General features: G+C 44.5%; 1 protein-coding gene across 1 annotated transcript; it reads right to left on the bottom strand.

Moving 5' to 3' along the window:
- Positions 1-39396: 39396 nt before the first annotated feature.
- Positions 39397-43200, bottom strand: FZD7 (frizzled class receptor 7). The gene has a single exon (XM_044303518.1). The coding sequence runs from the start codon at positions 42943-42945 to the stop codon at positions 41275-41277; it is 1671 nt and encodes a 556-aa protein (XP_044159453.1). The 5' UTR covers positions 42946-43200; the 3' UTR covers positions 39397-41274.
- Between the last annotated feature and the right edge of the window lie 28889 nt (positions 43201-72089).

Here is a 72089-nt window from a genome sequence, read left to right as displayed (position 1 = left end):
GGATGTTTTTTGAATAACAGACTATGACAGCAGTATATAATGCTTGCATTCCACACGTACAGATGCAGACAAGGCTGCAAATTAAGTATTTTGCCCAAAATGGGTGCTTTTTTAATACCAGAATAGCACAGCAGGATCTAAAGCGTACATCTCACACGTAAAGATGCAGACAAGGCCGCAAATTAAGTATTTAGCCCAAAAAGGGTGTGTTTTTTTATGACAGAATATGACAGTAGTATATAATGCTTGAATTTCACACGTACAGATGCAGACAAGGCCGCAATTTAAGTATTTTGCCCAAAATGGGTGTTTTTTTAATAACAGAATAGCACAGCAGTATCTAAAGCATGTATCTCACACATACAGATGCAGACAAGGCTGCAAATTATGCATTTTGCCCAAAAAAGGTGTTTTTTAATAACAGAATATGACAGCAGTATATAACGCTTGAATTTCACACGTACAGATGCAGACAAGGCCGCAAATTAAGTATTTTGCCCAGAATGGGTGTTTTTTTAATAGCAGAATAGCACAGCAGTATCTAAAGCGTGTATCTCACACGTACAGATGCAGACAAGGCTGCAAATTATGTATTTTGCCCAAAAAGGGTGTTTTTTAAATACCAGAATAGCACAGCAGTATCTGAAGCGTGTATCTCACACATACAGATGCAGACAAGGCCACAAATGATGTATTTTGCCCAAAAAGGGTGTTTTTTTAAATACCAGAATAGCACAGCAGTATCTGAAGCGTGTATCTCACACATACAGGGAGTGCAGAATTATTAGGCAAGTTGTATTTTTAAGGATTAATTTTATTATTGAAACACAACCATGTTCTCAATGAACCCAAAAAACTCATTAATATCAAAGCTGAATATTTTTGGAAGTAGTTTTTAGTTTGTTTTTAGTTTTAGCTATTTTAGGGGGATATCTGTGTGTGCAGGTGACTATTACTGTGCATAATTATTAGGCAACTTAACAAAAACAAATATATACCCATTTCAATTATTTATTTTTACCAGTGAAGCCAATATAACATCTCAACATTCACAAATATAAATTTCTGACATTCAAAAACAAAACAAAAACAAATCAGTGACCAATATAGCCACCTTTCTTTGCAAGGACACTCAAAAGCCTGTCATCCATGGATTCTGTCAGTGTTTTGATCTGTTCACCATCAACATTGCGTGCAGCAGCAACCACAGCCTCCCAGTCACTGTTCAGAGAGGTGTACTGTTTTCCCTCCTTGTAAATCTCACATTTGATGATGGACCACAGGTTCTCAATGGGGTTCAGATCAGGTGAACAAGGAGGCCATGTCATTAGATTTTCTTCTTTTATACCCTTTCTTGCCAGCCACGCTGTGGAGTACTTGGACGCGTGTGATGGAGCATTGTCCTGCATGAAAATCATGTTTTTCTTGAAGGATGCAGACTTCTTCCTGTACCACTGCTTGAATAAGGTGTCTTCCAGAAACTGGCAGTAGGACTGGGAGTTGAGCTTGACTCCATCCTCAACCCGAAAAGGCCCCACAAGCTCATCTTTGACGATACCAGCCCAAACCAGTACTCCACCTCCACCTTGCTGGCGTCTGAGTCAGACTGGAGCTCTCTGCCCTTTACCAATCCAGCCACGGGCCCATCCATCTGGCCCATCAAGACTCACTCTCATTTCATCAGTCCATAAAACCTTAGAAAAATCAGTCTTGAGATATTTCTTGGCCCAGTCTTGACGTTTCAGCTTGTGTGTCTTGTTCAGTGGTGGTCGTCTTTCAGCCTTTCTTACCTTGGCCATGTCTCTGAGTGTTGCACACCTTGTGCTTTTGGGCACTCCAGTGATGTTGCAGCTCTGAAATATGGCCAAACTGGTGGCAAGTGGCATCTTGGCAGCTGCACGCTTGACTTTTCTCAGTTCATGGGCAGTTATTTTGCGCCTTGGTTTTTCCACACGCTTCTTGCGACCCTGTTGACTATTTTGAATGAAACGCTTGATTGTTCGATGATCACGCTTCAGAAGCTTTGCAATTTTAAGAGTGCTGCATCCCTCTGCAAGATATCTCACTATTTTTGACTTTTCAGAGCCTGTCAAGTCCTTCTTTTGACCCATTTTGCCAAAGGAAAGAAAGAAACCCTGATATAGGGTGTGGATGTCATTAGACCACACCCCTTCTCATTACAGAGATGCACATCACCTAATATGCTTAATTGGTAGTAGGCTTTCGAGCCTATACAGCTTGGAGTAAGACAACATGCATAAAGAGGATGATATGGTCAAAATACTCATTTGCCTAATAATTCTGCACTCCCTGTACAGATGCAGACAAGGCCACAAAATAAGTATTTTGCCCAAAATGGGTGTTTTTGTCATGGAACCATGAACCAGACGTACAACAGAGATAGGTGGAATAAGAAGGCTTTATTGAAAATCAAGCCGTAGCTAAAGTCCAAACGGATGGCTAAACTGAAGCAGGGTCTTGCGTAGACGGAGGTCAGGAATCAGGAGGGTAGTCAGACGTAGCCAGGATCAGGAACCAACGGGGTAGTCAGACGAAGCCAGGATCGGGAACCGACGGGGTAGTCAGACGAGGCCAGGATCAGGAACCAGAAGCAGCAGCAGTCTTTGAAGCATGTGCACACAGGAGGACCAAGCAAGGAACTGAAGCCACAGACCTTCTATATATATGAGCTAGGCATCCAGCTCCTCCCAGTGGGAAGGAGGAGCCGCAGGGTGGGAGGCTACAAGAAACCCAGAAACCAAGATGGCCGCCAGCACATGTCAAACGAAGGAGAACAGTGAGAAGGTAAGACCATGACAGTACCTCCCCCTCAAGGGCCCCTCCTCCGCGGAGTAAGGAACGGTTTCAGAGGGAAGCGTGCGTGGAAGGCTCGGAGCAACGCAGGAGCATGGACATCTGTGGAGGGAACCCAGGAACGCTCCTCTGGACCATAACCACGCCAATGGACCAAAAACTGCAACCGACCGCGGACCAGGCGTGAGTCCAGGATATTGCTCACCTCATATTCCTCACGATTGCCCACTTGGACCGGACGGGGCCGAGGAACCGAGGAAGTGAAACGATTACACACCAATGGCTTCAACAGGGAGACATGAAACACGTTGGAGATCCGCATGCCAGGAGGAAGCGCAAGGGCATAGGCTACCGGGTTTACCCTGTGAAGCACTCGGAAGGGACCAACAAAGCGAGGCGCCAGCTTGGGAGTGGGCACTCGAAGGTTGAGGTTGCGGGTGGACAACCATACACGGTCTCCGACCTGGTAGGAAGGAGCGGGCGCTCGTCTGCGATTAGCCTGGAGTCTCTGGCGTTGCGCAGAGGCCTCAAGGGACCTCTGGATCTGTACCCAAGAAGTACGTAGGACGGAAAGGTGATTCTCCACAGCCGGAGTATCCTGGGGAGAGAATACCTCCGGTAACACGGCAGGTTGGAACCCATAATTGGCCATGAAGGGAGACGTCCCAGAGGAAGAGTTCACCGCCGTGTTCCTGGCAAACTCAGCCCAAGGCAGGAGGTCAACCCAATTGTCTTGGTGATCGGAGACATAGCAACGAAGGAATTGCTCCAAGGCCTGATTGGATCGTTCTGCGGCCCCATTGGACTGAGGGTGGTAGGCCGAGGAGAAAGAGAGATGAATCCCCAACTGGGAGCAAAAGGCGCGCCAGAGCCTGGACACAAACTGACTCCCCCGATCCGACACAATCTCCTTGGGCAAACCGTGCAACCGGAAGACCTCCCTGGCAAAAATCGAGGCCAACTCTTGTGCAGAGGGTAACTTCTTGAGAGGAACACAGTGGCACATTTTGGAAAACCGATCCACAATCATGAGAATGACCGTATGGCCTCGGGATGCAGGAAGGTCCACAATGAAATCCATCCCCAGGTGTGACCATGGACGCTCCCCGGTGGCTATGGGTTGCAAAAGGCCCAACGGAAGGTGCCGAGGGGACTTACTCTGGGCACAAACGGAGCATGCCGCTACATATGCGGCGATGTCGGAACGTAGAGAAGGCCACCAGAACAGACGTGAAACCGCCCAGGACAGCTGATTCTTTCCAGGGTGCCCCGCGGCCTTGGAGTTATGGTAGGTTCGCAACAACCGAGTGCGCAACTCCTCAGGCACAAAACATCTGCCGTTGGGTCTCCCAGAGGGAGCACCAGATTGAGCCGCCAAAATCTGCTCACCCAGAGGAGAGGTCAGGCTGGTGCGAATAGCAGCCAGGATCTGATTCGGGGGTATGACCGTAGTCGGAATCGACTCCTCCCCGGACAGCTCGGAGTACTGCCGTGATAAGGCATCCGCTCTGATGTTCTTGGAGCCGGGTAGGTAGGAGACCACGTAATTAAAACGTGACAAGAACAGAGCCCATCTGGCCTGACGTGGTGTCAATCTCTTGGCCTCAGAGAGGTAGGTCAGATTCTTGTGGTCCGTCAGGATGAGAACCGGAACCACCGAGCCCTCGAGCAAGTGCCTCCATTCTTTAAGGGCCTGCACGATGGCCAATAACTCCCTGTCACCAATCTGATAGTTGCACTCCGCGGAAGACAGTTTCCGGGAGTAAAACCCACAAGGAAGCAGAGGACCCTCTGGTGTTCTACGCTGAGACAGGAGGGCGCCTACTCCCGTCTCAGACGCGTCCACCTCGAGGACAAAAGGCAACCCAGGGTTGGGATGCGACAGAATCGGAGCCGACACAAAGGCGGACTTTAGAGCCTCAAAAGCTCGGATGGCCTCGAGCGGCCAGACCTGAGGATTACTGCCCTTCCTGGTCAGATCCGTGAGAGGCTTGGCTAGCATGGAAAAGTCCCTGATGAACTTCCGATAATAATTGGCGAAGCCCAAAAAGCGCTGCAGGGCACGAAGCCCACTGGGCTGGGGCCACTGTAAGACAGCCGAAACCTTCTCAGGATCCATGGAGAACCCCTCAGCGGAAATGATGTAACCTAAGAAGGTTACCTGGGATCGGTGAAATTCGCATTTCTCAAGCTTACCGAACAGCTTGTTCTCTCGTAAGCGTTGCAACACTCGTCTGACATCCAGAATGTGGGCCTCCATGGATGCAGAATATACCAAGATGTCATCCAAATAGACCACCACACACTGCTGCAACAGGTCACGGAAAACATCGTTGATGAATTCCTGGAAGACTGCGGGCGCATTGCACAACCCAAAGGGCATAACCAAGGATTCATAATGACCGGTCCTGGTGTTAAACGCGGTCTTCCACTCATCGCCCGCCTTGATCCTTACCAGGTTATATGCCGCCCTCAGGTCGAGTTTGGTAAAGACCGTGGCCCCTTTGAGGCGATCGAACAGCTCGGAAATCAAGGGTATCGGGTAAGCGTTCTTGATCGTGATGCGATTGAGACCCCTGTAGTCGATGCAAGGCCTCAACTCACCGCCCTTCTTTTTCACAAAGAAAAATCCAGCCCCTGCCGGGGACGAGGATTTGCGAATGTGTCCGCGTGAAAGCGCCTCCCTCACGTACTCCTCCATGGCCTCATTCTCCGCTACCGACAGTGGATAGACTTTGCCACGAGGAGGAACGGCACCAGATTGTAACTCTATGGCACAATCGTATGGGCGGTGCGGAGGTAGGGCAACCGCACGCACCTTATCGAATACATCCCGGTACTCCTCGTATTCAGGAGGCAACAGAGAGTCCGAGGAAGTACACAGCAACTTGACAGGCCCATGAATGCAACTAGCCCCACACTGCGGTGACCACGAGAGGATCTCGGCCGATCTCCAATCGAAAGTCGGATTATGCTTCTGGAGCCAGGGGTACCCCAAGACCACCGAGTAGTGTGGAGACGAAATAACCTGGAGACAGACCGACTCTCTGTGAACGGCACCAATGGCCATCCCCACTGGAAGGGTCTCCTGAGTCACGTGTGGCGGCAGAAGGGGTCTGCCGTCTATCGCCTCAAGAGCCAGTGGGGAACCTCGAGGCTGCAGAGGAATGGAATTGGCGGCGGCGAACACACTATCAATGAACAAGCCACCAGCACCAGAGTCCACCAACGCCTGGGTCGTCACCGAGCCCCCGACCCAGGAGAGGACAACAGTAATCAGTGGTTTGTCAACACGGGAAACCGGGGACGAGGAGACTCCACCCAAGATCTGCCCCCGACAGGATCTCAGGTGCGAGCGTTTCCCGGACGGTTCGGGCATGCCAACCGAAAATGCCCACCGAGACCACAGTACATGCATCGGCCCTCGCGTCTCCGGAGTACCCTCTCCCCCTCGGACAGGCGAGCAACCCCCAGCTGCATGGGTTGACCCCCAGACCAGTCATCCCCAGGAGGCGTGGGAGGAGAGGGAGGCACGGGTGGGACAGCAAACGTAGGCGCCAATCTGTTAGAAGGCCTCCGCAGGCTCTCCTTAAAGGAAGGTCTCTCCCTGAGTCTGGTGTCAATCAAAATCAGGAAAGAAATAAGGGACTCGAGCTCCACTGGTAGGTCCTTGGCTGCAATCTCATCCTTCAAGGCATCCGAGAGACCATGAGAGAAAGCAGCGACCAAAGCCTCATTATTCCAGCCCACCTCTGCTGCCAGGGTACGAAACTCAATGGCGTATTCAGCTACGGATCGTGAACCCTGTCTGATGGACATAAGGAGCTTCGCAGCAGAGGCAGCACGAGCCGGCACATCGAATACCTTCCGAAGAGAAGCAACAAAACCGGAAAACTCGGCAACCACCGGATTGTTGTTCTCCCATAAAGGGCTGGCCCAGGCCAAGGCCTTGTCCGAGAGCAGCGAGATCAAGAAGCCCACCTTTGATCTCTCAGTAGGAAAGGCATGTGGCAGCAACTCGAAATAAATGGCCACCTGGTTAAGGAAACCTCGGCACTGAGTTGGCTCTCCCCCAAAGCGCTGTGGAAGGGGGGCAGAACCGGTCATACCCCGAAACACCGCAGGTGCAGCAACAGGTGTCGGGGTAGACTCTGGCGCAACAACCGGAGCGGCAGTAGGAGCGGGCCCAGGAGCGACAACCGACCCATCGGCAACGGAAGCTAAATGAGCCGTGCGTTCAAGCAGGGTTTGTAACGCCACAGCGAACCGACCCAACAGGTGATCCTGCTGATCAAGTCTGGCAACCAGCGTAGGTAGCGAGGATGGCCCTGTACCGTCAGAATTCATGGCTTGGTCCTAATGTCATGGAACCATGAACCAGACGTACAACAGAGATAGGTGGAATAAGAAGGCTTTATTGAAAATCAAGCCGTAGCTAAAGTCCAAACGGATGGCTAAACTGAAGCAGGGTCTTGCGTAGACGGAGGTCAGGAATCAGGAGGGTAGTCAGACGTAGCCAGGATCAGGAACCAACGGGGTAGTCAGACGAAGCCAGGATCGGGAACCAACGGGGTAGTCAGACGAGGCCAGGATCAGGAACCAGAAGCAGCAGCAGTCTTTGAAGCATGTGCACACAGGAGGACCAAGCAAGGAACTGAAGCCACAGACCTTCTATATATATGAGCTAGGCATCCAGCTCCTCCCAGTGGGAAGGAGGAGCCGCAGGGTGGGAGGCTACAAGAAACCCAGAAACCAAGATGGCCGCCAGCACATGTCAAACGAAGGAGAACAGTGAGAAGGTAAGACCATGACAGTTTTTTACATACCTGAATAGAACAGCAGTATCTAAAGCATGTATCTTACACGTACAGATGCAGACAAGGCCACAAATTATGTATTTTGCCCAAAAAGGGTGTTTTTTAAATACCAGAATAGCACAGCAGTATCTGAAGCGTGTATCTCACACATACAGATGCAGACAAGGCCACAAAATAAGTAGTTTTTTACATACCAGAATAGCACAGCAGTATCTAAAGCATGTATCTTACACGTACAGATGCAGACAAGGCCGCAAATTAAGTATTTTGCCCAAAATGGGTGCTTTTTCAATAACAGAATAGCACAATAGTATCTGAAGCGTGTATCTCACAAGTACAGATGCAGACAAAGCCGCAAATTATGTATTTTGCCCAAAAAGGGTGTTTTTTGAATAACAGAATATGACAGCAGTATATAACGCTTGAATTTCACACGTACAGATGCAGACAAGGCCGCAAATTAAGTATTTTGCCCAAAATGGGTGTTTTTTTTATACCAGAATAGCACAGCAGTATCTAAAGCATGTATCTCACACTGACAGATGCAGACAAGGCCGCAAATTAAATATTTTGCCCAAAAAGGGTGTTTTTTGAATAACAGAATATAAAGGGTGTTTTTTGAATAACAGAATATGACAGCAGTATATAACTCTTGAATTTTATACGTACAGATGCAGACAAGGCAGCAAGTTAAGTATTTTGCTCAAAATGGGTGTTTTTTAAATAACATAATATGACAGCAATATATAACGCTTGAATTTCACACGTACAGATGCAGACAAGGCCGCAAATTAAATATTTTGCCCAAAACGGGTGTTTTTTTTAATACTAGAATAGCACAGCAGTATCTTAAGTGTGTATCTCACAATGACAGATGCAGACAAGTCCGCAAAATTAAGTATTTTGCCCAAAAAGGGAGTTTTTTTAATAACAGAATATGACAGCAGTATATATCGCTTGAATTTCACATACACCAGAAAATCATAGCTGTATGTCTAGCTTAAATTGCACACTGACTAATGCGGCCCCAGTTGGAGGGTATTGCAAAAAATTGGTGTTTTTTTAAACCCAGAAAATTATTGAAGTATTTCAAGCTTGTTTTTAACAATCACAGATGCAGCGAAGTCTGCAATATTCAGTACTTTGCCCAAAATGGGTGTTTTTTAACTAACAGAATATGACAGCAGTATTTAACGCTTGAATTTCACACTGACAAATGCAGACAAGGCCGCAAATTAAGTATTTTGCCCAAAAAGGGTGTTTTTATAATTACAGAAAACCACAGAAATAAGATAATAATGCACTTATTAAAGCAGATGCAAGCACTATATATGGAGTAAGTCCTCACTCTGATATCATAATGTCTGAGACACTTAGTCAATATATTTTGATCAAAACACATCTAAGCCCGCCTACCGAACGTCAAGGTGGTCTCAGGTCAGGCGGGTCCTACGCTAAACCTACCTAAGCCGTTGGGCTTCTATGTTCAGGAGCGCAGACGCCGCACATATGGTGTGCTGCTCCTAGTCACCTCCATGTGTGTCAAGCAACCAATGGGAGGAGGAGCAAGCACACCTATATGTACCACCTAATCAAGGCGCTCTATTGGATAGGAAGGGCAAAAGTGCAAAGGAATGCTACTACCAAGATAAAATAGGTGCGCATTCACACAAGCAAATACTACATAGACAAAAAAAATCACAGAAAAAATGAAGATAAAAACATCCTGCACGGTATGATATATAAATTTGCGGATGTCACTGGCCATATTATTGAAGAAAATCACAGAAATAAGATAATACTGCACTTAGTAAAGTAGATGCAAACATTATATATGGACAAAGTCCTCACTCTGATATGATAAAATCTGAGACACTTAGCCAATATATTTTGTGATATTTCTGTGATTTTCTTCAATAACACCCTGCAATTTTGCAAGTTCTCCCACTTAGAAAACATGGAGGGGTCTGAAATTCACATTGTAGGTGCATTCCCACTCTGAGAGACAGATTAAAAAAAATAATAATCAGGAAATCACATTGTATGATTTTTAAAGAATTTATTTGTCTTGCACTGCACAACATAAGTATTTGAACACCTGAGAAAATCAGTGTTAATATTTGGTACAGAAGACTTCGTTTGCAATTACAGAGGTCAAACATTTCCTGTAGTTCTTGACCAGGTTTGCACACACTGCAACAGGGATTTTGGCCCACTCCTCCACACAGATCTCCTCTAGATCTGTCAGGTTTCGGGCTGTCGCTGAGCAACACAGAGTTTCAGCTCCCTCCAAAGATGTTCTATCAGATTTAGGCCTGGAGACTGGCCAGACCACTCCAGAACCTTGATATGCTTCTTACGGAGACACTCCTTGGTTATCCTGGCTGTGTGCTTCGGGTCGTTGTCATGTTGGAAGACACAGCCACGACCCATCTTCAAAGCTCTGACTGAGGGAAGGAGGTTGTTGCTCAAAATCTCACAATAAATGGCCCCAGTCATTTTCTCCTTAATATAGTGCAGTCATCCTGTCCTCTTCGCAGAAAAGCACACCCAAAGCATGATGTTACCACCCTCATGCTTCACAGTAAGGATGGTGTTCTTGGGATGCAACTCACCCTTCTTTTTCCTCCAAACACGATGAGTGAAGTTTAGACCTAAAAGTTCTACTTTGGTCTCATCTGACGACATGACTTTCTCCCATGCCTCCTCTGGATCATCCAGATGGTCATTGGCAAACTTCAGACGGGCCTGGACATGTGACTTGAGCAAGGGAACCTTCCGTGCAATGCATGATTTGAAACCATGACGACGTAGTGTTCTACCAACAGTGACCTTTGAAACTGTGGTCCCAGCCCTCTCAGAATGTCATTGACCATCTCCTCACTTGTAGTTCTGGGCTTATTCCTCACCTATCTTATCATCAGTAATACCCCACGAGGTGAAATCTTGCATGGAGCCCCAGTCCGAGGGAGTCTTTAGCCTCTTCCATTTTCTAACAATTGCTTCAACAGTTGATCTATTTTCACCAAGCTGCTTGGCAATTGCCCGTAGCCCTTTCCAGCCTTGTGGAGGTCCACAATTTTGTCTCTGGTGTCTTTTGACAGCTCTTTGGTCTTGCCCATGGTAGTAGTTGGCATCTGACTGACTGTGGGGTGGACAGGGGTGTTTAAAGAGCTCAGACAGGTGCTACTAAGTTAGATTAATGAGTGGAGTAGAGGTGGACTTTTTAAAGGCACAGTAACAGGTCTTTGAGAGCCAGAATTCTTGCTGTTTCTCGGGTGTTCAAATACTTATGTTCAGCAGTGCAAGACAAATAAATTCTTTAAAAATCATACAATGTGATTTCCTGAATTTTTTTTTATTCTGTCTCTCGGAGTGGGAATGCACCTACAATGTAAATTTCAGACCCCTCCATGATTTCTATGTGGGAGAACTTGCAAAATCGCAGGGTGTTCAAATATTTCTGTTCCTCACTGTAGGTCCTCATTACCACAGTGCAGCACAAAATACTGCTCCAGCAGAGCCAAATACCACAGTGCAGCACAAAATACCTCCCAAAAAGCTGTCCCTTTTGTTCTGTTTTCAACCTCAAGATGTTGCTAATGAAGATACGGGGTTTAGGAGGTGACATGTGGGCCACAGCCCTACCTTCAGCATGCTGCCTGCCCGCTCCTAATATTGACCCCTATAGGCCCCAGTAGTATGCTCTTCAAGGAAAGATGAACAAAATACAATACCTGAGTTCTGTTTCAAGACGCTGTCTGCGGTGCAGGCCTCAGGCCTCTTCCAGATTGTGACTGTCTCAAACAGTGGTGTTTTTCTATGAAGGTGAACAGTGGGGCAGAACCCCATGGGCTACCTTGCACTGCTGCATTATTCAATGATATCACCGTCTTGAGGACAACCATATAATTAAATTCAGGGGGGCACCTGCAGCTGCTGGCCAGATACATAAGTACTTGATGCTTCCAGCGTTAACATTAAGAGTGTTAGGTCATTATATACCGAGCCAGCAGTCACAAGGAAGGTTCAGTAGGTGCCGTGGGCATCTGCCCAATAGAAAATTTCCCTGTAGGGTCTATGGCCAGTCTGCCCTTGTGCAAGACCCTGATGTCCATTTTCTCTCCATAATGCAGGAAAGTACGTTGGGATGAAGACAGGAGTGCAGTGACTAGTCTGATTGAAACAACACACATCGTAAATGTGATAGTGAACAATGCAGAAATACTTTATAAAAGCAACTGAGACCAAAACTGTCCAAATACAACTCTCTATAGTGAAAAGTATGAAAAAACAAAAGCAGTGCAAGCTTCTGTCATGCTATTATTTTGGTTTTCATGATGGGCAAGTTGGCAAAGTTGGTGCCAAGCCATCCTGTGAACCTGCAAGGTGTAGAAATGTGTGTATACATGTACAATACAATATGAATACATACTGTTACTCACCGTGAATACTTTGAAATTTGTCAGAGCATTATAACTATAAAAAAGACTGAATAATTTGGAGCATTAACAGATTGATCTTGCCAGTCAAAGACATTCCACCTTTATTTCAGCGCCTGCCCTATGAACCTGCTTTGAAGAAAATACAAAGACCCAGGACTCAGAGCTGGGCATTTAATTATAGACCTTTCTATGTCAAAGGGAGGGGGAAGCAATGAACTGTGAATACAATTACTTTCTCATTTCTACCAGCACAACAAGGGTTAACAAAAGACTTTGGTCTCCGCAGTCCTCACATGGTTTGTATTCTTATGCTACTGGAGAGGTCTGTTCAAGGCATCTGCTTCCCTGGAAACAGCTTACATTGGATCAATCAAAGCTTTTTCTTCTAAAGAAAGGCCCCTACTGTGAAGCCCTCCACCTCTCCTAATCATGCCATCTTAACCGGGACAAGAGGGCACAGCTGGCAATAACCCTTTTAAAACTAAAAGATAACCCCAAACTTGTGAACATAGGTCCAAACTTTATCACAACGACCATCTATTTAGCATATGTGCACTTAACCGTCCCGCTCTATTACGTTTCCCTGAGTCACTATTAAATGCCCTAAGTAAAAGGGGTCTATCCTGGGGACAGACTGTACTCAACCCTACGGGTCTATAGACCAGCATTTTACACCACTCTGTGCTGCCGGAAGATGCACCTAATTTATGACGATTTTCACGCCTCCTAATCACCAGCAGTCAATGCGCCTAAACGGAAATCGGCACCGGCCACTTCCACAAAAGAAGATAAATATGGCGGGCCCGCTGGCCCCACCCCTTCCCTGCTCTCACCACACCCATTTTTGAGAAAGTGGTGGGGACAGACGTTACTTGTTCAAAAATGTTTGCACAAATGGCATACAAAAATAAAATTTAAGTTGCAAACATGGTGTTTGCTACTTTTTTCCCACCAGGAAACTAGCAGGGGGAGAATGATAAATTCCTGTGACATTGTTTAGGACTGTCACTTTATATTGTTCAGTAGTTAAAGGGAATGTTCCATCAACAAATGACCTATTGTTTAAATCACTTTTTTTATGTTTAACATATTTTTAAAGAATTTTTTATGTTGTTTTTAATTTTCCAGGTATTCCATATATTTAAACAAAAAAGATAAAATCCTGCAGTTTTTGCACTGGCCGCAATGTCTAATAATTGGTGACACTTCTTGGTTTGTACTGATCACTTTACTACAGTTATATATTATTCTAATCCTGCCTGTAATGATATCACCTCTGTGTATAGATAAGACAGGAACCTCCATTCACAATAGGCGATATTACAGCTTATCTCCTCCTTCCTGACCTCTGCACAGGGCACAGAGTATGCCTAGAAAACTCTCCACTAGAAGTCAATGAGGTCTCCACCAGATCATTGTGTCTATGGCCCATGGGGCTGCCATGAAGCAATCTTCTTAATACTTTCTAAATGCTGTTAAGAACAGCTCAGGCAAGATCGCCGCCCCCATGATCATGTTCAGAAACAGAATAAAAAAAATCTACAATAAGAAAATAAAAACAAATTAGAAAAAAAGGATATGTGCTACTATCTGGTTTTAACTGGCAGATAAAAATTTTGGTGACACATTTCCTTTATAGTTTTTGGGGTAAAATATTTTCCCATGTGTCTATATTTGGGTATATGCTTAGTTTTAATGCCGCCCTCGACATTGGGGAGTGGGGGTGTGGGGCTATTGAAATCTACTGCAGTCAGGAGCTGGAGTAGATTTCAATCTAGGCACAAGGACTGGCAGAGGATGCGCCTAATTTATGACGAGGCATGTGGTAGCGCAGGGGGTATCAAATGTTTTTATAATGTTTAGTTGGTTTTCTTTTTCATTTTGGCAATTTCATGCCACTGAAAATCAAATACAAATTATTCTTCTGTTGTAGCAGTCAACACAATGATAAGATACCCTATATAGATAGGTAACTCATTGTCAGTTTACCACTGATGTAAGGGCGAAAGAACAAGAAAACGGAGTTCATAGTACCAGAAGTAAAAATATGCTTTATTATGACATAATTAAAAAATATGTATAGGTAAAGAAACAAGTAGATATAGTGCCATTAAAAAGTGAATGGGAGCAGAGAAAGAGCGCCACCCTGGGATAGCACACAGGTCAATTGTAAAACATATATATAATGGGTCAATGAAAAGTACTAGGTACAATGACCAGCCAAGGACCCAAAAGCCAGGTGGTAACCTAAACGCACAGGTGAGTCAACAGTCAAAAACAAACCTGAGTGGCAATGAGACACGGTTTGTTTTGAAGGTGCAATATAGAAAGTAAATAACAAACCACAGTGAGAACCAAGTATAGTATATCACCTTAGTCAAATGTCGTGCAGGTGATAGAAGAGCAGAGACTCATCTAGAAAGGACCGTGTGCTATATCGCCCAGGATGGCGCTTCCCCAACGCGCATTTCGGCGTGCCTTTGTCTGGGGGTCACTAATGTAAGTAGAAGATGTTATCAGCTAGTATAATAGTAGGTGTATAATTGGGATAAAAGTATGACAGCTATAGTGCAACACCCCAGAGTTGTGTTACTACACACCTCTACCCTGCTACTGTCTTCTAAGATCCTTTACCTTGTCATCAGATATGATTTTGCTCATGTCTTCACAACTGTGCATTTAAAACCATGTTAAATGGAAATTTCCTTGTAATTTTTTATGTTCACCAGCAGGTGGCAGCAATGGATCGGTAAGGAACTAGTTACAGTTTAGTACAGCTAGGCTGGAATGGTCCATTCCAGCTTAGCTCCCCCCTCTGTGGAGGTGTGGGATGTTCCCACATCCTGCACCTTGGGAGAAGGAAGTTAGGTTCAGTGTAGCCCACCCCCTGCTAGGGGTAGGGTGTGTATGTAGGAGATCCCCTGTATAGGGAAGAAAGACAGGATCTTGTCTCGCCTGAGACACTGCTCAAATTCCCAGTCTGAGCCCTTCAGCCTCAACTGGATGACAAGAAAACAGACAAACTTTAGAGTTCCAGGACAAAAGTATTCCCTGAGAATATATCTGTGAGTGAAGTCCAGAGACCTAGGATAAACCATTCCTCCTCAGCTAGTCTGTCCCCACAAAGCAGAAGATATAGAGAAGCGCAGAAGATACATTCCTGCCACAGTTACAGAGCTACTAAGCAGACGTCTTATCCTGCAAGCTCCAGATTCAGAGTGCAGAAGATTTATTCCTGCCAACCATTGATGAAAACCTGCTGGGACCAAAGACCAAAGCTGTATTCTGTTTGGATTCAAGTTATCTTCAGTAAAGAAAATTTTGAACATTACCTAAAGGTCTGGACATCATTTCTGCAGCAAAATTCCTCACCATTATCACCACCTATAGAGACATTTGAGGCCATTACACCACTCTGGCATTCCTAACCTGGGACGTGCGTTATAACACCTTGGAAGGGCCCTGTGATAGTACCCTGCGCACGCTGCAATTGGTGTCACGAACAAACTATAGACTATCCTCTACACCTGACCCGGTCATTGCATAATTTGGCATCAGCGTATACCTGTATTGTGCTCATTGCAAATTTGGCACCACGACCAGGATATAGACTATCATCTACACCTGACCCAGTCATTGCATAATTTGGCGTCAGCGTATACCTATATCCTGCTCATTGCATTTTTGGGCGTCACTGAGGATCGAACTGTGTACTAACAGGATCGAGCTGTGTGCCATAACAGGATCAAACTGTGTGCCAACAGGATCGGATTGTGTACCTATCTCTGCTACAAGGCATACAGACTGTGCCAAAACCCTGACTTTGTTGCTTTATTGCAGTGCCAGAAAGCGCTACATGGTGCGCAACGGCACTTTAGGGGTTAATTCACCATATTCGTGTAATGGCGCCGCTTCTTCATGCCCTTTGGAAGTGGGAAAATGCAAGAACGCCCCCGGCTGCAACATCAGGTAGAAGCAGCCCCGCTCCCTGAGGCCCCAGTCCAGCCCGTAGCTGCCCCTGCACCGCGCCCGGTAGTCCCTCACACTGCCACTAAGCCTGAACAGGCCCAGCTCTGCACGCCTGCTGGCGCGGCGGAGGCAGCCGGAGCTTCCACTCTGACGCCCAGAAGAGACAGCCCCAGGCCAGGCCACCTTAACCCGGAGGTCCCGCTAGATATAGCCGCTCACGCCCAAACCCCATGGTAATACAAAACTGCGATAGAGTGGGTCAAGCAGGTCCTAGATGACCCTCGGCCCGGCGACCCTAAGCTCATCAGACACACAGGGACAGTCCTCTGGTTTGCTGTGGAGCGAGGAGTGGGTTTCCTCCAAGACAATAATTCTGGAGCTGAAATATTTGTGGGCTGCCGCCCTGTCAAGCGAACCTACCTGCCTCAGGCCCGGCACAACCTATATGTGGGTGACCAGGTGGAATATACCCCAATGTGGTCCATTCAAGGTCCCTTTGCCGCAGGGGTGACCCTTTTGGCCAAACCACTATCCCCTGCATTTACCCCGGAGACCTGGCAGGAAGACCCAGGCTCTGCAGGGAGGGTCAGATGTCTACAAGATACCCCAGACGGCAGGATGCGGTTCAGCGAACGGGCCCAGCTGGAACCAGAGCCCCTGATCCCTGACCTGGCAGCACCCCCAACACTATGGGTAAACTAAATAGATAACTCCATTCTAACCTTTAACCCCAGGGTGCAACCTTACATTTTGCCCTGGAAGTTACCACAGGCACCCCCAGTTTGCCTGCCAGAACCCCTTCAGCCAGAGGTATTATCCGCCTCTGCACCAGCTAGGGATCCTGGTTTGCAGCATGTTGCAGCTGCAGTCTCCAGGCTGACTGCTCAGCCAAGTCCCAAGCACACGACTAGAGGGAAGTGGCGCATCACTACAGCTGCTCAGTTGAGCTTCCAAAAGCAAGAGCGCCCGGCTCCAGCAGCGAGGAGGACCTGCACGTCCTTCTCTAAAATGCTCCTTTGCTAAAAAAAATAAAGGACTAATGGGAGCAACAGTGTGGACTGGTCTTGAAGACTGAGAGACTGTTGGCTAGTTTTGTTGTTTCCGGTTGCCAGAAGGTACAGCCTCAGCTGGATGGCCACTCTTGTGAGGACTCCCTCCATCATCAACTACTGTTTTATGCTCAAGTTCACATTGTTTTATCCCCTTTCTCCAGTGAGAAAGGTTACTTGAGAGCCTCATGGAACTATGGTTCTTATTATGCTGCTGTTTTATGTGCTTTTATATAACATTTTATACCTTCCATTAATTAACTTTATTGTTCCTGTGGATTACAACTGACTTTTACCTGTTTCCAGAGCATTCTACATCAAGAACTTAAAAAAAAGGACTCAAGTCATATTTGAGCATATTATTGCACTAATAAATGCATAACGTTTTTTTCTACACTCAAATTTATTGCAAGTGAGCCAGGAGTCCAGCTGTACCCAGGTAGGAGACACCGTTGACACCATTATCACCACCTATAGAGACATTATAGGCCATTACACCACTCTGGCATTCCAAACCTGGAAAGTGCGTTATAACACCTTGAAAGGGACTTGTGATAGTACCCTGCACACGCTGCAATTGGCATCACGAACAAACTATAGACTATCATCTACACCTGACCCGGTCATTGCATAATTTGGCGTCAGCGTATACCTGTATCCTGCTCATTGCATAGTGTTCTCAGTAGTCATATTGTCACGGATGGTGTTGCAGAAAACAAGAAGTAACAAATAAAGATCCAACTGACTTCATCCCAAAACTAAGGAACAAAAGGGTGAGCCCTATTAAAGCCCTATAGCTCTCCCTGACTGCTCAGCCCATGCAAATATCTATGTGATAGAAAGTTGCATGTCCACGTACCTAGACTGACACCTGAAACCCCTATAATAGTGAGGGGATATGACCACCGGCTCCCTGCACTTAATACGGAGGGAGTCAGGGTCACCTAGGATCAAGCCAACAGGAAAACACAAATAAAGTAACAGACTTATCTGAAGAGCCAGCAGTAGCAGCATCTAGCAGTGAGCACCATCCAGGAAGTTGTATAAACCGCAAAGTGAGGCAGTATGGGAGGGGAGATAAAGGGAGGCAATCACTGCTAATAGATGACAGCTGGAAGAGGGAGAAGAGATGTCAAAGTGAAACCAAAACAACAGAACATCATGCAGGAGGTACTGAAAAACGTCTATCAGAACTTCTCAGAGATCTGGCGGTGACACATATAGCTCTGTAGATGTCCACAGAAGAACACTGCACTTGTGTGATGTAATGTGGTGTAATGTTTGGTGCACGAATTTAATCATATTGAGTCACTCACCCCCCCTTCTGGCCAGATTGAATGGTCTGACTGAGAAGGTTAAATGGTCACTAACTTTTCACACAACTTTGTATAAATCCATAGTAGAAGCAACCACAAGACACTTTGTAATATGTTTTATCATTGAGTAATATCTAGTTCTCCTGCTATCAGCTGTTTACCAGCATCCCCTCCCTTCCTTCCCAATTATTGTTCACTTCACATCCCCGTCCAGGATGTATTAACTCTATGGGATGATCATATTACACATGTCAGTGCAAGTCTATGGAGAGAGGAGGGGGGAGGAGTGAGGCATAAATGAGTGAGTGGCACAACCAGAGAGACTGCACAGTTACATAGGAATGTTACAGCTCATTCACAAAATTCACAAAACTACAGGTCAGTAATTCTCTGTAATGTCCTCAGTTATTTGAATGACTGTTAGACAGTTAGGAAGAAGATTTTCCTTTATTTTTTGCGTACAGTGGATGACAGCTATTCTCCACCCACCATGTCTGAGATAACTGCAAATAAGATTTTCAGCAAGCACACTAAACTGCTAAAACAAATGTCAGATACAAGATATAGTGGCGAGACATAATGTTATTCCTTATGTACACACACTGTACTACTGATTAATGCACAGTTTGTTAAAAGCTTAGTGCTGCTTTAAGTGAGACTGTCTGCCATGCTAAACGTCAAAACAATGGAGGACGTTAAAGAGCCAGGACAGAAAGTAGAATACAAAGAGTGACTTAAAAAAATGATATATCTAGAAAACCATCCAACCTATTTTTTGGTTAAAAAAATATTATACAGTATATTGACATACACTCACCTAAAGAATTATTAGGAACACCTGTTCTATTTCTCCCTAATGCGATTATCTAGTCAACCAATCACATGGCAGTTGCTTCAATGCATGTAAGGTTGTGGTCCTGGTCAAGACAATCTCCTGAACTCCAAACTGAATGTCAGAATGGGAAAGAAAGGTGATTTAAGCAATTTTGAGCGTGGCATGGTTGTTGGTGCCAGACGGGCCGGTCTGAGTATTTCACAATCTGCTCAGTTATTGGGATTTTCACGCACAACCATTTCTAGGGTTTAAAAAGAATGGTGTGAAAAGGGAAAAATATCCAGTATGCGGCAGTCCTGTGGGCGGAAATGCCTTGTTGATGCTAGAGGTCAGAGGAGAATGGGCTGACTGATTCAAGCCGATAGAAGAGCAACGTTGACTGAAATAACCACTCATTACAACCGAGATATGCAGCAAAGCATTTGTGAAGCCACAACACGCACAACCTTGAGGCGGATGGGCTACAACAGCAGAAGACCCCACCGAGTACCACTCATCTCCACTACAAATAGGAAAAAAAGGTCTACAATTTGCACAAGCTCACCAAAATTGGACTGTTGAAGACTGGAAAGATGTTGTCTGGTCTGGTGAGTCTCGATTTCTGTTGAGACATTCAAATGGTAGAGTCCAAATTTGGCGCAAACAGACTGAGAACATGTATCCATCATGCCTTGTTACCACTGTGCAGACTGGTGGTGGTGGTGTAATGGTGTGGGGGATGTTTTCTGGGCACACTTTAGGCCCCTTAGTGCCAATTGGCCATCGTTTAAATGCCACGGGCTACCTGAGCATTGTTTCTGACTATGTCCATCCCTTCATGACCACCATGTACCCATCCTCTGATGGCTACTTCCAGCAGGATAATGCACCAGGTCACAAAGCTCAAATCATTTTAAATTGGTTTCTTGAACATGACTGAGTTCACTGTACTAAAATGGCCCCCACAGTCACCAGATCTCAACCCAATAGAGCCTCTATGGGATGTGGTGGAACGGGAGCCTCGTGCCCTGGATGTGCATCCCTCAAATCTCCATCAACTGCAAGATGCTATCCTACCAGTATGGGCCAATATTTCTAAAGAATGTCATCAGCACCTTGTTGAAGCAAGCCACGTAGAATTAAGGCAGTTCTGAAGGCAAAAGGGGGTCCAACATCGTATTAGTATGGTGTTCCTAATAATTCTTTAGGTGAGTGTATAGGCCGCTAATATATGATTTTGACAGTAGGCCCCTTTAATTTTTCTTATAGCATATACATAAAATTAAATCTACCAATACATATTCAATAGATATGAGCCGTACGATATACTACACCCTTTTCCTTCAACCCCTCACCCCCCCCCCTTTTTTTTTTTACAAAGTTTTAAAAACATGCCCAAAACAACTAATAAATGTAGCACAAGTTATGCCAAAATTTGGACACATTTTGATTATGTATGTTTCTAACTGTAATGTAAATTGTTATAAACCCTAACAAATAGTTAGATGTGTCAGTAGAATGAAAACAAGACTACACAAGGAAAGGAGCTGATATTTATGCGAAATCATTTTCCAAGAACCTTCATTTTGGCAAGAGATTTAAGATTCTAGTAACAGGTAACAAATAACTGGGTGCCTCTATAAGAGGGTGAAGCTTGCTGGACAGATCTGGGCATGGTTGTGTTGACCATAGGTGGAGCAGGAGTGTTACTGAAAGCATGTGAATGAAAGTGGTCTGGTGCAGAATGAAACACAATCTTATGGAATTTGTGGACAAAGGAATCAAAAAAATTCTACTTATCAGGTTCATACAACGGGCAGACAGTTAATAACATTAGGCTGGATCACATGGATAACTGTGGAGTAGTCTGCATTGGGGACAACAAACTGCCCTATGGCAGAGGTTTAAGAAATGATTTTGCCCCAATGATAGTAATAAATTATGAAATAAATAGAATTTATGTAATAACATATTAACTTATTGCCATATGTGCTACAAAGAGTAGCACGAAAACAAAACGTACGCAGTAGAAGCAGAATACAGAACATCACATGCTGTGTCATGTCCATGTGATAAGGAAGTTCTGCATGGTAGTGTGAAAGGACACAGGAGGATGCGGGAAGCAAATATTAGTTTACGCATATCTTGGAAAGGATGGGCGACTGAGAAGGGGAAAAAGGGAGGTTTGTACAGCTGAAAGAAGAAGCCTCTAAAAATGGGGACATTTTTTAAGACTGTTGGCTGTCTCCAATCATTACATTATATCAATGAAAATGTACTAAGCCTGTTTAAAATGCAGACATTAGAAACTTAGATGGTCTAAAGATGCGTCAATTTTATTAATGGTGACCGGATCTGCAAAAAAATTAAAATAAAATATGGCCAGGATGTAAGTGCACCTACCTAAAATTTGATGTGACATTATGTGCGAATTTTATCACATTTTATAACAAGATCTAGGCGCAATCACATTGGTAAATGTGCTAAATTTCAGCCAATCCTTCACCCTAATGTGCTCCGGCGATCTATTCTGACAGACTGTCCAATGCTCTGATTGGTTGAACCTTACATTTTCTCATATTGTTGCAAAGGGAAATATGTAGACAAATTGATCACTATGGATGCAACCAATGGGTTATGCGTTAATTTTCTATATCAAAAAGGCTCATTATTTTTACGATCTTGAGTTTGGAGAAATATTTCCTTGGGACTGGAAAACCCCTTTAAAGGGCATATTTCACCTGAAAGAGCCTGTAATGTTTGAGCATTCATAAGATGCATACAAATAAAAATTCCCCAGGCCTTACCTGAAGTAAAATTTGCCAATTTATATAAACATTTTAATTTAAAAAATGCAGACATTAATATACAAAGGTGATTCAATAGCCACTGGTAATTCTTACGCGTTTTGAACATGATTGTTTGTCAAAGCATAACTACACTCCAAATATATTATAAAAACAGGCTAAGGGCTCGTTCACACGGCTGTTCGGCCATTCCATGCATTGAGGGCTGCAGTTTGCAGTCACCAATGCACGGGCAACATGTTCTATTTTTTTGCGGTGTGGAGGCATAGAAAGAAACCCTACATCCCGTAGTGCTTCCGTGGGGTTCCGTGCCTCCATTCCGCACCGACCTTCCAGATTGCAGATACACCATATACAGGTCCTTCTCAAAAAATTAGCATATTGTGATAAAGTTCATTATTTTCTGTAATGTACTGATAAACATTAGACTTTCATATATTTTAGATTAATTACACACCAACTGAAGTAGTTCAAGCCTTTTATTGTTTTAATATTGATGATTTTGGCATACAGCTCATGAAAACCAAAATTTCCTATCTAAAAAAATTAGCATATTTCATCCGACCAATAAAATAAAAGTGTTTTTAATACAAAAAAAGTCAACCTTCAAATAATTATGTTCAGTTATGCACTCAATACTTGGTCGGGAATCCTTTTGCAGAAATCACTGCTTCAATGCGGCGTGGCATGGAGGCAATCAGCCTGTGGCACTGCTGAGGTGTTATGGAGGCCCAGGATGCTTCGATAGCGGCCTTAAGCTCATCCAGAGTGTTGGGTCTTGCGTCTCTCAACTTTCTCTTCCCAATATCCCACAGATTCTCTATGGGGTTCAGGTCAGGAGAGTTGGCAGGCCAATTGAGCACAGTAATACCATGGTCAGTAAACCATTTACCAGTGGTTTTGGCACTGTGAGCAGGTGCCAGGTCGTGCTGAAATATGAAATCTTCATCTCCATAAAGCTTTTCAGCAGATGGAAGCATGAAGTGCTCCAAAATCTCCTGATAGCTAGCTGCATTGACCCTGCCCTTGATAAAACACAGTGGACCAACACCAGCAGCTGACATGGCACCCCAGACCATCACTGACTGTGGGTACTTGACACTGGACTTCAGGCATTTTGGCATTTCCCTCTCCCCAGTCTTCCTCCAGACTCTGGCACCTTGATTTCCGAATGACATGCAACAGTCCAGTGCTGCTTCTCTGTAGCCCAGGTCAGGCGCTTCTGCCGCTGTTTCACTTCAAAAGTGGTTTGACCTGGGGAATGCGGCACCTGTAGCCAATTTCCTGCACACGCCTGTACACGGTGGCTCTGGATGTTTCTACTCCAGACTCAGTCCACTGCTTCCGCAGGTCCCCCAAGGTCTGGAATCGGTCCTTCTCCACAATCTTCCTCAGGGTCCGGTCACCTCTTCTCGTTGTGCAGCGTTTTCTGCCACACTTTTTCCTTCCCACAGACTTCCCACTGAGGTGCCTTGATACAGCACTCTGGGAACAGCCTATTCGTTCAGAAATTTCTTTCTGTGTCTTACCCTCTTTCTTGAGGGTGTCAATGATGGCCTTCTGGACAGCAGTCAGGTTGGCAGTCTTACCCATGATTGCGGTTTTGAGTAATGAACCAGGCTGGGAGTTTTTAAAAGCCTCAGGAATCTTTTGCAGGTGTTTAGAGTTAATTAGTTGATTCAGATGATTAGGTTAATAGCTCGTTTAGAGAATCTTTTCATGATATGCTAATTTTTTTAGATAGGAATTTTGGGTTTTCATGAGCTGTATGCCAAAATCATTAATATTAAAACAATGAAAGGCTTGAACTACTTCAGTTGTGTGTAATGAATCTAAAATATATGAAAGTCTAATGTTTATCAGTACATTACAGAAAATAATGAACTTTATCACAATATGCTAATTTTTTGAGAAGGACCTGTATATGCAAGACACATAAATACACCATATATACACTACACACATACCACCCAACTTTTAAAAAGCCTAAGGAGCTAAACTATGGAATGGAAGCGCTCATCTCCAGCTGCTGCTGTAATTTTAACAACCGGATCTGGAGAACCTGAAGTAACTGGCTGAATGCCATGCCTGGGACCACCTGTTTGGGGGCCACAATACGGGCACAGCCGAACAATGGCAGTGTGAATAAGAAAAAAGGGTACATTCACATCACTGTGTAGCTTTCCGTTCTTCTGGTTCGTCAGAAGAAGAGAGAGAGAGAGAGAGAGAGAGAGAGAAAAAAACGGATCCTGTTGCATCAGTTGTCACCAGTTTGAGCCATTTGCATCTGAGATCTATTTTTTTAGATGGAAAAAAAAAAGTACTGCATGTTGGATTTCAGATGGAAATGGCTCAATCGGATGACAACTGATGCAACAGGATCAGTTTTTTTTATAGCATTCCCCCCCCCCCCTCTCTCTTCTTCTGGCGGATCAGAAGAACAGAAAGATAAACGGTGATGTGAATGCACCCTTACCCCTCACTCTTCCTACACTGGGTGGATGGGTTTCCCATCGGAGGAGCACTGGTGCATTTTTCTTCTTATGCTACAATTTCTTACCAAGCCATTGAGTTCCTGTCCACCCACCTGGCTGTAACTGGACAAAGATATACGATACATAAAATACATAATTTTAACATATGACACATCAGAAAGTGTGGCCCCCTTATCATAGAATGAGGAGGACTTTATCAGTGCCTACATTTATTGGAGCCTTTTATAGACGTCCTCACATTTTGCACGCCATCAGGAGACGGGTGCCCTATATTTCCTTACATCATGAGATATGACATCATACGCAGTCATTGTAAGGTAGAAATACTAGCGCACAATGCTGGCCACAATAATGCCGTGTTAAAGCGGCCTAAAGCTTTGCACTGCTTGAGACATTTCTTCTGGTACTGTTTGCAGGCACCTGTGGCTATAAATCAAACAAGTGTCATGGAACAAGGAAGTATATATTCGGTATAGTCAGGCTGTCCTCACTAGAGGGTCATGAAGGTTCTCATTTGCTGTCAATCACTTCGGAAGTACTGGCGTTTGCTGCTACCTTGGAATGCAAGCAAAAAGCAAACAGTCTGTAGTTATTACAACTGGAGAGCGCGTACTGTTATTGTGATTGACCTTAAAGCTGCAGATTATTTTCACAATAGCAGCTTTCCATACCGGGTTCTTAGCGCTGCCATATATATTAATTAGAAAGCTGGAATTTACTAGCTTTCTAATTAAGTACATTTTTTATTTGCTTCACCTACACTTGCTGTGTGGCACACTACCGCTGACGCCCGCTATATGAAAAACCAGCCTATATTGATTAGGTCCATGTTTCACCCACAATGCCATGCATGCAGCCAATCAGCAGCCAGCCAGCCCCTGTGATGTCACAGCCCTATAAATACCCTCAGCTATTTTGGATTCTGCCATTTTCCAGTGTACTTAGTGCAGGGAGAGATGTCAGCAGGCGCTAGGGACAGTGATAGGAAAGACTTTATTGTGCTAACAAAATGATTTACAAGTTCAGGGAAAAATTAGTCAAGGTGTTTACATTATATAATTCATCACTGATTCCTGCAAACCTTGCTTGCGAATAGGGTGCAAGTTATGTGCTACGGCCATTTACGGTGTGTATTAATAGGAAATATATGTACATCCTAATAGCCTTTCTGCGTTGATTTTATATTAATTTTTATTTTATTTTTTTGGGGGGGGGGGGGGGGTTATTAGGAAAAAAAAGGGAAAAATATATGTCAGAATTTCTGTTCAGAGGTGGTTACATTGTACTAAAGCCATTTACGTGGTGCATTAACCCCTTTAACGCCCAGCGCCGTACATGTACGACGCTGGCAGGGTCTTTAAAGATGGTGCCCGCTCCTGAGCGCTGCAGGCGCCGTAGCCGCGGGTGGCCACCTGCTTCTTATAGCAGAAACCCGTGGCTCATGTCCGCAAACGGCAGTAATACCAATCGCAGACATTTAACCCCTCAGATGCCGTCGTTAATCCTGACCACGGCATCTGAGAGCGTGAAACACCAAAAGTGCAAGCTTACGGTGGTGCTGTGGCTCCCCCGTGTGGCAATCGGAGGAGCCGGAGCGTGTGTGCAGCAGCCCCTGTCTTTGTGAATCAGTATGACAGGCGGTGTTTCTCTAAGAAAAACGAGACAGGCGCACCATAGGGTAATAACGTCGCACAGAAGGTATATTAATGACTCCAAATTGGAGGCTCACCTTATCAGGTTGTGCAAGTAATAGGCACAACTCTAGTGTAGGCTTAGTAGAGGGTGTGAAAACCCAAAGGTTTGATGGTAATGCAGCCAGGGATACAAACACTTCCATGTTGGGATACCTGGAGTCCCTGAGGAGGCAAATAGATCCAAAGGATAAGGAGATGATACTACGGCACAAAAAAACAGCCTATGTCGTCAAAAAGGAATTTGATTTATTTTAATAGCAGATGGTACAACGCGTTTCGGGGTAAAAGAACCCCTTCATCAGGTACAGACTGCTGATAATTAAGAGAGTGTTTCAAGGCACCCTACGGACCACATCCATGGGTCATTCATTGGGTTTACCATCACCCCAATTGAGAGGATTTCATCCAACGGTTATAATACCATCAAAATATTGCGGAAACACAAAATGTTTTGGATCTATAAGCTGAACTGTTTGAACCAACGTGACCAGAATGAGGCCTATGAGATTAATCTCTAGACTTATGCCCTGATTCCTTGGGCACCCACTAATATATATATATATATATATATATCACGTATATATCAAATACAATGAAAATACCATATCACATTCCTTTCTCTTGCCCCCAAATGACACTGTTCACGTGCCCTGAATACTCCCAGCCTGGACGCTGGAGTGGCCTTGTAGTGTAGCAACAATGGAGTGTCCAGAATACCCTATACCCCAGGCTCAGAGTCATGGTACCAGCCCAAATAAACAACCGTACCCAAAGCGGTATACACAGCAGAGCCCGCAAGTCGATACTGTGCCGCAGGGTAACGGACCTGACGGCTGGCGCACACGGCAGAGCCTACAAGTCAATAACCTGGGTATGTCCTGTGTTTACTGGTTGCTCCAGACTGACAGCAAGTCCCTGCCACAACAGGTGACCCTGCAGAACCTGTACTCTGACCCTCTGTTCCGATCAGCTTCCTGACACCGATACTCATTCCTGCGAACAGAATCCGGATCCACACTGTTCTCTCATGCAGCTCACAAAATGGCGGACTTCTTCTCCAAGCTGAGCAACTCCACCTCTCCTGGTAACTCCAACCGTTCCATGGCTCTTCCAGCCTTCTGGGACCCTAACCTCTCTCTCTCTCTCTGGGAAGCCTTCTGGATCGCTGACCCTGGCCTGGTCCTTATCCGATGGTAACTTACACCAACTCGCAGGTCCTTCCATCCACCATGAGGCCTCACAGGGTCTGTAACCACATTCCACGGTCCAACTGACCTTCCGGGAACCGATCCTTTCTCCCTTGACAACATCTGCATTGCTGACAGGCATCAGTCACTTCTGGCAGTTACTTTGACCGCTCGAAGTCCCACAGACCTGAGGATGGCACTGGATCCTGTATTCAGCCTTTGCACAAACATGCCTCCTCATGTCACCATTTCCTGCTCTGTCTGGCACACAGCAGCAGCATGAGTCATCATCTGTTTTGCATATCTAGATCTGGCAGTAACTTCGCTGTGTGGGGAAACAGCGCCTCTTGTGGCAGAAAACAGAATGACAGTCTCAGAAACAGCATTCAAGAATCAGTGGCTGTTTCTCCATCTTACACATCCATACGCACTTCAGGTAGTGCTTTTTGCGCAAATGCATTCACCTGTTCCCACTAAGTACACTGGTTCCTCCCTAGCACAGATGTCTCTCTATAATACATCTACACATAAACATATTACCCATCATCCCCGGACTATGTGCCCTCTGGTTGATTATATATCCAACCTTTATACATTTTTTGCATCCAGTGATTCAATTATTTATAATCAGTGACTCATCTATGCGTGCCGCTATCTAATCTTGACTAATTGATCTAATACTCCACTCTTATTCTGCCTGCATTCCTCTCCCCTCTCCTACTGTACTCCTCTCATGCTCATTCTCCCTTCATCATTTTTTCCTGTCCTTCGCCCTCCTGCTTAATCTAGCACCCAGTCTCGCCGGCACATAGCCATGGGTATCACTGTATCCCCTGTGCAGCCGGCGCGATCCTCCCTTCCATCCGTCCATACATTCTACTAGGCTCTGCCGCTTAGCGTCCTGTTGCCTGGACACCTAGCGATCATGTGACCGTTACTAAGGTCACATGATCGCATTGTGAGCAGCGATGCTCCCGGTGTCTCTCTCAGCCAGGCATCGCTGCACAAATTATTTTTCTCCTTTAAATATTAAAGTTTCCAAATCCTCTCACCTGCCTTCTATCTGTTTATGTACAAATGTGTTAATGTATATTTTACACAGTACACTTTAATGACATGTGGGTAGGTTCTGGACCTCCCCCTCTACTCCATTTTGTGCCATTTGGAGGTTTTTTTAATGTATTTATACATGTGTGTAATGCTCTTTTAATTATCAGCAGTCTGTACCTGATAAAGGGATTATTTTACCCCGAAACGCGTTGTACCATCTGCTATTATAATAAATCAAGTTCCTGTTTGACGAAATAGGCTGGTTCTTTGCGCCGTGGGATCATTTCCTTATCCTTTGGATCTGTCTTTGTGAATGACAGGAGGCTGCTGCATAGTATTTCCTATGGAGCCCTTGCCTGTAATAAAGTAGTAAAATCATCATCATGAAAATTTAATAAAAAGTGATCAAAAAGTCATACACACCCCAGAATGATATCAATGAAAATTTCTGATTGCCCCACAAAAAGTTATAGGGGTCAAAATATAGTGACAAAAAAATAAAACCACTTTTTATTTTTTTTTATCACTATCAAAACGCAAGAAAAACTATACATATAAGGCATCGCCGGATTCGAAAGGACCTGTAGAATAAAATAACCAGTCAGTTTTAAATTAAATAAAAAACCTGTAAAACTGTGGTGGAATTGCTTGCTTTTTTTTTGCAATTTCACCCTATTTGGAATTTTTCCCCCCGCTTCCCACTACATCATATGCAATATTAAATGGTGGCGTTGAAAAGTACAACTTGTCCCGCAAAAAACAAGCCCTTATATAGCTATGTGAACAGACAAATAAAAAAGTTATAACTCTAGGAAGGCAGGGAGTGCAAAGCGAAAACGCAAAAAAAAAAAAACAACTCCAGGCGTGAAAGGGTTAACAGGATAGATACGTACGTCCTATTAGCAGTTCTTAGTTGATTTTACATTGTTTATCCCGAAACGCGTCTGGTATTCAAACAGTGAGGGATTTACCTGAAAATCTGGATGACATCGTACCGGTCTGGGAGGACCTGACAGTCACTGGCCCCCCCTTAACCCCGCCCCGCTCCAAGAATCACGTGAGTAACCTGCGGACCACATAGGACGCCACTTAGGTCCTTGCAGGGTAAAGCCAAGCTGAATATACAATCAGGTCCATAAATATTGGGACAGCGACACAATTCTAAAATCTTTGGCTCTACACACCACCACAATGGATTTGAAATGAAACAAACAAGATGTGCTTTACCTGCAGACTGTCAGCTGTAATTTGAGGGTATTTACATCCAAATCAGGTGAACGGTGCAGGAATTACAACAGTTTGCATATGTGCCTCCCACTTGTTAAAGGACCAAAAGTAATGAGACACAATAATAATCATAAATTAAACTTTCACTTTTTAATACTTGGTTGCAAATCCTTTGCAGTCAATTACAGCCTGAAGTCTGGAACGCATAGACATCACCAGACGCTGGGTTTCATCCCTGGTGATGCTCTGCCAGGCCTCTACTGCAACTGTCTTCAGTTCCTGCTTGTTCTTGGGGCATTTTCCCTTCCGTTTTGTCTTCAGCAAGTGAAATGCATGCTCAATCGGATTCAGCTCAGGTGATTGACTTGGCCATTGCATAACATTCTACTTCTTTCCCTTAAAAAACTCTTTGGTTGCTTTTGCAGTATGCTTTGGTTCATTGTCCATCTGCACTGTGAAGCACCGTCCAATGAGTTCTGAAGAATTTGGCTGAATATGAGCAGATAATATTGCCCAAAACACTTCAGAATTCATCCTGTTGAGTTAGATGGTCAGTATTGGCCCCGTAACTGCCCAAATAAGTGAAGTGTGCAGTGATTCCAAGAGCGACGCCTGTCATGCGCGTGTCATACTGACTCACAGTATTATTGCACTACCACAGCAGACTCCCTATGCGTGTTACTGCAAGGCACAGTGTTCTACACCACTATACAGGCTCTCTGCAGCCAGGAAATAGCTGTTTTTTAATGCAATTTGCCACAAATAAATTCGGATCTAATCTTTTGGGAAAATTCGGTGAACCGACCGGATCGAATTTTTGTACTGCAAGAGGGTCCCTCCCCTATATCAAACACATCTTCATCGGTATTCACTGAAGTGAATACTAATGAGGCTGCCAATCCCTGCTTAGATCCATGATGTTCCAGCTGGGAGGGGAAGGAGAGGCCTGATGTACCAGACACTCCCTATGAGTCTTGTGCTGGGATGTAAACACAGAGAGCAGGTCACAGAACGCAATTACGAGTCAAAATGCACTCAGAACATCATCTGATGTTATTATATATATATTTTTTTTGTTCAACCGGAAAACCCTTTAATCTAAACTAACTACTAGGTGATATGAACGAGACTAGACAATCTAAAGATGCACCATATGCATCATCCAGCATTAGTTGACTCGCTATGATAAGTTTGAAGCATTTTCAGACTGTCTGTAAGTTTACTCTGTCTGCAGATGGGCCATAAGGTCTTCTGAACAATGCAAGGGTCTGAACCACTGCAGATTACACATTGCCTACTGACGATAATCACAGCTGATATAAAATAGAAGCATAGATATGAAATCTTACCATAAAAAGTTTTTTTATGTGTCCTCCCGCCATTCCCCATATGGGAGTGAGTCATAGTACTATTCATCTTGAGCTTTATAGTTCATGGATGTAATTGGTAATAGTACAGAACTGCCAGATGGACAATTCTGCTGATGCACATACACGGAAGGAGCTGAGAAAAAGCAGAGCAGAAAACGTTGTCACAATACAGATACATAGAATATAAGTATTCGGACAACCGTAATAGGCATTGTAATGGCTACCATTAAAGGGGTATTCTGACAAGTTATTTCATCTCCATAGAACAAGTAATAAAGCTGGGTGAGATGCCACTACCTATAGTCCCCACCAATCAGGATCTTATGGCCCCATTGCTACTCATATCCTGGTTGCAAAGTGCAGAACCCACTTTCACACGGCATCATATTTGAAAGCCAGAACCAGAACAAACTAAGAAAAGTATAAGGCCTCATGCGCACACTGCAAAATACGGATACCTTCCTCATGCACCCCGCATTTTTCTCACTCAGTAGAATCAATCTAAATGATTTTTCCATCCAGAATATGGACAAGAATAGGCCGCTTTCTATAATTTACCACGTGGATGGGTGGATGGCCCCTGTGACACAGTGAAGGGCATGGTCTGCGAGGACAGGTGGTTTCCTCCCAGTGTGCGCTGCTGGGCTGATTTGCAGCCAGGTGGGGTCAAACACCGGACTGGATGTTAAGTGCCGATCCAGGTTTTGACAACACCTAGCTGTCCTTAAAAGACAGCAGCAAAGTGTCTCTGTTTTGGGATCTGAGGCAGGGTGCTGTGCTAGAGGGCTGAGAGCTGCATGCGGGGAAACAGGCCCCCCAAAGCCTGCTGTGGACCCTAGTGACAAAACTGCTAACAAGGCGATTGTTTTGTTCTTTGGACTTTCCTTTGTGTGAACGAACACTAAGACTGAAAAATGTCGCTTTGTTTTTGCCTTGTGTGTGAATAAACACTGAAGTTTTGTTTTACAAACTGGTTTTTAGCCTCTGTTCTGCGTCCGCTTACCCTGCCTATCAGAGCGAATCCCCACAGAAATGAATAGGTCAGTGTGCTAGCTGCAAGAAATACAGATAGAACATGGATGAAATATGGTCATGTGCATTTAGGTCTAGGCCCCATTCACATGAACGTATCCGTTTTGCGGTCCACAAATCGCAGATCTGCAAAATACAGATTTGGTCCATGTTGCACCTCTATTTTTTGCAGACCCATTCATTTTAATGGGTCGACGGTCCGCATTTTGAGAACAAGTGTTAAACATGTTCTATCTTTTTGAGGAACGGATATACGGATGCAGAAAGCACATGGATCATCCGTGTGCTTGCTGCATCCGTATGTCCACCCTGTAAAAAAAAAAGATATACTATGAAATGCAGACCACTGACCACAGACTACTATGAAATGCAGACCACAGTAAAATGTGGAAAGCACACAAACCGCATCTGTAGATTTTGTGGATCCCTGATTTACACATCGCAAAACGGATGCAGTCATGTGCATGAGGCCTTATGGAGAGCCTTGCACCTCTTCCATATTTTGGATCCACTCCTGATTTTGCCTTACAGACGGCAAATACTGACCGAAATACTGTCATGTGAAAAGTGGGCTAAGTTTACCAAGAGTAAGAAACGTTTTCCTGTAATAACACACAGAGGAGCCGCATACAATACATTCCTGCTGGTTACAGTCATTACGCTTGTGCGCTCATTAATAACATTTTCTTACGGGAATCTGACTCCCTGCTCTCAATTAGCAGCCGACAATAAAGCATATTTTAAGTGTGTACGCAATTAAATAATTTTCCAGCTCCATCAAAGGGGAGAAATGATTCAAATAGATGAATGAGAAGAATTTCATTCAGACAATTATAAACCTTAAAGGGAGTGTCTCACTGCAGCAAGTGGCATTTATCATGTAGAGCAAGTTACTAATGTATTGTTATCCATATTGCTTCTGGTGCTGGCTAGATTCATTATCGTGTAGAGGAAGTTAATACAAGGCACTTACTAATGTATTGTGATTATCCATATTGCTTCTGGTGCTGGCTAGATTCATTTTTCCATCACATTATACACTGCTCGTTTCCACGATTACGACCACCCTGAAATCCTTCAGTGGTGGTCTTTCTTGCACACTATAAGAAAAAGCGCCGGCCTCTCTGGTGGCCGGGACCGCGGGATGCACATAGGTTGGTGCTTTTTCCTATAGTGTGCAAGCACGACCATAGCCGATGGTTTGCAGGGTGGTCGTAATCGTGGAAACAAGCAATGTATAATGTGATGGAAAAATGAATCCAACCAGCAAAGGAGGCAATATGGACAATCACAATACATTAGTAAGTGCCTTGTATTAACTTCCTCTACATAATAAATGCCACTAAGGGTCCATTCACACGTCCGTGTGTGTTTTGCGGATCCGCAAAACACAGAAACTGGCAATGTGCGTTCCGCATTTTGCGGACCGCACATCGCCAGCACTAGTAGAATATGCCTATTATTGTACGCTATTTTTTTCAGGATCGGAATTGCAGACCTGGAAGTTCCGGATCCTGGCCGCACGGAAGAAATGAATGGGTCCGCAATTCCGTTCCGCAAAATGCGGAACGGAATTGCGGATGTGTGAATGGAGCCTTACTGAAGTGAGACAACCCTTTAACATTTTACAGTCTGGTATAAGTTTGTGTTCATTATAAATGGTATATGAAACCCTATGGGAGGCCGTGGTGTTCAGTCATAAGCGGTCACCTGCACGGTCTTTTCTCATTACGCTATCATGTCCTATGCTGTCAGCCCCACTGGCTTGTCCCAAGTTACCGTAATGTCTGCCCCATTTAGGCTTTGAGCATGCTACGTTTGGGCCTGCCATTAGAGCTATAGGTTGTGGCCTGCGTCACCCATTGACTCTTATTGCAAAAAAAGTATACCCAATGCAGCATCAATTTTTTTGCGGCAGCCCACTGAACTGAAAAGTGCATTCAGTTGGGCTTTCTTACAGATGTAGCTAGCATTAACTTGACAGTAAAAAGTTGCACAGTGGCAGCAAACGTTAAATGGGCACTTAAAATAAAATCAATAAAAGGCATTCAAACAGTTAAGGTTTGCTGCAGCTGTGCATTTAACACATTAGGTGTCAAGTTAACAATTACTACATCTGTATATGTTTGGGGGGGGGGAGTATACCTGCTGACAGAGGCTGAAAGGACACTCTCTTGGCCTGCACAAGGTGATGAGTTCTATACAACAGCATAGGGCTCAGATGCAGTCGGGGCAGAGCGCTGCTCAGCACAGGTACCTCCTGGGTGGACCTTTCTGCAGATCACAGTTAGCGTTGAGTGAAGCAAAGCATTCTAAGCAGAATTTGGTCCGAAGTTTTGGGAAACTTATATTGGCAACTAACCAAAAATTCCTTGCGCTTTGTGCTAACCAATAATTTTTTCCTGAAATAGCAGCCGCACGTGTTAGAAAGTGAACGTAGGAAGCCCAGGAACATGAGATCACCCATAATGCTGTGCAGCCAACCAATCCGCAGGTAGCCATCCCCTGTGATGTCACAGCCCTAGAAAACCCTCATCCTGCACGGTCTCCACCATTGGCCTGAGAGCTGAGCATAGAGAGAGACGAGACAAGCGCTCATGCACTAGGGACAGTGTGGCTGAAAATGATTAATAGAAGAATATTGGAGATGGAGAGTGCAGGGAGAGATGCCAGTACTGCTCCTGAGATCCAGCGCTGTTCCTGCCACACTGCGCTGTGAAAGCGTGTTACAGAACGCACCTACATTTACGCTGTGCGCACGTCTGAGCACAGTGCAGCAAAAGACCAGGGAGCAGTCAGTAATGACCGCACAATTAGTGCTGTATTCACCGCTCCTTGGTCCTAATCAACTAATGAGTGCTTCCACAATGAAAGCACTCAATAGTATTCACCCTATACGATGTACTGACGTTTCATCCCCACGTTTGGGGGGGGGGGGGGGGAGGAAAGTGCATCTTATAGGGCAAAAAAGACAGTAATTAAAAATTTTATATAGCCAATGAGCTATTCAATAAAATGTATCTGTATAGCGCCACCTGCTGTTCTTTTCCCTTATTTCTCCATCCACCTCACTGAGGTGGTCACATGCACTCAGTTTAAATGTTCATCTGCCACCAGCCATATCTTCCATTAGAAGCTGTGGCAGTTACAGGGTAAGGCCTAGTTCACACGATCGTTTTTTTTTTTTTGCGAGTGTACGGGCCGTTTTTTTGTGTTTCGCATTAAAAACGGAATGTACGCTGTATGCATTCCGTTTCCGTATTTCCGTTTCGTTGAAAGATAGAACATGTCCTATTATTGCCCGCAAATCAGGTTCCGTGGCTCCATTCAAGTCAATGGGTCTGCAAAAAAAACAAAAAACGGAACACATCCGTATGTCTTCCGTATCTGTTCGGTTTTTGCAGAACCATCTATTGATAATGGTATGCCCAGACCAATTTTTTCTGTGTAATTACTGTATATGCCATACTGAAAAACGGAACGGAAAAACAGAACGGAAACACAACAGAACTCAAAAATGGAACAACGGATCCGTGAAAAATGGACCGCAAAAAACTGTAAAAGCCATGCGTTAGCGTGAACTAGGCCTAAGAGCTACAGCAGAAAGGACTCACCCCTTAAGCTACAAGCCTGAGGACAATCTAGCAGAGAAATTGGATCAACGAATGTGGAGATCTCTGGATCCATGTGAGGTCCAGGGCTGGTTCTAGCGTTGTTAGAAAGAGATCGTCATGTGCTATATGATGTTTGATTTTCATTTTTTACATCAGTCGTGGCACAACCTCTAATAAATATGTGCCAAACATAACAGCAGAGAGTGTTTATATATACACTGCACATAAAGCGATGGGGAGGATAAGAACCGCACCGATATAACCCTCCGGGAACCCGACGCACGATCGGTGGAGATCTAATTTAAATGTAAAACATCTGTAGTTACAATCATGGAAACAATAACCTAATGAGGAACTTATACTTTTGGGTGGAGCTGCCTTTTAAGTGAAATGCCAACATTTATAAGAAGTGATCCTTCTACACATTGATGTGCATTATTTCACATTTACATTTTGGTTCTCCAAGCAACAATCAGGTTCCAGCGCGAGGCCTAATTCATAGCAGACAATGGACGAATACCGGGCGGGGGAGGCGTAGGGCGGAGTGCGCTCAGAAATGTTATCATGAGAACCAGATTGATACACTATGGGCCTCATTTATCAAAACGGTTTGCACGAAAACTGGAATGGTGCCCGCTGCAATTAGAGGAAGTGGTTGCTACGGGCAACAAGAACACAGTTTATAAACAAAGCCACATTTTAAGTATTTTTCAAAAATGTATTTCCCATAATGATGGGACCAGTAATGTGTACACCAGGAGCATGATGGGAGGTACAAGCCTGTATGTGGACAATGGCTTGTCATACAGCAGTCTGTTTTCCCATCAGACATGTATATCTCAGCAAAGGATGAGGCAATAACGTATTTTTCGTTTTATTGTAACACTCACTTGAGTATTGTGTGAAAATCGCAGCATGTTTTATATTCTGCGTTTTTAACGCAACGCTGGCCCCATAGAAGTGAATGGGGCTGTGTAAATATCGCAAGCAAGTGGGTGGTTGCTAAGAGATGTTGTTTGAAAACATTCCGTTTTCTATCACGCATGTGAAAAACGCATCAATGCGCATTTCGCCCGCGCGATAAAAACTGAACTACGCAATTTCAGGCAAAACTGAATGAACTTGCTTGCAAAATTGCGCATTTTTCACTGAACGCATCTGGACCTAGTACGCTCATCTGCAAGGATCCTTAGAACACCCGCACACATTGTGGAACACGGGCATTGTTTGGATCCCTGTGCAGAAAATCTGCAGCACAGTACAGTACCAGCGAAGTGGATGAGATTACACAAATTCCGTACACTTTGCAGGTTTATTTCTGTGCAGGATTTGACCTGCCGTTAGGATTTACAAATCTGCAGCATGTCAATTAGGTTTTAGCTCTGGATTTCACCCTTTTCCAATGAAGGGTGAGATCTGCAGCAAAATCGCATCAAATCTGCTGTTTTTGGGGAAGATATGGTGCAGAAACACACGGAAATTTGTGCGGATCTTATGTGCGTTCACCTGCCCTGCGTGCAGGCGGCCATGTCCACTGTGGGAGAGCGATTTCCTGTTATGGACACTGCTCCTGTGATTACAAGGATCCATAATGCCGCGCTTCTCTGACCGTCCTCCACTGTAATGATTTGTACTGGCGGCATTATGCAGGTACAGTCCAGTACAGCCGCAGTCAGGCAGGGACGCATTGCAGGATAAATTATAAAGCTCTGCTCTCATGGCACAGGAGCGGTATTCATTTACGGGAAATTACGCTCCCACAAGGAGCCCGTTTCCCGCAGTGGAAAAGCTCGTCTGAAATCAGCTTTTAAACAGGGCAATTATCGAGAATGGGCGCTCATACGAACAGCCATCCCCAATAATTGTTCCAATCCTCAGCCTCTGTTAAAGGGCCCTAAGGGATCCACCCATGCTGCCACTAATCCTAAATATGCAGACTGGTTAAAAGGGGCAGCCGCATTATAACAACTTATCCTCTATCCACAGGATAGGGGCTAATGGGGTCATTTATCAAGCTGGTATAAAGTAGAACTGGCTTTGTTGCCCATAGCAACCAACCAGATTCCATCTTTCATTTTGGACAGCTCTTTTGGAAAATAAAAGGTGGAATGTGATTGATTGGTTGCTATGGGCAACTAAGCCGATTCTTACTTTACACCCAATGACCCCATAAATGTCTGATCACTATGGGTCTAACCCCACTAGAAAGTGTTTCCCCATCTAAATGGAGTGGCAGTCAGGCATGCTATTCCATTCAAATGAAGGAACATGAACCCGACAGTCACTTTCCCCTATTCTATGGATACGGTATAAGTTATTATGAGATAACAACCCCACGTTCAGGGTGGTGGACCTCTGCATTGAACGCCCGGTTAGAAGCCTCCTGTGCAGACTGAATCTGAAATGCCAAAGTAGTTCAGCATGCAACCGTATGTCCATGACTGAAACTCAGTCCCATTATAGTCGATGGAGTCCATCGGGTGCCACTGGCTTTTGTCATACAACATGGAGATAGCGGGTCATTTATGATCCAAAAACACCAATATTAGGCGTATTCCTGGTGCAGATTGTGGTGCAACAGTTAGTTGCACCTCAATCCTTGACTTTGCCCGGCACACAAAAGGGTCTTAAAAAAATAAATAAAAATATGTGGGCGTGAATGGGCAGACAGGCCCGTCTCATTCATCATTTTCTACACCTGTTTTAGGGCTTGTTCACACGACCCCTCCGTGCCCGTGCCGTGGACGCAAATTGCGGTCCGCAATGCACGGGCACCAAATGTGGGCCAGCCGCATGCGGATCGCGGACCCATTCACTTGAATGGGTCCGCAATCCGTCCATTCCACAAAAAGATAGAACTTGCTCTCTCTTTTTGCGGTGCGGAGGCACGTGTCCCCAGGAAGCACTCCGTAGTGCTTCAGCAGGGGTTCTGTTCCATATCGCATCTCTAGATTTGCGGACCCATTCAAGTCAATGGGTCCGCACGCGGAATGCACCGTGTATTGCGGACTGCAATAGGGCAACGGCCGTGTGAATGAGCCCTCAGGGGTAGAAAATGGTCTAAATGTAAGCCAGCAAGGATGCACCAAAGTTATGTAGAGGGCACCGCCAGATATAGGGGTTATTAATAGCTGCATCTAAAACGCCCGTCTTAATAAATGACCCCCATTATTTCCAATTGTCTACCCCAGGCTAACAGATTGGTTACATGTATATATTAGAGAGCACAACTAACCCTTCACGTAAGGCGCAGGGGGGGGGGGGGGGGTTCTCAGATCAGGAACATCCGTGTGCTTGCATCACGTGGGGTACAAATCCATAAAAGTTCTATAGAATCGGTGCTCCACGTGCTGAAAAAGCAGAGCGGAGCCGATGCAATCGGAAGGTGAAGACTGCTGGGAGAAGGGCCTTACATCCTCTGTCAGGCTTTAGACAACGACTCTGCAGGGTATACATAAAATATATGCCCACCGCTGCGGTCATCACGCTGCCTGGTCCCCTGCTGTAGCCATGACGTCCTGACGTAGGGACATAGCTGTGGCCAGATGATCACTGCTGCAGAGAAAGTTGGGGGAGCGGGCACCACCTGGGCGGTTGTGAGGTGAATGTACACCGTGACAATTTTGTAAAGGTATTTACCACGTTTCACTTTTTATAGTTGGACAAACCATAACTCGCCATTAAGAAGCCAAATAGTTACCTAAAAAGTAGGTTTTATTTAGTGTTCTGTACATGAGATAAGAGTGAGGCGTAGAAATGTATAAATACATATATATCTTCGTACAAAAAAATAAAAAAAGGTAGTTATTTACAAAAAAAATATATAACAATGTCTTCATCTGTCCATAGCGCGACGTGCACATTACAAAATTCACCTCGGAAATAAGTATCTGACTGTCAAAATACACGTTATGCAGCATCGGTTCTATTTCCTGGGCGTAGAAAAATAAACGGACATTTCATCTGGGGTGGGAAATGAGAATATACAGGAAAATAACAAAAAGCTGCCTAAGCCGTTTGTTCTAAATCCTTCCCTAGAAGAAGTGTGTGTGACCAGTGGACGTAGCAGGATCCAGGCGGTCTACACAAGGGGAGACCTGCTTCACCTTTAACCTCTGGGGCGACCCATAAAAAAAAAGGGTGAAGTGTTCACCATTGCTTTGTTAGTTAGTGCTGTAAGACCATTTAAAAAGGCAGAACACTTTACAATCCCAAATATCGCAAGCCCAAACTCTTAGCCCCCCCGCCTTATGGGTGGCAGCGGAATCCGGGCCATTTGGCACTGGTCTACAAAGGAAATGTTTTAACCTCATTTGCAGCTGGAGAAGATAGCAGAGCCCTGCAAGAGGAATGTGTTGCTGGCCCAGATGCAAGACCTTTTAACCACTTCCCTCCTGATCTGCCAAAACACTTGCTTACCCAACAAGGGTTAATACTAGCTAGCTAATGAACCTATTAAAATTCATGGGCAAGAAAATTAAAAAAAGAACCTGCGGCTCTTGCACTTAAAATCCCCCTTCCCCAAATTAAAAGCAAACAGATAATGGAGGCAAGATACCAATACAGGACATCACAGTAGGAGAGGCTCCACCAAAAGGTGCTGTTTGCCCAGCTGCCGGGGGAGGTGACACTCCACTTACTGGAACTTTAATTAGCCGGGATACTGGGGGACACAAGGCCTGATCTGCTGGGTAAACATGGCCTCCCCTCCGCCAGCTGAGCAAATGCAACCATGTCTCCAGTACAAGCGGTGCACAGCTGTGCTCTGCAACCTGGGGCCCTAGTCAACTACAGCTCCCAGCATGCTCTGGCAAGCGCAGGCCATGCTGGGAGTTGTCCTTACCACTGGGAGAGCCACAAGTTGCAGACCACTGCTGCATGCAAAGGCATCTAACAACCAACTCCACAAAGTAACGATAAGACCTCATGCACACAATCGTATCCGTTTTGCGGTCTGCAAGTTACGGATCCACAAAATACAGATACAGTCCTTGTGCTGTCCCCATTTCTTTGCAGACCCATAGGTCCATGGTCCACATATTGTACCTTTTTCATAGTGGACATATGGATGCAGAAAACACAAGGACAACCCGTGGGCTTTCTGCATCCATATGTCCATTACACAAAGAGATAAAACATGTCCTATACTTGGACCACGGACCCACTGAAGTCAATAGGGCCACACAAAAAAAATGGATGCAGACACCTGTATTTTGCAGGCCACAAAATACATACAATTATGGACAGGAGGCCTAAAAAGTTTCAAGCTGCTGTATCAACCATAGATGTAGTGATCCTGGAGGGGTGGGGGGGGGGGGGACCTTCTCACAACATTACAGTCAATCCTGAAACAGATAACAGGGAGCAATAGACAGTAAGCAGCACAGCAAGGTAGGTAGGTTCTGGTCTGTGTCCCTGCAGGTCATCACAGGGTAGAACGATGTGCATAGTCCAGCTGCAATCAAGTTATTATAACTTATAATGGTCCAGCACAGTCCACATGGGATGAAGACCTGGAGGCCATCAGGTCAACAGTCAGAGGCAGTCATGGATGCACAGGGGGAAGGGGGTTCCTCATACCGCCGTCTCCCCTTTGCCTCCACCATTGCTGAGTCTATGGTAGAACTTGCGCCAGGACTGCAGGGTCTTCCCGGACCAGATCCAGAAGCTGGAGGTGATCCCCACGATCATGGTCATTAGGTACTTGATCATGAAGACGGTGAAGTCTGGGCTCATGGGGGAGAAGTGCTGGTTGGGGCAAGGGATGGCGAAGCTCTTACACGTCTGCATGAGCCACGTCTTCTCCCACGTCTCCCGGAACGCCTGCTCGTAGAAGTAGCAGGCCAGCACAATGGTGGCGGGCACGGTGTAGAGCACACTGAACACCCCGATGCGTACCATCAACTTCTCCAGCTTCTCTGTCTTTGTGCCGTCGTGCTTCATGATGGTGCGGATGCGGAAGAGGGACACAAAGCCGGCCAGCAGGAAGGAGGTGCCGATGAACAGGTAGACGAAGAGCGGTGCCAAAACAAAGCCGCGGAGGGACTGCACGCTGCTGGTGCCCACGTAGCACACGCCGCTCAGGAGGTCGCCGTCCACCTTGCCCATGGCCAGGATGGTGATGGTCTTGACGGCAGGTACAGCCCAGGCTGCCAGGTGGAAGTACTGAGAGTGGGCTTCGATGGCTTCATGGCCCCATTTCATGCCAGCGGCCAGGAACCAGGTAAGGGACAGGATGACCCACCAGATGGAGCTGGCCATGCCAAAGAAGTAGAGGATCATGAAGAGGATGGTGCAGCCCTCCTTCTTGGTGCCCTGCGCCACCGTGCGGTAAGTGTCCTCCGAGAAGCGCTCCAGGCACACGGCGCGTTCCTCAAGCAGGAAGCCCGCTGCATAAGCCACCGCCACCATGAAGTAGCAGCCGGACAGGAAGATGATGGGCCGCTCCGGGTAGCTGAAGCGCCGCATGTCCACCAGGTAGGTGAGCACGGTGAAGAGGGTAGAGATGCCGCACAGGATGGCCCAGATGCCCACCCAGAGCCGGGCGAAGCGCACCTCCTCCTCCTTGAAGTACATCAGGCCGTTGGATTTGCTGGGCTCGCAGGGGGCGCCGCAGTCCTTCTCGCCCAGGAAGCGGTAGCCCAGGTACGGGGGCACCTTCAGCTGGCGGGGGCAGGAGAAGTCCCGGTGCGGGCTGTGCGGCTGGAAGGTGATCATGTCCGGCAGGTACGGGGTGGGGTTGGCGGTGGGGCCGGCCGGAGAGTCCGAGGTGTTCTGCCCCACGCAGATCTCGCCCGCCCCGTGCACCGGGAAGTTCTCGCAGCGCAGCCTCTCCGGCCACTGGAAGCCGAACTTGTTCATCAGGGCCTCGCAGCCTTGTCTCGCCCGTTCACACAGCGAGCGGCACGGCGGGATGGCGTTCTCCAGCACCGTGCACACCGGGGCGTACATGGAGCACAGGAAGAAGCGCAGCTCCGGCGAGCACTGCACCTTCACCAGCGGGTAGAACTGGTGCACCTCCAGCCCGGCGTCCTCCTGGTTGGTGTGGCCCAGCAGATTCGGCATGATGGTCTGGTTGTAGGCGATGTCCGTGCACAGGGGGATGGAGATGGGCTGGCAGAAGCCGTGGTCAGGGGCAGATATGCCCTTCTCTCCATTGTACGGCTGGGCGGCTGAGCCGGGAGGGAGGGGGACCCCGAGCAGCAGCAGGCTGAGCGCACCCAGCAGGCGCCCCGCACTCCTCATCGTGGACGATCCCGGGCAGCAAGTGGTTGTGATGCGCGACTCCTTGCAGAAGGAGGCGCTAGAGGGCAGGGAGCAATCAGAGTAAATCCACAAGTGCGCTGAAGAATAGCTCCACGCGGGCGGCTTGTAGTCCACAAACAGTCCCGGCAAGTAACAATCACTGCGGTCTATGGCAGGGTCCGTCTCCAGAGCGCACTCTCCTCGCCGAACATAACTCACTCCACTGCCGCGACCAGCGCCGCTCTCCTTATAAGAAGGCGTGCTCTACAACAAGGAAAGGGGCGGGGCCTCCGCCAAACTCCACGTCGCCGCCCACTACGCGAATCAGCATGCTGGACCCCCATTCACAAACCCGTGGCAGACTGAAAGTGGGCGTGGTGTCGTGATGGGGCGTCCGCCAATGGGCGCTTTTGTTTTTCTTCCCAGAGCCCGTCCTCATTGGATGGGGCTGGGGGGGGGGGGGGATTGTTGGGAGCTGAACAAAGCGGGGGGCGCCCATGGAGGGGGCGGCGGAGGGCGAGGCCGGGTGTAGTGAAACTCGGGGGGGGGGGGAAGTGAGAGGAAATGGGAACGGCTTCTAAAAAGTTCTGAAAACGAGTAGAAAATGCTTTATATTCTGTATGTAGCTCCACAACTCCTGTACCTCAGGGGCCACAAAACTACTGTACCTCAGGGACCACATAACTACTGTACCTCAGGGACCACATAACTCCTGTACCTCAGGGGCCACATAACTCCTGTACCTCAGGGACCACATAACTCCTGTACCTCAGGGACCACATAACTCCTGTACCTCAGGGACCACATAACTCCTGTACCTCAGGGTCCACATAACTACTGTACCTCAGGGACCACATAACTCCTGTACCTCAGGGTCCACATAACTCCTGTACCTCAGGGACCACATAACTCCTGTACCTCAGGGTCCACATAACTACTGTACCTCAGGGACCACATAACTCCTGTACCTCAGGGTCCACATAACTACTGTACCTCAGGGACCACATAACTCCTGTACCTCAGGGGCCACATAACTCCTGTACCTCAGGGGCCACATAACTCCTGTACCTCAGGGGCCACATAACTCCTGTACCTCAGGGGCCACATAACTCCTGTACCTCAGGGGCCACATAACTCCTGTACCTCAGGGGCCACATAAGGATAGTTCACAGTGGAGCGCCCTCTCATGGCAGACATACCTAGAATTCAGCAGCCCGGTCTGTAGGGATAAGGCTACATGCACACGAACGTTGTTTGTTTCCGTGTCCTTTCCGTGTTTTTTGCAGATAGGATGCGGACGGTCGGACCTATTCATTTCAATGGGTCCGCAAAAAATGCGGACAGCACACCGCGTGCTGTCCACATAAGTATGTTCCTTCCGTAGCCCCCCCCCCCCCCCCCCCCCCACCAAAAATTAGAACATGTCCTATTCGTGTCTGTTTGAGGCATTATTACAATGGATCGGCAAACAAAAACCAGATGCCATCAGTTTTTTTTTTACGGATCCGCAATTTACGGACCGCAAAACACATACGGTTGTGTCTATGTAGCCTTTCAGTCACACAATGTTCTTTTGGCACAGATTTCGGCGCACATTCCTTGTTAAATAAAATAAACGCACCAAAAACACACAGATCTTTTCCATTGATTTCAGTGGTGAGTCCGCATGTGAATTCATATTGCGCCATTTTCCCTGCGTGCAGTTTTAAAAACCACAACGAGGAAAAAAAGAAGTGACCTGTCCATACGTGATGTGAATTCCACATGGAATCCCCATCCAGAGTTCCCATGGATAAAAAAGCACATCAAAAACACACCTGTAAAAAAAGTGTAATCTCAAAGCATATGCCGCATCCGTTTTTTCTTTTCAGCACTCAAAAAACTCAGTGTGAACATGTCCTAATAAGGACCGTAACAGACCTCATCCATGTGCAAACATTTCTGCGCGGAAATTGACCCACATTGAGGATTTTTAATGGTGTGGACAAATCTTCATGTAACTCATGTAGATCTTTCCACAGATTGGCTTACTTTTACACTCGCGTTTTGGGCGGATCCGTCATGGATCTGCAAAAACGGATCCGTTACAATAATACAACCACATGCATCCGTCATGAACGGATCCGTTTGTATTATCTGTAACATAGCCAAGACGGATCCGTCATGAACTCCATTGAAAGTCAATGTTCTATTGTGTCATAGAAAACGTTTGCTGCCCAAACCCCTGATGAAGCCAGATTACTGGTGAAACATGTTGGGGGCAGACTTAGGTTTTAGACGCTGATCTCTTAGGCCTCTTTCCCACGGGCGTGTGCGCCCCGTTGCCGTATTGCGGATCCGCAATACACGGGCGCCGTTCCATGGGCATTCCGCATCACGGATGCGGACCTATTCACTTCAATGAGTCCGCAAATCCGGAGATGCGGAATGGTGCGGAACGGAACCCTACAGAAGCACTACGGAGTGCTTCCGTGAGGTTTCATCCCATACTTCCGTTCCGCAAAAAGATAGATCATGTCCTATCTTTTTGCGGAACGGACGGATTGCGGACCCATTCAAGTGAATGGGTCCACAATCCGCTGCGGCTGCCCCACAGACTGTGCTCGGGCCGCAGCACGACCACGGGGCACACACGCCCGTGGCAAAGGGGCCTTATGGAAATGTGCTCTAAAGTGATAGGAAATATCCTCCTACACACAAATGTTTAAGACTGGATAGTGTGTGCTAGTGTGCACCACAATCAGAGTGGTGGTGTGGGGAAGTGCAATCACGCAGATATATGGCACCTAATGAGTATCAGCTAGTTTAACCCACAAAAATGTTGCTCACTTATAATAGTCTAATAGGTGTGTTTATACTATTTTAATCAATTTATTAAAAGTTATATTTTAATATCTGGGACAAGGGAGGATATTAGCTTGTAGCTATCTGATTGTCTATAGATAAGCGGCACCAGATGTGTCTGTCTGCTGCTTATCTCTGTCCCACCACGGCTATTCAGCCAAGACACACCGAGATCTCTAAGCATCTCCGTTTGTTTGAATAGGCAGCAGGTCGTATAAATGGCAATTAAAATGAGGTCACATTTGTAGAAGTAATCAACTTGTAAAAAGTGCATGTCTGGACGTGCGGCACAGAAGATTCAGCAGACGACAAAGCCATTGGACGGCACAATGACAGAAGATTGATGCTCCACAAATGGGATCAGGTCTAAATATTTGCCAATACCCATCCCTTAAGTGACTAGCGTCTGGTCTTTGAGACATAAGGGCAGAAGCAATGTTGTCATATATATGTAGGCTGCCTAGGCGTCTGCTTCTTTTTTATATTTGATTGAACTATAATTATAACTTTAGTCTGAATGCAGATTATAGCATTGCTATAAGACAAGAATGTATTAGACACATTAAGGCTTGTTCACATCTACATCAGAGGCTCCATAGGGGCCTCCATCACAGATTCCCTCAAAAAGTCCTGCATGGGGGACTTTTTTGTCCAGTAAAAAAGCTGGAAACCAAACGAAGCCTATTATAGACAATAGGGCAGGGATGGCCAACCCGAGGCTCTCCAGCTGTTGCAAAACTACAACTCCCAGCATGCCCAGACAGCCTACAGCTAGCAGCCTACAGCAGGGCATGGTGGGAGTTGTAGTTTTACAACAGCTGGAGAGCCGCAGTTTGGCCATGCTTGCAATATGGTCTGTTCTGGTTTGAACCCAGCCTTGGCGAGTACACGGTTAGGAGGTATACAGGTTCAGGGCCTCTTTCCCACGGGCGTGTGCGCCCCGTTGCCGTATTGCGGATCGCATTTGCGGATCTGCAATACACGGGCGTCGTTCCATGGGCATTCCGCATCACGGATGCGGACCTATTCACTTCAATGAGTCCGCAAATCCGGAGATGCGGAATGGTGCGGAACGGAACCCTACAGAAGCACTACGGAGTGCTTCCGTGAGGTTTCATCCCATACCGCATCTATTGCTACTACTGGGTAGTCTACAATGTGTTTATGTGATGTAGACTACAGAGTCAGACACTTGGTTGACCGGTGACGGGCCACAAGCAATATGATTTACTCACAACAAGAAGAAATCACAGCCGGCACTACTAATCGCGGTCCAATGTCAGCAACACTTCTCCTCCAGCAAACATGCAGTGAAATAGGTGGTGCTCGGCCAGAGTTAGCAGACCAATAATCGCATGAATAGATAGAAGGAAAAAGCGTCACTCACCGCATCTTCACAAATCGTAGCTTTATTACAGGTTGAAACACTGCAGATGCGGGTCACAATTGCAGCAAAATTTTGAATCTTGACGCTTTTTCCTTCTATCTATTCATGCAATATGATTTACTTATGGCTTTCAGTCTAGGAGACATCTTGTTAGGCCTCTTACACACGGGCGAGATTTCCGCGCGGGTGCAATGCGTGAGGTGAACACATTGCACCCGCACTGAAACCGGACCCATTCATTTCTATGGGGCTGTGCAGATGAGCAGTGATTGTCACGCATCACTTGTGCGTTGCGTGAAAATCGCAGCATGTTCTATTTTGTGCGTTTTTCACGCAACGCAGGCCCCATAGAAGTGAATAGGGCTGCGTGAAAATCGCAAGCAAGTACGGTTGCTAGGAGACGATCGGGATGGGGACCGGATCATTATTATTTTCCCTTATAACATAGTTAGCATTCTTAATACAGAATGCTTAGTAAAATAGGGGTGGAGGGGTTAAAAAAATATATAAAATAATTAAACTCACCTTAATCCACTTGTTCGCGCAGCCCGGCTTCTCTTCTTTCTTCAGGACCTGGGTAAAGGAATTTTGATGACATCACTGCGCTCATCACATGGTCCGTCACATGATCCATCACCGTGGTGATGGATCATGTGCTGGACCATGTGATGAGCGCAGTGATGTCATCAAAGGTTCTTTACCCAGGTCCTGAAGAAAGAAGAGAAGCCGGGCTGCGCGAACAAGTGGATTAAGGTGAGTTTAATTTTTTTTTTTTTAACCCCTCCAGCCCTATTTTACTAAGCATTCTGTATTAACAATGCTAACCATGTTATAAGGGAAAATAATTACATCTACACAACCTTGAACCCAAACCTAAACTTTAGTGAAGAAGTTCGGGTCTGGGTACCACATTCAGTTTTTTATCACGCGCGTGCAAAACGCATTGCACCCGCGTGATAAAAACTGAACAACGGAACGCAATCGCAGTCAAAACTGACTGAAATTGCGTACCTACTCACGCGGGTTTGCCGCAATGCACCCCCGGGAGCCAAAATGTGATGCCCATGTGAAAGAGGCCTTAGAATGTACAAAGGAATTGCAAATAGAATAACACCTTAAAGGGAACCTGTCACCGGGATTTTGTGTATAGAGCTGAGGACATGGGTTGCTAGATGGCCGCTAGCACATCCGCAATACCCAGTCCCCATAGCTCTGTGTGCTTTTATTGTGTAAAAAAAACTATTTGATAGATATGCAAATTAACCTGAGATGAGTCCTGTAAGTGAGATGAGTCAGGGACAGGACTCATCTCAGGTTAATTTGCATATGTATCAAATCGGTTTTTTTTTACACAATAAAAGCACACAGAGCTATGGGGACTGGGTATTGCGGATGTGCTAGCAGCCATCTAGCAACCCATGTCCTCAGCTCTATACCCAAAATCCCGGTGACAGGTTCCCTTTAAAGCTAGATTTACACAATCTGATATTCGGGCCGATTATCAGGAACGAACGTCCCTGCGAACGCTTATTTCTGATAATCTGCTTGTGTAAATGTAATGGCAGTCAGTTCCTCCTCCCAAACAGACTGCCGGAGTTCACAACATGTATGTGAACCCAGTTTATCAGGCAGATTATGGGATTGGATGTTTGTATGAACACTCATTCCTGATAATTGGCCTGTGCAAAGGTGCCGACGATCATTTAATGGACAACCAAACGCTCGTTCATCAAGTGAAATAACCGTTTATGCCACAAATTGTCAAACATTGACACCAAAATTGTCGATTCTGTGCAGCAATGTGCTGCCCTGAAACAATGACTCTGTATAGGGGAGTATGATTGGAGTAGTGATTGCTCGTCCTCATACAGTGGAGGTGATTGCTGCATGTAAGTGCAACTCTCACCTCCTTTAAAGAACAGGCAACGATCGAGATAAAACGGCTCCTTCCTGATCATTGCCTGTTCATTCTGTGCATGTAAACGCGCCATTACTTTGCCCATCCAAAGTGAAGCCGACTCATTGAGATCAAATACATTTCATTGAAATCACATTTTCTAAATTTTTCTGTACAAACGACATAAAGAATAACATTCAGACCAATGTTAGTGCGAGCAGTCTTTGATTTCTGAACTGTGGATTTGGTAAAGGTGCATAGGTATGTACATAGGAAGAACACAGATCTTGTCTTCATTTGGATGTTCTGCCAGGTGCAAAAGTTGAAAAGATATTGATGATATTGCTTCGCTTCATGCATCTTTGGGGAAATGTCAGAGGTCTGTAATTACGCTGTTATGATGAAGAAGCGTATAAACATGTGTAGGCCTGCTAGTGTGTTTACGTGTGAGCAAAATGTCCATGTGTATGCTATTTCAGAGACCATAATGCAGGTCTGTGTTTAGTCTATGCAATAGTGGCCCTACTTACTGCTGAATGTGTGTTTTCTATTATATCTTTCTTATGTTGCTGTTATTAGGCAAGAGCGACATAGACATTTGTCACTCAGTGTCGCCTCGTGCAGCAATAAAATCTGCATAAGGCCTCATGCACACGACCGTATGTATTTTGCGGTCCGCAAAAAATACTGATGACGTCCGTGTGCATACCGGATTTTGCGTAACGGAACAGCTGGCCCCTATTAGAACAGTATTATCCTTATCCGTAATGTGGACAATAATAGGACATGTTCTATTTTTTTGCGGAACGGAAATACGGACATACGGAAACGGAATTCACACAGAGTACCTTCTGTTTTTTTATGCAGACCCATTGAAATTAATGGTTCCGTAAAAAAAAAAACTGAATGGACACAGAAAGAAAATAAGTTTGTGTGCATGAAGCCTAAGACTGCCTCACGGCTTCACTCTCAAGCAGCTGTGGTCTACAAATCACCAAACCATGTTCCACCATTAGCTTCAGTGTTCATTATTTGATAGCAAATTATTATTTCCTTGGGGAAAATCAAGACATAAATTGGGCGAACGTTGAATCACGTCATCCTAGTTAGATACGATCGACAGCAAGTGGCTCAACAAAAGTCCTTCTTGTACTGGAGTGAGTTTGCAACTTTTTAGAGTCTAAAGTCTAAGTGCTAAATCTAGAGAGAAACTCATTAACGTAGCCTACCACTTTACCTCCCACTTTTCAGAACTGGAGTGGTGTAAAAATGGAAAAAGTTGCAACATTTTTGTGCAAGGGATCCAAAAAAAGCAATTTTGCGACTTTTTGAAGCCAGGATTCTGTAGTGCAGGGCATGATAAATCCCCCCTTGTGTGTATTACTGTTATCAGTTCGGCATACTTTTTTATTTTCAGCGCACAGTTTCTATAGGGTTATTTTTGGCAGTATTATTTTGACGCAGTTTTTTTTATCTGCTCATACAGTACATTGTGTGTCTTTGTGGTTAGAGATAAATCTAATCTCCCCACATGACTTGACACTTCGGTATGAAGCCCTCTTCTATTGTCATCAACTTAAATACTGCACCATACCGGATGTCATTAATGATTGAAGATGGGAAGTCTGTGTTATGAAATGACTTCTGTTTTGTGTGGACAACTTCCGTATCTATTTCATAATGCTGCTTGATCTTATCTAGTTTTTCCCATGTCTGTGGTGTGGGTCTCCTATCACTTTTAAAAGGAAAGCATTGTCCCTATGTTCTGTCCAATCACTACATATTACTTTCCTAAAATAACAGCTATTTTAACTTATTTCCTTTTTGACGTAGCTTACACTATCTATGTCAGAACAATAAGAATTGTGCTCTAAAATAAACTTGGTTTCGTAGAACTGTATTGTACCCAGAATTAGCTGAACCGCTTTTCATCTCCTTTTAACAAGAGAACCATTGCCGTAGGTTTACAAATACACAGCAAATACAGTATATCAAATAACTGTATGTATGAAAGCTTTCAGTCCGTAGCACTTCCACCGCACATACATATTAATAATCTCATACAATGCTCTATATTACACATCAGATTGTTTGTTGGTTTATTGGTTTCTCATTTTCCAGATAGAAAGGTCCATTTACATGAGACAACTGAGCAGGCAATTATTGGGAACCGGCCATTCGTTCCCGAAAACTGCCTGTTTATATGCAGCAATCATTTCCTCTGTTATGGGGATGAATGATCGCTGCTGCAATCGTTTGGCCCCATACAGATTTATTGTTTCGGGGCAGCAGATCTGCAGTCCAGAAACATTGATATTGGCATTAGGCCTGATGCACACAGCCAAATTTTTGGTCCACATCCAATCTGCAGTTTTTTCCATTTCTGACACGGATCCATTTATTTCTGTGGGACTGTAAATAATGCGAATAGCACATGGATGTTATCCGTGTGCTGTCCGTATACATGTGTCCTGCAAATTATAGAACATGTCTTATCCTTGTCCATTTTGTAGACAATAGGCATTTCTACTATTGGGCCCTTGAAAAATGCAACATGCACATGGCTTATATCCGTATCTTGTGGAGTACAAAATGGACACAGTCATGAGGCTTCAGGATCAACGTTTGGTCGTTCATTTGGTGATTAGAGGCACATTTACACGGGCCAATTATCACAAACAAGCGTCGGTAGAAAAATGTATTCCCAATAATATTCCCATATAAATGGACTTAAAGGGGTTATCCGACCCCTGAAATGCCCCCTCATATGCCCCTCACACATAATGTACTTACCTGGATGCCTGGCATCCGCTTCTGATGCCCTCATGGCCGCTGCAGCATCTCCCTGTCACATGGATGGGGGGGGGGGCAGCCAATAGCAGGCGGTGACGGGGACGAGCCTGCCTAGCGTCACTTGCAATGTTAGGGGGGCTGTGCCTTCCGACACCAAAATGTTTTCATCCATGCAACAGGGAGATGCAGCGGCGGCCATGAGGGCCTCAGAAGTGACGCAGATCCAGCGGAGCCAGGTAAGTACATTTTGGGGGGGGGGGGGGGGGGCATTTCAGGGGTCGGATAACCCCTTTAAGAAAATTAGTCAATGAGATTAAAGCATAGGTTGAACCTTGGTGAACAGATGTTGGCTTGCACCAATTGCAGTATAAGAATTATATTATGATAAATTTTAAAAAATACTAGATATCGCCAATGAATTCTGCAACCATATAAAAGCACAAGGCCACAGGCTTTTATACAGGTTAACAATGGCTTCTGGGCCACCACTCATCTGTGTATTAAAGTCAGAAAGAATGAGTTTCATGTGCAGAGGAATATATTAATGTATAGGGAAATATTTTAGTAGAAAATATGGTAAATAAAATACCCGTGAAGCACATGTGATAAACACAATATAAATTATGTATACCCCTTCCCGCACCAGTATTGGCATCAAGGACCATCAGGACATCTGCTATTTTACGTTATTCACTTTACATATTGTAGACCATTTCTAAAGACCCTTGAGGATTTGGCGTTGGTGATTGAAACCATTTCCTGTTCATTCATTTTCATGAATTATTGTATCTCTCTATTGATGGTCCCTAGGTTTTCCTAAATCTCTGATATGTCACCTTCAGTAAACTGTGCCTTTGTCATCTCCTTTTAATCATTAAAGTGTTTTTTTTTTCCTTTTCATTGCTAGTAGGAGAGGATTACAACATCTTCCCACTCAGAAAATGAGATGAGAGGATAATGAAGTGATAAAGTAGATTAAGAGTAACAAGCCCATTTAAAAGATGCCATACACCTTCATTTTAGAATGAATGAACATCACACATAGTTACATAGTTAATACGGTTGACATAAGTCCATCAAGTTCAACCAAGGGATAGGTGGGGACTCAAATGTACAGTATGAGAAGTCATAAAAATTAGCTGTAAGACAATGGTTCCCACTTCAACACTGAAATCTAATCTGTCCATCAGACCTGATAAACATTGCCTAAGGTCACACTCTGCTATCTGATAACCCTTTTGCCCAAGCAATATCTATCAGTCCTGTTTATTGACATTAGAATAGAGTTGTCACTCATCGCTGTGCCATTTCTGATGTTGGGTGAGACCCCCGCCACCACCGATCCCCTCCCTCCCCCCTAACACACACATTTCCTTCGGCAAGCTGAATATTCAGTCTAGTAGGAGTCCATTGCTTCAACTTTTAAGAGTGTTTGTGGAGCACTTGCAAAACAACTTATAAAAGTAAGGGCTTTAGGGCCGTGAACAACTGATTGCATCTCCACAAGAAATAGCTACTTAAGCGTAATTAGCAGCCAGTCATAAAAGTGAGATAGCTTCTTTTTCTGAGACACGATTTTCACATAGCTGCTAATCAGTTTAGTGATGGGCGCAGACTTTCTTCATTTCCTAAACACAGGAAAGTTGACATGTAGGTTTTTAGTGTAATGAGCCCATTGTCTGATGTGGGATCAGTAAACATGCTGGCGGTCATACCTGCAGCTTCTTCTCATTTACTATTCCCAGACGCTGTCACGACTGTCTAAGTGTGTATAAGCTAATCACGCAACTTACAGAGGGGTCTGCTACTTCTAGCCGTACCTATTGATGAGATAAATACTATGCGTGTGTATTCGTTTTCTGGCTTGCCGTTAATTGCTTTTATGGCTATTTATATGCAGATTTTTTTTATTTCATTACAGGTGCAGGAAGAAGAGAGCTGACCTCATTCCATCACATGTGCTATTGTATGTCACAGGCTATGAACAAAGGTGGTTGTTTGTGGTATAGAGCCATCAAAGGTTATTTATCTAGAGAATGTTTGATACTATCTACACTGACTATATATTAATCGTCATAATCATTAGATACATTGAAGGTGTTGTCTCACTTCAGTAAATGGCATTTATCATGTAGACAAAGTTAATACCAGGCACTTACTAATGTTTTGTGATTGTCCATATTGCCTCCTGGCTGGCTGGATTCATTTTTGCATCACATTATACATGGCTCATATCCAGGGGTTACGACCACTGATGCAGCGCAGTTATGAGGTGGCCTGAGAGGCGTCGCTTTTTGCTATTGTCTGCATGCACGACCACCACTGCTGGATTGCAGGGTGGTCGTAACCCCTGGATATGAGCAGTGTAAAATGTGATGGAAAAATGAATCAAGCCAGCAAAGGAAGCAAAATGCGGAACGCACACGGCCGGTGTCGGTGTTTTGTGGATCCGCAATTTGCGGACTGCAAAACAGTTGCGGACATTTGAATGGACACTAACTGATAAAAATAACTGACCACTTAACTGAAGTTTGAACTTGGCCAAAATAGCAACGCTGGAAAGTTACAGTATGTATAAAATGATTGAGTAATTAAGTGGATAATGTTCTTAAGGTACTTTCACACTTGTGGCAGAGGATTCCGGCAGGTAGTTCCGTTGCCGGAACTGCCTTCTGGATCCGGCAATCCGGACGCAAACTGATGCGGAGCCGTCTGACAAATGCATTGAAATACCGGATCTGTGTCTCCGGTGTACTCTGGAAAGACGGATACGGTATTAGTTTTTTAGCATTTTTAAAGGTCTGCGCATGCGCAGACCGGAAAGCCGGATCCATTTTGCCGGAACACTTAATGCCGGATCCGCCACTAATAAACTTCAATGTAAATTAATGCCGGCATTCCGGCAAGTGATCAGTATTTTCGGCCGGAGAGAAAACTGCAGCATTCTGCGGTATTTTTTCCGTCCCAAAAACGTAGGAGGGACTGAACTGATGCATCCTGAACGGAATGCTCTCCATTCAGAATGCATTAGGATAAATCAGTTTTTTTCCGGTATTGATCCCCTAGGATGGAACTCAATGCCGGAAAAGAATAACGCTAATGTGAAAGTGCCCTTACCAGCCTAATACAATCTAGACAGCAAAGTAATGTAAATGAGTAGACATACAGTAGTTGTTGCAGGTTGGTTGGAAACACTGCTTGGATTGAGTAATGTGTGGATTGAATATTGTAGTTGGTCTAGGTCCAGACTGACTTTACTTGCAAATATTGGATATGAGCTGTTAATTTCTAATAGTTGCCGGAGGAGGTGAAAGCTGCATTTACATGCAGCAGTCATCTTCTCTGTATGAGGACAAATCATCCCCTACAGATTCATTGTTTGTGGGCAGTAGACCCCTTTTTACACCGGATGATCTGCTGCCCGGAAACAATGATTTTGGTGTCTGCATCAGTGATTCTTTCAACCGATGAATGAGCATTTGCTCGTCCCATCTGGTGATCGGTGACACCTTTTCACACACCAGTTATCGGAAACAAGTGTTCATACGAATGTCTGGACCTGATAATCAGCCCGATAATTGGGCCATGTAAGGACCTTAAGAGAAACGGGAGAAATAATTAATTACATTTTAAAGATAGGCGCAGGCCTGACTTTGATGGGACATCCTAGCAATATGCCATCAAAGTCCCAGATGAAACAACCCTTTAAATCAGGCATGCTCAACCTGCGGCCCTCCAGCTGTTGTAAAACTACAACTCCCAGCCTGCCCGAACAGCCTACAGCTATCAGCCTACAGCAGGGCATGGTGGGAGTTGTTTTACAACAGCTGGAGGGCCACAGGCTGAGCATGCCTGCTTTAAATAATGCCACAATATAGCATGAAGAAGCCCCTCCAAAGTGTTTACCGAGTCTAGCCCCTTCAAAGTTTTTACCAAAACCATAGAACGCAATCAAATAAACTTAGTAATACTCATCCCCCACCGATCTCTCCTGGCCTTCAGTGGTGACGTTTCAACCTGGATATGTTACTGCTTCAGACAATTACTAGCTATAGCAGACACCATGGAGGACTCCGACCAGTGATTGGATGCAGCAGTCACTAGTCCATACTGAAACGTCTTCTCTGGATACCAAGATACACTGACCGGTGGGGTCACGAGAAGTGATGGCATGGGGAAGAAATTGCACAGGGGAGGAGGACGATTGATAAAAATAAAAAATTTACAAGGAGAGGAGGACAATTGATAAGGTGAGTCTTACTCAGTTCGTTATTGTAGAATATGGTAATAGTTTGTCAAAAACTTTCAAGGGGCTTTAAAATGCTCCCCGCAGTACCATACTCAGATATCCTCTCACAAGAACATCCTGATTCCTATACTTTTGCCACCTTATCGTTACTAATCCTTTTAGCTGCTTCCTCTGATGGCTCCACTATTCTTCTATGTACTATAATTTCTTTGGTCTTACGTATATTTTCTGCATTCTTCCTTTTTCCAGTTTAGACTTCCTTTCTTTCTTTTTCAGACAGCACTCTCGGCATATGACTGGCTATCTGTATATTGCAGTTACATGGACCACACTGCTCTGGATCCATTATTGATTATAATATGCCAGAAATAATTCCCTTTCTTCCTGTGTAACTTCAAATATACAATGTCGGCTTTAAACAGCTAATGTACAAGATCGTGAACACAATGTAGACCAGGAGAAGACATGGAAGAGAGAGGATGGCTGGCCTGCTGTAGTTATGGCTTTCATTATGGCTACATTGCTAGGCGTGTCAGAAGTACATATCTAGGTGGGATGTATTGATATACCCTGGATAGAATTAAGGCTGTATTAGACTCGCAGATGTCTGCTCGATCATCGCTAACAAACGTTCCTAGTAATGCTTGTTAGCGATGATCTGGCAGTGTAATACTGATTACCCGATTGTTCATCGGGCAATCCAGATTTTTTAATTGGTTTAAAAATGATTGTTTGCCGGTGGCAGATTGTGCCGTACAATCATGATCTGCAGCTGGCAAACAACTAGTCAGTATGGGGACTGAAGATGGTATTAGCGATTGTTATTCCCCTTACTGTGGAGGAGATCTCTGCATGTAATAGCAGCGTTCTCCTCCGCTAGCGAGCAGGTGATTGCTGGGAAGGAATTTAAGGTAAATAGCTGTCGGATGAACATTTTATATGCACGGCTGTATTCTGCCACTAGGCACTGGAGGTGTAGTTCTTTTTTTCTACATGGATGCAATAATTTTTTTTACGCGTTCTTAACACACATTAAGAAAAACTGAAGAATAACACTCAACATCTCCTAGTAAACATCAGTGAAAAACACATTGCATCTTTTTCACACAAAACCCCGTTCATTTCTGTGGAGCCAGGGCTGTGTGACAAATGCACAATATATGAAAAACGATGCTCATGTACACAGGCTCATTGAAATAAATGGGTCAGGATTTAATCTGGATGCTGTCCATTGACAAAATGGATCACATGTGATGGGAATATATATATATATATATATATATGTGAAAAAGTAGAAAACTGCAGCGCTCACCTGTGTTCGCTTAATGGGATGCACGGATCAGAGCCCGGACCTGGCCGTAACAATGTGGAAGAAATGAAGGTGAAATCCAGCTTGCCATTAAAAACAATATCTTTATTTCTTCAGCAGTAAAAACATATTCATGACACCAATAGTCTACACGTTTCGGACATTAAAATCTTAGTCCTTAATCATGACATACAAAGTGAAAAGAAAAAAACACTTTCTTTTAAAACAAGGTAACACCTGATGCTGATTAATTCACACATATATCACCTGATCGTGAAAGGGAGGGGAGAAGAACCCCAGCAAAGACAACCAACTTGTGAAATAAAATACTAAAACAATTTCTTTATCTATATTGTAAAACCAAGTCATATCTTTTGTTCAGACCATTGGGTGCGCAGCTCCCCAAACTGAACATCCAATATGCTTCTCTGCTCAAGAGCTTGCGCTTATGATCTCCTCCTCTGATAGGGCACGACACCCTCTCTATTCCCTGATCCTTAGCTGTGGACGAAATGCTTTTGCTGACATCCATATATCCACAGCAAATGCACCTATTACTGCCACATTTATAGTTTTCATTATAGGATAACCATGTCTGTTGGCCCTTGGATTGATCATAAAAAAAACTTGGACTAATATTTTGTCCCACTGTAGGTGCCCTGCGTGCCACGCACCTAACTCCCGGGGACACTATCGCGTCCCATCCCTGGTTACTGTTGAGAACAGTTAAATACCCTCACATATTCTTCACTGTAGGTGGTCACAAAGGTTATTGGTTTATCCCCAACTGAGGCTGAATTGGCATTTTTTTTTCAGTTTTTTGTTTTTGTATCCTGTATATTTCTATTGCAATATTCTCTTGCCTGTAATCGCCTTGCGATAATTTGTGCCGCCTCCATAAAAACCGCATCGTCAGAACAGTTACGCCTGGCCCTGATAATTTCCCCCTTGGTATATTTATTACCACATGGGGGTAATAGCAAGGTGTGGCCAGGAGAGTGGTGTTACCTGCAGTATTTTTTCTAAAGGTGGAAGTCTGAACCACTCCCGTGGCCACATTCCCCTGAAGGAAAAGATCTAAAAACGATATAGACATGTCCATAGACATGCACTGGTTTAAATAATCACCAAAAAATTGTCTGTTTGCCACATCTTTTCTCCACACCACCAACAAATCATCAATATAGCGTCCATACCATTTTATGGAGATAAAAAATGGATTAATCTCTGAAAATAAAAATTTTTCTCCCACCATGCCATAAAAATATTTGCCACGGGAGTGGTTCTGACTTCCACCTTCAGAAATAATACTGAAGGTAACACCACTCTCCTGGCCACATCCTGTCACCCCCCCCCCCCCCCCCCCCCCATGTGGTAAAAAATATACCAAGGGGGAAAATGATCAGGGCCAGGCGTAACTGTTCTGACGATGCGGTTTTTATGGAGGAGGCACAAGTTATCTCAAGGAGATTACAGGCAAGAGAATATTGCAATAGAAATATACAGGATGCTATTGTGTTAGTCAAGTCCTAAGAAAGGCATAATTTAGTTTTTCCATATGAACGGTTAATAGAAACCCAAAATAAAAATAAAGTTAAAAACAAAAACAGAAATAAAAAACTGAAAAAAAAAAAAGAAGCTAATTCAGCCTCAGTTGGGGATAAACCAATCACCTTTGAGACCACCTACAGTGAAGAATATGTGAGGGTATGTGACATCGTTAGAAGTCATTTACCTGTTCTCAACCGTGACCAGGGATGGGACGGGATAGTGTCCTCGGGAGTAAGGTGCGTGGCACGCAGGGCACCTACGGTGGGACAAAAGATTAGTCCTAGTTTGTTTTATGATCAATCCAAGGGCCAACAGACATGGTTATCCTATAAGGGAAACTATAAATGTGGCAGTAATAGGTGCATTTGCTGTGGATATATGGATGTCAGTAAAAGCATTACGTCCACAACTAATGGAAAAAAACTCAAAATAAATCAGCTTCTGGACTGCAATACTGATTTTGCAGTATATGTTATTAAATGTAAAGAATGTCACTTACAATACGTGGGATGTACTACAAAGCAGATAAAAACTAGGGTCCGCAAACACCTTTCAGATATTCCTCATTTTAAAACCCGAAATGTTTCTGCCGTTAGTTTACACTTTGCGGTGGTTCACAAGCAGAATACTGCGGCTTTTTCGGTTCAGGGAATAGAGAAGGTGTGGCGCCCTATAAGAGGAGGAGATCATAAGCGCAAGCTCTTGAGCAGAGAAGCATATTGGATGTTCAGTTTGGGGAGCTGCGCACCCAATGGTCTGAACAAAAGATATGACTTGGTTTTACAATATAGAAAAAGAAATTGTTTTAGTATTTCACAAGTTGGTTTGTCTTTGCTGGGGTTCTTCTCCCCTCCCTTTCACGATCAGGTGATATATGTGTGAATTAATCAGCATCAGGTGTTACCTTGTTTTAAAAGGAAGAGTTTTTTTCTTTTCACTTTGAATGTCATGATTAAGGACTAAGTTTTTAATGCCTGAAACGCGTAAAAAGTTGATCAATATTTTAATTGCACGTACAGTACAGACCAAAAGTTTGGACACACCTTCTCATTCAAAGAGTTTTCTTTATTTTCATGACTATAAAAATTGTAGATTCACACTGAAGGCATCAAAACTATGAATTAACACATGTGGAATTATATACATAACAGAAAAGTGTGAAACAACTGAAAATATGTAATATTCTAGGTTCTTCAAAGTAGACACCTTTTGCTTTGATTACTTCTTTGCACACTCTTGGCATTCTCTTGATGAGCTTCAAGAGTTAGTCACCTGAAATGGTCTTCCAACAGTCTTGAAGGAGTTCCCAGAGATGCTTAGCACTTGTTGGCCCTTTTGCCTTCACTCTGCGGTCCAGCTCACCCCAAACCATCTCGATTGGGTTCAGGTCCGGTGACTGTGGAGGCCAGGTCATCTGGCGCAGCACCCAATCACTCTCCTTCATGGTCAAATAGCCCTTACACAGCCTGGAGGTGTGTTTGGGGTTATTGTCCTGTTGAAAAATAAATGATGGTCCAACTAAACGCAAACCGGATGGAATAGCATGCCGCTGCAAGATGCTGTGGTAGCCATGCTAGTTCAGTATTCCTTCAATTTTGAATAAATCCCCAACAGTGTCACCAGCAAAGCACCCCCACACCATCACACCTCCTCCTCCATGCTTCACAGTGGGAAACAGGCATGTAGAGTCCATTCGTTCACCTTTTCTGCATCGCACAAAGACACAGTGGTTGGAACCAAAGATCTCAAATTTGGACTCATCAGACCAAAGCACAGATTTCCACTGGTCTAATTTCCACTGTCCATTTCTTGTGTTCTTTAGCCCAAACAAGTTTCTTCTGCTTGTTGTCTGTCCTTAGCAGTGGTTTCCTAGCAGATATTCTACCATGAAGGCCCGATTCACACAGTCTCCTCTTAACAGTTGTTCTAGAGATGTGTCTGCTGCTAGAACTCTGTGTGGCATTGACTGGTCTCTAATCTGAGCTGCTGTTAACATGCGATTTCTGAGGCTGGTGACTCGGATGAACTTATCCTCCGCAGCAGAGGTGACTCTTGGTCTTCCTTTCCTGGGGGGTCCACATGTGAGCCAGTTTCTTTGTAGCGCTTGATGATTTTTGTGACTGCACTTGGGGACACTTTCAAAGTTTTCCCAATTTTTCGGACTGACTGACCTTCATTTCTTAAAGTAATGATGGCCACTCGTTTTTCTTTACTTAGCTGCTTTTTTCTTGCCATAATACAAATTCTAACAGTCTATTCAGTAGGACTATCAGCTGTGTATCCACCTGACTTCTCCACAACGCAACTGATGGTCCCAACCCCATTTATAAGGCAAGAAATCCTACTTATTAAACCTGACAGGGCACACCTGTGAAGTGAAAACCATTTCAGATGACTACCTCTTGAAGCTCATCAAGAGAATGCCAAGAGTGTGCAAAGCAGTAATCAAAGCAAAAGGTGGCTACTTTGAAGAACCTAGAATATGACATATTTTCAGTTGTTTCACACTTTTTTGTTATGTATATAATTCCACGTGTGTTAATTCATAGTTTTGATGCCTTCAGTGTGAATCTACAATTTTCATAGTCATGAAAATAAAGAAAACGCTTTGAATGAGAAGGTGTGTCCAAACTTTTGGTCTGTACTGTATATTAAAATAATACTTCACTTGAAATGCCCTTTTCATTCTGTAGTAATACTTTTCATGGGATAACCCCTTTAGCATCTAAACCTCTTTAATTTCTTTGGGAATAAAATTTGAATATTAGGCTGTTTCGTGGCAGGGACCATCTGGCATGGAGGATTAAACCGTCTGTGTGGGAATGGACCGGTATGAGAATCTGTGTGTCACAGGTAGACAACTTTAACCTAATAACCATACTTCTAGACTTGTAATTAATTTACCCACTGTCTGTGAACCTTTGGGTGAGTCTACTGTGCAGCATAAATGAATTAATTCCGTCTACTACTTTCCTGGTAAGTGGAATACCTGCTTTTGTTCCTTTTGTTACTGCGGATAGACCCTCTAATTAACACGAGCCTAGCCTTTGCTTCCATTAGAATAAAACTATTCCAGAGAAAGGGGAGCTCATTTTGTTTGCGACAAAATGAAGCCTTTTAACTTTATCTTGTTGGATGAGGGCAATTAGACTGTTCCCTAAATACACAAATTTATCTCTGCATTTCTCAGTAATTTGAGTTATGATAAAGACGGCCTTAAAAATCTTTTCAAAGATAAGTATTTTGAGAGGACAAAATGAAATGGGAAATATAAGCCTACATAACTCCAGACTTGCGTTTCTTTTCTCCTTGCCCTGCCAGATAATCATTAACAAAGCCTTGTCCTTTAAAGATATTGACTGACTTGTTTTATGCTAGAAATGTTTTGTATTTGTGGCTTTTCTTGGCCTTGAAATCATTACCATGATTTCCCCAGAGAAAAAGTAAGAACACATATTCCAGCCATCACCTCAGCACTATTGATTACCCAACTTAAGCAAGAGTCCATTTTCTTGATTACTTTTTCACTAATATAGTTAGTGGTTTTCTCCTGTAATTAGCTGTCTGTAAGCGTAGAGTACTCTACTTAACTATTAACTTAACAACACTTATTGAACATTTTAATTGCCAGTGAAAAAAAGTGACAAACATAACAAAACCGATCTTGACAAATTTAGATTTGACAAATTTCTGAAAATGTAGATTTGGATTTTACACTGACGTCAAGACATCAGTACTAATTGTAAATCTGAAATAATGAGTACGAATTTTGTATACTTTTGAACTCAGGCCAGTTTGGCAAAATGAAACTATTTTCTTCCCTGCTTACTATAAAGTTACTCCCAAATGAACTTTATTTTCAGGAATTTATTATTGCCTTCACCGCAGAATTTGCTTTCTGATGAACAAAGAACTTTTCCATCGTGGAAACATTTTACAACTATGCAAAAATTGGCAGAGGCAACAGATGGAATAGAAAAGATATAGCCCTTATTAAATCATACCATAAACAACTTATTGTGACTATAGGCCAGAAAAATGCAGCATGACAGATTTCAGCCAATAGTTTTTCTTTTATAGGCCATATATACAAAAGAACATGATAGGTTAAAAGCAAGGAAATTATAACCAATAGAATTGAACATTTCAGATGAGCATTATCTTATGTATATGGCCAGTGTAACGGGCAGTGGGTGTGGACCCACTGTACTAGCTAACCGTTTTGACTTTGGACTAATCCTAAAGGTGTTATCCTGGCGATCCCCTAGTTTTCACCCTTTAATCCGCATACAGGGATTTAGCTTTTGCTGCAGGGGACCCACCAGGCCGATACCTTTTGTAATAGCCCTGTGTAGTTGGAAGCTGACCCACTGGAGTCAGAGACACTAGTGCAAAGCACCAAGGTGTCAGGGAATAGTCATAGTTGGTAAACAGACAGAGATCCGGGCAGGCAGAGTATGTGCAATTCCGTTAAACTAGTCTGAGGTTAAGGTAGGCAGCAAAGGGTCAGTACGGTAGACAGGCTAAGGTCAGGACAGGCAGTGGACTATCAGAGTCAGTTAACAAGCAGAAGTTTGGAACATGGGAAGACATAAGAGAAAATCAGAATAGCACACCTTCACTGGTAAACTAGTAAATTGTGACCCTAAGCCCACACTATCACACAGGATAGGATTAGATACACTATACATTTCCCCCATAATATATCATGTGGACAGTCTGAGTCTCCTGAAGAGTCATGCTGTCCGACACTCACCTGGCTTTATTGAAGTTTCACAGTCCAGGATACATCATTACAAGGCAGCAAGGTGTGCTTGCCTCCGCTTCATTAATGCACTGTGCACGCGCTGGATGCTGGTGGCTTGTAATGATGTATCCAGGCCTGTGGGACATTGATGAAGCCGGAGGAGAAGGATATCAAGCTGACAACTCAAGGGTAGTGTCCTTTCTGCTGAAACTAAGGGGGCATGTCCATGCTCTCCCTATCAGAGCACAGTAGGCAGTTAAAAAGATGAAACGGAGCATGTGCGGCCATCTCAGTGAGCAGGACAAAGAAAAAAGAAAGAAAAACCAAACATCAGGTGGCGCTATACAGATACATTTAATTGAATAACTCAGTGACTATGCTAAATTTTAATTTCATGCAATTACAAAAGCATTCAGATCCAGGTGCTGGTTTGAAAACTGTAGAATATTTTTTTGTGGGACAACCCTTTTAAATCTTTAGTCTTGCCAGTATCAGATGCAGACCATAAAACAACCTCCTGACAAAGTATGCTTATATGTGGCTGAGATTTCTCTAACTTAAAGTACAGTACATACAGTTTATCTCCTATTATAAAAATGTCTGTCGAGACGTTCTTTATGTGTGACCAAACGACTGGACCGATCTTCACCAAATTTGGCACACATGTACATCAGGTGTCCGGGAAGGTTTTAGACACAGCTCTCTAGGACGTACCATTCTTGAGATATTCCCAAAAAATGACCTGCATTAGCCAATACAAGCCCCCAACTCCCATGCACATGGTCACATGTCTCTTATCAGCCAATAGAAGCTCTTAGCCTCTTAGTCTCCACACACACACACACACACACACACACACAGTTTTATTCCAGGTTTCCATAACAACTCAGCCATTTTTCTTCACTGCTATAAGTCAATTTATGCTAGGGCTACACAACGACATGCACAGCTCAGCAGACAGTATCACACAATAGACTTAGATACACAGCAGACAGTATCACACATGATAGGATTAGATACACAGCTCAACAAACAGTATTACACATGATAGGATTAGATACACAGCTCAACAGACAGTATCACACATGATAGGAGTAGATACACAGCTCAGCAGGCAGTATCACACAGGGTAGGATATTAGATACACAGCTCATCAGACTATCACATAACATAAGATTAGATACACAGCTCAGCAGACAGTATCACACAGGATATGATTAGATACACAGCTCAGCAGACAGTATCACACAGGATAGTATTAGATACACAACTAAGCAGACAGTATCACACAGGATAGGATTAGATACACAGCTCAGCAGACAGTATCACACAGGATAGGATTAGATACACAGCTCAGCAGACAGTATCACACAGGATAGGATTTGATACACAGCTCAGAAGACAGTATCACACATGATATGATTAGATACACAGCTCAGCAGACAGTATCACACAGGATGATTAGATACACATCTTAGCAGGCAGTATTACACAGGATAGGATAGGATTAGAGACACAGCTCAGCAGACAGTATCACACAACATAAGATTAGATACACAGATACACAGCTCAGAAGACAGTATCACACAGGATACGATTAGATACACAGTTCAGCAGACAGTATCACACAGGATAGGATTAGATACACAGCTCAGCAGGCAGTATCACACAGGATAGGATCAGATGCACAGCTCAGCAGGCAGTATCACACAGGATAGGATTAGATACACAGCTCAGAAGGCAGTATCACACAGGATAGGATTAGATACATAGCTCAGCAGGCAGTATCACACAGGTTAGGATTTGATACATAGCTCAGCAGACAGTATCACACAGGATAGGATTAGATACACAGCTCAGCAGGCAGTATCACACAGGATAGGATTAGATACACAGCTCAGCAGGCAGTATCACACAGGATAGGATTTGATACACAGCTCAGAAGACAGTATTACACAGAATATGATTAGATACACAGCTCAGCAGACAGTATCACACAGGATAGGATTGGATACACAGTTTAGCAGGCAGTATTACACAGGATAGGATAGGATTAGATACACAGCTCAGCAGACAGTATCACACAGGATAAGATTAGATACACAGCTCAGCAAGCAGTATTACACAGGATAGGATTAGATACACAGCTCAGCAGACAGTGGGGCGGGGTGCTGTAGAGGTCACTATTATGGGGGAAACTGTAGATATATTTTAACGACACACAGAAACTTTAAATCAAATAGATTAAATATACCCGTGCGAAGCCGGGTCCTTCTGCTAGTAGTTTTATATATTTGAATGTCTTCTCTGCAGTATGTGCATAGATTTCTGCAAGCCCCATTCATTGCATGTCCTCATCCATTGTGCCTGTGTTATTCTTAGTGCAGCATCTGAGGGTTTGGTGCATGACACATGGACTCTGGTTTTCTCCAATTCCCTTTGCCATACACCAACCATTCATGCCCTGAACCAATCATTATTCATTGTAACCCTTTGCCCATTCAAACCAAACTTTCTCAAAGCTGGAGATAATCTGATATTAACCTGAATATCTCATACTATGGTGAGATGTAACTGTGTCTCTTTTTGTTTAATATTTAAAAAATTATGATGAATAAAGAAATTTTGTATGTATCCTTTCTCGTATTAGAAAAAAAACATGGTGGTGTCACACCCAGCTTTTTTTTGGCAGTTTTTGATGCAGTTTTGTCAGAAGTGGGTTGGAAGGGAATGAGAAATATAAATAAAGGACTGTATGTGACATCAGCCCTACATTTGTGTCACATCTTTGTTCCTTTATATTATTTTAACTTCGTCTACTATTTTCTTTGCTCTATCAGTGCCTGCTTTTTGGAATGCTGGAAGAGTAAAAGGGACACCAAAGGCTCTTTAACATGGCCTGTAGCAAACGATTGTCGTTAGCAATAATCTGCCCGACCATCGGGCAGTGTAAGGGCTCCTTTAAAGAGAAACTTCCACTTTTTAGATTTTTGGCACAGATACATTAGTAAATCTGGTCTGGACCTCTGACTCCATGTGGGCTGTCTTGTCAGTGATTGACAGCTACCTCTGTTTACATATTTACACAGAGAAAGCTATCAGTCGTTTATAATAGCCGAATGGGCCATCTTGGGCTCAGAACGAGCAGAGGTTTAACCCCTTCCCGACTGCCGCCGTACGTGTATAGTAGAAGATGAGTCTTAAAAGTCGAGGCATGTGGCTGGCAGGGCTCCATAGGAACATAGAATATCTGCAATGAATTGCAAAGGCAATGTATTGCAATGCAGGGGCTTTCCTAGGGTGGGTCCTTTCTCTGGCACCCCTCCCCCCCAATACTTTAAAAAAATGGTACCCCCTCACAGTAGTATTGCCCTCATTCTACCAACTTCACAGTAGTTTTGTACAGATGTGTGCCCACTCACAGTAGTTATGCCCTCTCTGTGCCCCTTTCACAGTTGTAATGCCCTCTTTGTGCCCCCTTCACAGCAATAATCCCCATTGTGCCCCTTCACAGTAATAATCCCCATTCATTGTGTCCCCTTCATAGTAATAATGCCAATTTTGCCCCCTTCACAGTAATAATGCCCATTGTGCCCCCTTAATAGTAGTAATGCCCACTGTGCTAGTAATGCCCTCTGTGCCCCTCCATAGTATAAATCCCCATTGTGCCCCTTCACAGTAATAATGCCAATTGTGCCCCCTTCACAGTAATAATGCCCACTGTGCCCCCTTCATTGTAGTAATGCCCTCTGGCTCTGTGCCCCCTCCATATTAGAAATGCCCATTGTGCCACCTTCACATTAGTAATGCCCTCTGTGCCCCCTCCAAAGTAGTAATGCCCTCTGTGCCCCCAGACCCCAGCTGTTTGAAGAGAGGGCAGCGCTCATATGAGAGCTGCTTTCTCTGTTCTGTTCACCTGCTCGCCGTAGCATTTACAGTTATGAGCAGGTAAACAGCAGAGAAGGCAGCGCTCATACAAAAAAAAGCGGACAACCCTTTTAAAGACATACTTGGAAAACATTACATACAGCGCTACAGAACATACAGGGTAATACAGCGCCACATAACCTCTTACATCCAGTGACTTGTCTTCTCTGATGTAGATATTCTCTTTCCTCTTCTCCTGTTAGACCAGACCACCATGGTGACTTCTTTCAGTCATGCCTCGTCTCTGCAGAGTTTAACAAACAGACATCTTATTTTCCTACTGTTCCATCATCCTCCCACCTTCTCAACACCCCATCCTGCCACCCCCAATACTGTGTCCACTGTACTCCCCAATACTTTCCTGCAGAAACAGTCCCCCTGAAAATACTGGTACCACACAGAGAGTGTATCAGTACAAAAACACCCCTTTATATTGTGCTCTAGTAATAAAGAAAACACCTTCCTTTCAGATCAGACCCCCATATAAAACCCTAATGAGATCCCACAATCTCAGACCAAACCCCCTTTAGACCTCTATGTCAGACCCCGTATAAGACCCCAGTTTTAAACCTCAGATCAGACCCCCATTAGACCTCCATGTAAGACCCCGACCTAATATCAGACCTCAGATAAGACCCCATATAAGACCCCCATTATACCTCCAGACCCACATCTCAGACCAGACCCCCATATCATACCTCCAGACCCCAATAGACCTCCAGACTCCCACTAGACCTACAGACCCCCATTAGACCTCCAGTCCCCCATATCTGACTTTCATTAGACCTCCAGTCCCCCCAGTCACACCTCCAGACCCCCATTAGACCTCCAGACTCCCCAGTCAGACCTCCATACCCCCAATAAGACTCCCATTAGACCTCTATACCCCCCAGTCAGACCCCCAATCAGACCCCCATTAGACCTCTAGACCCCCCAGTCAGACCTCCAGACCCCCAATCAGATCCCCATTAGACCTCCAGTCCCCCATTAGACCTTCCGACCCCCTAGTCAGACCTCCAGACCCCCATTAGACCACTCCAGACCCCCAGTCAGACCTCCAGAACCCCCAAGTCAGACATCCCAAACCCCCAAGTCAGACCTCCCATAGACCACTCCAGACCCCCATTAGACCTCTCCAGACACCCCATTAGACCTCCATATCAGACCTCAGATCAGACTGTAAAATAATAAAGTAACTTACCCCTCCTGTCGCCACTGTCCCTGTCCTGGCTGTTAGGGAGAAGCAATTTAATAATTGCTTCTTATAGTAATCTATTGATAAATCATAAGTAAAAAAAAGTTTTTTTTTTTTTTTTTTTTTCATTTAAAAATTTAAATAAATCAAAATGGATTGGTATTAATAAAAACTACAGATCACCCCGAAAAAATGACACGGCTCCATAGACATAACTATAAAAAAATTTATGGGGGTCAGAATATGGTAATGAAAAGATCTGGTTATGGATCTGGGAAGGCAGGGAGTAAAAATGGAAAAGCTAAAATGGAAAGTCCTCCGGGACTGAAAAGATTAAAGGGAACGTGTCACCTACATTTTCTTTTGTGCCAGTTAAAACCACATAGTGACACATATCCTTTTTTCTTTACCTCTTTTTATTTTCTGATATTAGATTTTCTTTTTACATAATAAAGAGAGCGTCCATCTTACCTTAGATATGCTTTACAGCAGCCACATGGGCCATAGCCACAATGGACAGGAGGAGACCTCATTGACTTCTATGAGATGGTTTTCTAGGCATGCTCTGTGCCCTGTGCAGAGGTCAGGAAGGAGTAGATAAGCTGCGATATTACCTGTTGTGAATGGTAGATCTTGTGTTATCTACACAAAGGTGATATCTGTCATTCTCCTGCCTGTAATGATAATGATATGACTGCTGAAAAGTGATCTGTACAGAACAAGGAGAGGCACATCAGTCTGCCCAGCTCCTCCTGCTCTATAACCTGCTGTCTGCATTTCATGGTGACAGGTCCTCATTAACTGTGCACCCTCTAGTCCACACATTGCAGATACAAAACTATGTATTGTGCAGGATGTCAATAGAAATCCTTGGTGTATAGATATATGTTGCTCTTTCTGATGCCAAGAATCTGTGGCATTGCATAGGCTTAACATAAAGGCTACTATACCGCACATATGCCTGTCAAAACACCCAATTTACTCTTAAACTGCTTTACTGAATTTGACGTCACAACTTCCTCTAGAAACAAATTCCATTGCCTGATTACTCTCAGAGTAAAGAGCAATCACTCTTTGCTGGCATGAATGTCTATTGAGCAGTCTGTGCATTGCTGCTCACATGGCTGAATATGATCGGAAGCAGCAGCCCCAACTGCTGTCATTTTATTTTGTTAGCATACATAAATCAGGAGATCCAAATATTTTACCAGCTGAATTCCCATTTACCCAGTGACGTCTTTTTACTACTTAACAAAATGTTACTTTTAGCCTATAAAAAAATCGCTACAGGACTATAAACATTCACACCGGGTGTATCTTTTAATATATCATTTTATACATAGCCCTTCATAGCTGGCGACTAGTGATGAGCGAAGCGAGCTTCGGATGTTGCATCTGAAGTCACTTCTTTCAGAACTGGTACCTGGAACAGAAGCCTAGTTCATTTTACCAAAATTGTTCAACAAAGTCATGCGCGACTTCACGAATAACTACGGCTCATCGGAGCGCATACATTCTAATACTGTACAGAGACGGATCTCCGTACAGTATTAATCCGAAGTTTTGAACTGACGACCAATGTTACCAATGCAGACGGTGTTTGGGTCTACATGATCTTAATATTTACGCAGTTATCTGAAATAGCAAAATACGGTTGTGATGTTCTGTAAGGTATGAAAAAGAGAAGAGAAAAAGTGACCTTTTGAATGTAATATTCATATACCCAGTCATGTAGTGCACTCACTTTGTAATATATTTTGAGGTATATGCAGTGAATACCAATCTGTATGAACCAGTCTGTATAGGTAAGTAAACAGTACCCCACCACAGCGGTATTAAAACTCATTACAACACGTTTTTCTATTGAAAGTCCACCCAGAAATCGGGTAGATTTATCAAAACTGGTGTAAAGGAAAGCTGGCTTTTATTTTCATTTTTCAGCGCTCCTTTGATAAATTGCCGTCTGTTTGATAAATCTCCTCCTACATTAGACTAGACAAAGTAAAAATGTCATCAACATACAACAGCCACTGTAATAAATTGCAGTTTAAAGGGGTTGTCCCACAAAAAATATTCTATAGTTTTCAAACCAGCTCCTGGATCTGAATACTTTTGTATTTATAATTACAAATTTTGCATAGCTACTGAGTTCATGTATCTATATAGCACCACCTGCTATTTTTTCTTATTTCTTTGACCTGCTCACTGAGAAGGCCGCACATGCTCAGTTTCATCCTTTAACTGCCTCGTCCTGAGCTGTGATAGGGAGAGCATGGACACGCCCCCTTAACTGCAGCAGAAAATACACTTCCTTGAGCTGTCAGCTTCATATAAATCTAACAGAGCCATAAATGGGGAGATCTCTGGATTCACGTGCAGTACAGGGCTGGTTCTAGCTTTGTTAGAAAGGTATTGTCATTTTTTACATTAGTGTGGAGATAACCCCTTTAAGACTGTTTACAGGCCCCTTTGTATTGACCAAGGATCAGGGCAATTATTGGGAAGGAACGTTCTTAAGAATGCTCATTCCTAATAATTGTCCTGTGTACAGGTGCCATCAATCACCTGATGAACAAGCGCTGGTACAGTAACCTAAATAATTGTCTCTGATCCATCATAATTTTACAGCAAAAGTGATTGCTGCATGTAACTGCAGCTCTCACCTCCTCTGGTAAGCAGGCAATTATCAGGAATAATGGTTCCCACTTATGTGTCGGCATTATACAGTATTAGACAGTATTAGTATATCTGCCTATCAGAGGCGTACATAGGAATCACTGGGCCCCATAGCAAAAATCTGAATTGGGCCCCTTAACCCCGCCCACTACCCACCATGGCCCCTCCCACTTCCTGACTTTGCTCCTCCCATGCCACACCCCCATTAAATAAATTTATACATGACCTACAGAAACTGTTAGGGGTTTCCTGGGGGTGACCTGTCACATGGGATATCTGCTGCAGCCTGCAGGTCTCCTTATTTGGGGTGCCATGTTAGGCTACTTTCACACTTGCGTTCGGGTCTCCGCTTGTGAGTTCTGTTTGAAGGCTCTCACAAGCGGCACCGAACGGATCCGTCCAGCCCTAATGCATTCTGAGTGGATGCGGATCCGCTCAGAATGCATCAGTATGGCTCCGTCTGTCCTCCGCTCAGCAGGCGGACACTTGAACGCTGCTTGCAGCCTGGCCGTGCGGAGGCAAACGGATCCGTCCAGACTTACAATGTAAGTCAATGGGGACGGATCCGT

Source organism: Bufo gargarizans, chromosome 8 (assembly GCF_014858855.1).
Source record: "Bufo gargarizans isolate SCDJY-AF-19 chromosome 8, ASM1485885v1, whole genome shotgun sequence".
In the NCBI taxonomy this organism is placed as follows: Eukaryota; Metazoa; Chordata; class Amphibia; order Anura; family Bufonidae; genus Bufo; species Bufo gargarizans.
Note: the sequence above shows the minus strand (reverse complement) of the source record. Positions and strands in the feature narration are given on the sequence as shown.

Excerpts from the sequence above, each read along its gene's own strand:
- FZD7 (XM_044303518.1), bottom strand. The coding sequence starts at position 42,945 with ATGAGGAGTGCGGGGCGCCTGCTGGGTGCGCTCAGCCTGCTGCTGCTC.